Source organism: Balaenoptera borealis (genome assembly GCF_965194805.1).
Source record: "Balaenoptera borealis genome assembly, chromosome: 5".
Classification (NCBI taxonomy): Eukaryota; Metazoa; Chordata; class Mammalia; order Artiodactyla; family Balaenopteridae; genus Balaenoptera; species Balaenoptera borealis.
In genome coordinates, this window is record NC_138862.1 from 103667515 (window position 1) to 103739603 (window position 72089).

The window sequence follows — 72089 nt, forward strand, 5'->3', positions numbered from 1 at the left end:
TTCCTTTTCCCCTATATTTACTTTCAGTGGAGCTTATACGTGCTTTATAATTCTGAGCCTATAGGCTACCCGTTATAAAATCAATAATTCTCTGAAATCAAAGAGCAAGCTATGAACCGAGTGACCACATCAGAGCTGACAGTGGTATATGTGAGGTTAACTACCTGTGAAGATGGACACCATTACCTGCAGGACACAGTCTGCCCCCCTCACCGTCTGTGAGTCAGTGACGCGTCCCAACTAAAACATCAGCAGCTCAGATTCAAGGATTGTACACACTGGCTGTTTTTGGTGTGCCCCACCTCTCAAGGCCTTTAAAGAACACAGTAGTCCAAATGTTTTGTCCCTCTAAAATGTCTGTGTAAATCTTGACACAAGGGAAATCATCTCCATAGTAACCACAGATAAATCTAGATGGAAGAGTGGTTTTGTATCTCTTCACCTGAAATGAGAATATCTGGTTCAAACTGTATGGCTTTTTGATGCTAGAGATGATGGATTCAAAAGGTTAAACACAAAATTATTCAAATCTGTCCTCTGTGGCATTTAAGTAAAGTGGGCATACAATTTTCCCAGAGTTTAGCAGTTCTTGTGACTGATTTCTGGGCCTTTTTGCAGCTGGCTGAGCTTGGGTATAATAGCAGGGTGTCTTCAGCAGGAAACAGCTACAGAGTCACACAGCTTAGAAAGACCCTTAATGAGGTCCAGAGCAGAGCAGGCCTCCATCCCCCATGCAGAAGTGTTCACAGGGCAGGGGCAGCTCTAGGATGACTGGGAGGAGAGAGGGAGGAGAGCAACAGCCAACAGTGCCCACACTGAACAGAAAAAGAGCAGAGCATTGACAGAAGTGGTGGTCTCAGCAGACTGGTTTCCCCAGACTACTGTGCTCCCACCACCCCTCTACTTGAAGGCATAATTTGGGGAGGTGTTTAAAGTGCCTGGAAATCCTGAGTTGGAGAAGCAGAGTGTGGGAAATGGTGACCCGCTCCCTCGGCTCCCTGGGGAATTTGACCCACTTAGTCCCCACTCAGGTGCAGGTGGATTCAGCCTCAGCCAGGAGCTGCAACCCCAGTGTACCTGACTCCACCTTGCCCTGCCCCAGCAGATCCTGGCAGCCACTCAGGTGCTTACAGGGCAAGCTGGATCCCAGGAACACGAGGCTCCTTCAGTTCCAGGAGGAGAGGAATCGTGGGTGGGAATGGCCAGCTGACGTAGTTTATAACTTAGTTTATAACTTTAAACTAGCTTAGTTTATGACTTTAAATATTGAGAAGCCAAAAATATATGTTAAAAGGTGTTTGCTACTCTGAGATTGACTTACATTTGTAACTACTACTTTAAAGATTTTATTCTATAAAATTATAAATGTGTTAATTTGTAAGGTAATTGAGGCATTATTGCTACTGGCATCTTAAATCAGGCTTATACGGAAAAATATTTCCAAAGCATATATTATTACTTATATTTATAATAGAGTCTAGCTTTAATAAAATAACACTTTATTATACAGAAATAAATAAATAAATAAATAAGTATTGAGCTATATGGTATATGGCCTGCTTTCATACTGCTGAATTTTATCAAGCATCAGTAATCAATTTCCAAGAAACATCAAGTCAGGGAAACATGTTAAACCAAAGCCTACTGATGGAATCAGCAAAAGCCAGAATGTGGAAACTCTATAGGACAAATAACAAACAGATTACAAGGGGGAAGAAAGAGGAGGCTGTAGAAACAGAGACTTCAGAAACCATTCAACCAGTGACACTGTACAGCCCTTGCTTGGATGGAGTCAGCTGACTGTAACATCATTCATGAGACAGTTGGGGTGATTTGAATACTGACTGGATATTTGGCAAATCTAAGGAATTATTGTTAATTTTTTTAACATGTGGTAATGGCACTGAAGTCACATTTTAAAAATAATCTTTATCTTTTAAAAATATACAATGAAATACTAATGAATGACATGATGTGATGTCTGGGATTTGCTTCAAAACAACCTAGTGTCAGGGGAGAGAAAATATGATTAGATAGAGATGAAACAAGATTGCCCAGGAGTCAACCCCTGTTGAAGCTGGAACATGGGATATGAGGGTTGATGATACTACTCTCTCTAGTTTTACATAGATTTTCCTCCTTCTTGCCTGCCTGCCTTTCTTCCTTCCTTCCTTTTCGCCATATCTATACACCAGACTAGAAGAACAATAGGAGTATTCTGAGCCTAATGTTTTTCCCATGTTAAACAGGGATATTACTTATATCAAAACATTCACTATATCAAGACAGTGTGTGAGGGAGAGCAACTCTGAATCCAGAATGAGCTTTAATTTAAATCTTGCCTTACCAGCTGGGTGACCTTGAGCAAATCATTAAACCCTGCAGAACCTCACTGGCAGTTTTCTCACTTGTCAAACCATAATAAAACCACTTTGCTTCGTTGTACAAACCAGCAAGAATGTTTGAAAAGTGCCAGGAATAGGATAGGTTCTCAGTACATAGAAGTTACAATTGATCACAGACACCAGTATTCCCATTATTTCTGCAAAGATTTAAATTCTTTGAGCAAAAACAGAAGACATGATTCTTGATTTGAAAACTTTCACATTTTACCATTTAATTAATGATTTTGTTGCATTTATTTTTACAGGAGATTTCTTCCTTTAATCTGAGATAACAGCCCTAGAAAATAGCAAGCAGTTTAAAGTTCAATATTAAATGTAGGTCTGATAATGAAATCGCCTTTGACTGTGAAATTTTACCTGATTCTCACACCAGCTTCCGACTGAATATTTTTTGTGTATATATTTATCCGTAAGAACACACGTATATCAGTTAGCATTTGTGAAATCCACCAGCTCCTGAGAGTCTAATAATATGAAGGTAAAGGAGGAATGTTGCCATCAGCACCGCATATCCTGCCTTCCCTCCTGGAACACGGGAGACGCTCCGTTGGAGCTCTGCTTCCCTCGCCTCTTTGCCTCTTAATCACTCCAGTGATTCTCCCCTCTCTCTCCTGCATCTTCAGTTTCTCCCTCACTACTAGGTCATTTCCTTGAGCATAAAATAGACCTTACTACTCACCTATTTTTTTTGAAAATCTCTCCCTTGACCTTATGTCCCCATTCAGCTTTTGCCCCGTCCCTCAGCTCTTTACAGTAAAACTTTAAAGAATTGACTAACCCTTGCTTTCCATTCTCTCTCCAACCACTCTACCCATCTTTCATCCCCACCGTGCCCATGAAGCAGCTCTTATCAAGGACTTTCAGCCACGCCGAACCCAGTGGTCACTTCTTTGTCTTCATCCAACCGCACTGTGACACAGCTGTCCAGGCTCATCTTCCCGGATCACTTTCTTCTCTTAGCATCCATGGCCCCTCACTCCTAGTTTTCCCGTTCCAACTCAGTTTTTTCTTCTTCTATACCCAGCTGCTAATTATAGAAGCCCAGGACTAAGCCTTCAGTCCTCTTCTCTTCCACTCCACCCACCCCACCATAAATCTCATCTAGGCCCATGGTGGGGTTTTTGTTTGTTTCTTTTTGTGGTTTTTTTGGCCATGCCACACGGCTTGCAGGATCTTAGTTCCCCAACCAGGGATTGAACCCATGCCCCCTGCAGTGGAAGCACTGAGTCCTAACCACTGGACCACCAGGAAATTCCCAGGCCCATGATTTTAGATGCTATCTATTCACTGAAGACAATCATATTTTCATCTTCAGCCCTGATTTCTCCCCTAAGCTCTGGCCCCATAAATACTACTATTTAACCAACATTCACATTTGGGTGTCTAATTGGCAACTCAAAGCTACCATTTCCGAAAGGGATTCCAAATTTTCCCTTAATAATCTCCACCTATTTAATGTTCATGGTGAGAAAAAAGATCTAAGGATACCCATCGTTTTGCAAAAGTCCCTTTAAAGATGTTTGGGTTCTGTAAATCATTCAACAAACATTATATTATAGACACAGCTGAGTGCTGAAGATATCAAGAGGGCTGAGATGCGACTTCCATCATCAAGAAGTTCAATACAGTATAAAACCATAGCTAAACGCTCTGGCTTTGACATGTGCTACTTACAATTGCCTAAACTTGGCAACTTTTCTTGCCTTTGGTTTCCTCATCTCTAATGTGATAATAATAAAAATAATAATTATACTTTTCTCATATGATTGTTATGAGAATCATATAAAGCAATACATATACAAGTGATTATTTCAGTGCCTGGTACATTAAAAAAGCACTCAATAAATGTTATCTTTTAAATAAGTGGCTAAACTGTATGCCTATCTCACCTGAAATTCAAAGTGTCTTTTCCTTTATGCCTAGAAGGGAGACAGATATATAAATAAATAGGAAATTATGCAATACACTTGAAAGTAACACATAAAATAGTATAAATTCTGAAAGAAAATGTTCTCCAACGAAAAGCCCAAACCAAACAATTGCCACAGAAACATTCACCTCATGGGATGTCTTCTTCTCTATCCTATGCTTACCTCTTTTAACTTATTTCATCTTTGCCTTATGGTCATCTCTTTCCTCTCAAGTATTCTTCATGAAAAAAGGCACCCCATTTTTAGAGGCATATTCATTCTTTCTTCCTCCTACACACAAGGGATCTGTTACATTATAAAGCTGAGCCAGCAGAATGACTGTGTTTAAATGCCAATTATGGAAAGCCATAAATGAAGCATATCATTCAGTTTCCTGCATAAATACTTTGCAAGTGCTCTGATTTCCAGACTATTAGGACTGTTTTTCCTCTCCAAGCACAAGCCCTGAGCCTTTAGAAGAGTGTCCTTGGGGCTTCCCTGGTGGCGCAGTGGTTGAGAATCTGCCTGCCAATGCAGGGGACACGGGTTCGAGCCCTGGTCTGGGAAGATCCCACATGCCGCGGAGCAACTGGGCCCGTGAGCCACAATTGCTGAGCCTGCGCGTCTGGAGCCTGTGCTCCGCAACAAGAGAGGCCGCGACAGTGAGAGGCCCGCGCACCGCGATGAAGAGTGGCCCCCACTTGCCACAACTGGAGGAAGCCCTCGCACAGAAACGAAGACCCAACACAGCCAAAAATAAATAAATTAATTAAAAAAAAAAAAGAAGAAGAGTGTCTTTTCCTTGGGAATATGAAGGGAAACAAAGGTAAGGGCTGGGAAGCAAGGGTGCCCTGCGGAGCAGCAAGGCCTCGCTGGATCACTCGAGACCAGCTTTCTTCAATCTTGGTTGAAAACAAGTTCAGTATGTCACAGACTGTTTGAAATTTCCTCAGACACTCTTAAGCACCAAGCTAATTGTCCAACCCTAGGTTCTCCTCCCAATTTTTGCTATGACCAAAGTTTAATATATCCTACTATTAAGTGATCACACATCAAATTTTCTCATAGCTTGTAAGGTTTTCTCGGACAGCACACTTAAGCTCAAATTACGTAGTATACAGATAAATTTTTTTACCAAAATCTTTGCCTCCACGTAAATTATTGGAAAACTGAACTCATCAAATTTCACATCAATCCTGAGGTGTATATCAGAGTGCTCTTTAAGGGTCATATGTGGAGAGATGGAGACCCAGAGACATTGCTGAATCCATAACAGGGCAGGAATGGGGTCATGGAGCCTGAGAGTAAAATGCTTTCTCCTTTTGTTTTTCCTACAGGCCTTCTTTACCCATGCAGCCTAATCAGCATCCTGAACAAGGGGCTTCCTCCTGAAGACGTCTGCATTCTTCTCGAGAAGGAGTGAGAAAAGACTGTCTTCATGGCACACATTTTGCTGTATTCATTTTCCCAGATCTCTTAAAGCAAACGAGTCCCTCTGTGCCCCTCCCTTGCTTTATTTCTGTGAGGACTTTATTGACAATTAAACTTTCTTATCTCTATTCAGAGTCTATAAATTATGAATTAGTGTCTTCAGAGATAAAGGGGAGGATTAGTTCTTCCATACATGGAAATCCCACAGCAAGGTCAACAGCGCACTGTAACACTCCCTTAAGCTTAATACAGCACAGAAAGAGCAGGTTCTATGTCACGAACTGCCTCACTGGGACCCGGGAGGGAAGCATTAAAATACCTCTTTCCAGATGGAGAAACAGACTCAGATGGAGAAACTTTACAGATGGAGTTGCCTGAGCTCCCACAGCTAGTGTGTGTGGTAGAGCTGGCGTTTAACAGAGGCCTGTCCTACTCCATGCCCATCCTTTTTTCCCTTTTGCACTCCGGAAGACAAAGCTTCTCTCCTAGAGCACCTTCAGAACATCTGAAAAGATCTGAAGATCTGTAATCTAACCCAATGCCATCCAGATCCCCTGCTCTGCTTCAACACTTGGGCCAGCCTCAGAAATCCATTCGCTCCACCTGAGAAACTAAAGCTTTGCCAAGGGCTACCTCAGAGTAGGGCTGAATTCCTGAATGTTGACATTCTGAGTCTTTCTCAAAGATGAGGCAGAGTTAGACAGCATCCTGGAGTCAGATAGGGCAGAACTCCAGGTAAAGGCCAGAAACAAACTGGCCTCGGAAAATGGAAAGAAAACAGAGGCCCTGGAACCAGAAGACCAGATTCTCCTCCTGGATTCAGCATTTGCCCGCAGTGAGAACTTACATTGCCTCATTTCTCTGAGCTCCAGCTTTCTAGTCTGGAAAACGGAGATATTAGAACCTTCTGCTTATTCAACATCATTACATTGATGACGAAAAGAAGTTGTGGGAGCAGCCTAGGTTCTCCTCAACAGGAAAGTGGATAAACAGAGACATAGCCACACAATAGAATATTATTCAGCAACAAAAAAGAACAAATTATTTACACATGCAGCAACACATGACTCTCAAAAACATTATACTACAGGAAAAAAAAGACAGACGTAAAAGACTGCATGATTCAATTTATATGAAGTTTTCCAGCAAAAAAAGCTAACCAATAAGGATAGAAATTAGGATAGTGGTTGCATGGGGAATTGACTGAGAAGGGGCATGAGGAGACTTCCTGGGGTGATGGAAATGTTCTATACATTTGATAGGAGAAGTGTATGCATTCGTCAAGAATGATTGAATGCAGACTTAAGACCTACACCTGTCACCATATGTAAAGTGTACCTCAATAGAAAACATAATACAATTTTAAAACCTTTGTAAATAAAAGAGCTTTGTACAAATGTAGAATTCCGCAGTTGCTTTACCAGAATACTAGTCCTCTTTACGTGACGGCTTGGTCGGACAACCTCATATGAGTGACGTGCGGTGGCTCCAAAAAAATGCACTTAATTGAGGTTACTCTCTTTTATTATCCAAAGTTTATGATTGGATCTGAACATAGGGATTTCTGAGAAAAGCAAATAGCATACAAATACAGCAACACTAAGTTTAGAAATAATGAGTCATATTCTAATAGCAAAGTGGCATATGGGCCATTCCACAGCACATACACATTTCCTCTAAATCAGACTCCCTACATTTCCATAGGAAAGGGAAGTTGCTATTTAAAATTTAGCTCGAGAAAAGCAGGCAGCAATAAAAAGAATAATGCCATTTGTATTGAGTATACCAGCCTCTTCCAAAATGTTCTTGTTTCTGCTCTCAGCTGCCCTGCAAAGCAGAAAGCATTATCTCCATTTCAGAGATAAGAAAATCAAGGCTCGGGTGTGACTAAATTACTTGCCAGAAGACACATACCAAGAAATCAAACCTGTGTGTGTCTGACTCTATAGCTTCTTTACTCTATCCTGACAGATTATATATATTTTCCAGTCACACTTATTGTTCTAATTAGTTATCTTCTCAGTTGTAGGTAATTTTCTCATTACACAATAGTCATAGTAGTAATATCTAATGTTTATTGAGTATTTATCAAGTGTCAGGAAGTTAACATGTATTAAGGCATTAAATGCTTAAAACTTAGTAAAAGGGAGACATTATTACCAGCTTGATTTACAAATGAAGAAACTGACCAAGAGGAGGATAAGGGCTTTCCCAAGGTCACACATGGAGCAAGTAGCAGAGCCAGCATTTGTGCCCAAGCAGCCTGGATTCAAAGGCCACGTGATCAGCCCAACCATTGCACTGTCTTTTCTCAATGGGTGAGAAACCCAAAGTTCAAGGCATTATACAATAGTACTCAAACCTTTATTTCAGAAAAGAGTAGAACATTTTCAACTTTTCTAGGAAAGGTCGGCAACCAGAAGCAAGTTCAAGATTGTAAAACAACGTACATCTACTATTTCTGTCTAACTCATAGTAGCAGTTGGGGCTATCAGTGTATCTATAGTAAATGCAAAGACAACAGAACTTTATAAATCCTGAAAAGGTCACAAGGTCAGGACATGACACCATCATGATTGACCATCTCCTAGAAAATTTCATTCTCGTCCAAAGATTCACCCCAAAGCCTCCAAAGAGTGTGTCAGATTCTCAGAGTAATAGCTCACTGTGCAACAATGGGAGTAGAAGGAGGGGCAAAGGAAAAGAGACTGTGAGCTTGAGAAAAGAAGAAACCCAGGGGCTTCTGATACTCTCCTTCCTCTTCTTCTTCCTACAGAAGTACTGATCTAAGGCTCATTTTCCTATTACAGGGTTCTCAAATTTTAGCATGCATCAGAACCACCCAGAGCAGGGGGAATATCTAACAAGTCCCCACGTGAGGCTAATGCTCCCGGTCTAAAGACCACACTTTGAAAATCACTGCCCTGTAATATTAATCCCTCCCAAGCCTCTGCTTAAGTATCTCCAACCACAAAGGACACTGAAGTGAGATTAACACTGCCCACTCAACAAAGCACGAGGTTATAATTTTACTTACTAACCATGAGGAAATGCTACCAAATGTTAAAGTAGAAAAACACTTTGTAATAATAAATTCTAAACATATCTATTTCTGAAATACACACAACAAAAGTTGCTATATTTCACTAAAAAATAAAAGGTCATACTTTATTTTTCTTAATGACTACCAGAAATCCCAGGTCAAAATTTTCCATGTGCAATGTTTATGCCTGGTCAGAAGAAAACCCCTGCAGACCCAGAGGCTTATGCACAGGTTCTGTGTAAACGTTGACAGCCAGAGTCTCAGTTGAGCTCATTTAGCTTAACAAGTCTCTAGCTCCAGTTCACGGTGAGCAGCAGAGATCAATAAAAGCTCTATAATGCTTTTCCATTAGTCTCCAGACTTTCTTTGCTCAAAATGATAAAGGATGAGCAAGGGTCAATAGTGCGATAGACATAACCCAGAGTTGCTCATTAGAGCTTACTACATTTACATAGAATTAAGTGGCACATTCTAGCAGGGTTCTGTGTTTTTCTGGGGTCATTTTGGAGAGATCCCTCTTCCCTGGTTTATCACCAATTCACCAAATCCTAGGCTGAAAGGGGCCTTAGAAACCGTTTGATTTAACTTCTCATCAGCCTATGTTGTAAGATTCTTGCCTACAATACTCTTAGGAGATGTAAGTATGACAGTCGTCAAAAAGGTGAAGACATGGACTTCCCTGGTGGCGCAGTGGTTAAGAATCCCCCTGCCAATGCAGGGGACACGGGTTCGATCCCTGGTCAGGGAAGATCCCACATGCCGCGGAGCAACTAAGCCCGTGCACCACAACTACTGAGCCCACGTGCCACAACTACTGAAGCCTGAGCGCCTAGAGCCCATGCTCTGCAACAAGAGAAGCCACCGCAATGAGAAGCCTGTGCACCGCAATGAAGAGGAGCCCCTACTCACCACAACTAGAGAAAGCCCACGCACAGCAACGAAAGCCCAATGCAGCCAAAAATTAATTAATTAATTTAAAAAAAAAAAAGGTGAAGACATGTCAACAATTGGTGAATTGAAGGGCTTATGAGTATTAATTATATGACTCTTGCAACTTGTCTGCTGATTTCAAATTTTTCAAAATAAAATTTTGGGAAAAAATTTTGGGAAAAAAAAAAGGTGAAGACAGAGATCTTCAAGACTTCTCATTCAGAGCAACTTTACCTGGCTTCCTGACCTATTCTTCAATGATAGGATTATTGTTTAAAATAAATCCTTCAAAACTATGGTATCTAAAACAGGCTTGGAAGGGAGTCAAAACTGCTCAGCTAATTTACGTCACAAAAGTAAAACTCCGTCAAGGGAGGAAATCAGCCTGTTTGTCACCACTGTATGCCAGAGTGGGCACAGCTGGACATAAGTTCTCAATAAATATTAATTGGATAAATTAATGAGTGAATGAGACCATCATAGGTATTCATAGCTGTAATAACAGTTTGTAACTTTCCAGAATAATCCTAAATGACTTGTTCAATCGCTGAGGATCCCACAATCCTCAGATTGGGCTTGAGATCAGAAAGGACTGTGTTTTATACCTAAAACACTTGCTAGAGATACCAAAGGGACATTTTAAAACAGTCAGAGGAAACTTAAAGTGTGTTAAGCCATGGATGAAAACATGAAACTTTAAATTAGTGTTGTGAAATTTTTTGAATTTTTAATTTTAGTTGGATCCTAACAAGGCTATCTGTATACATGAACATGAAATCTACTCAGAAAGAAAATTGAAGCCTTAGTTAACCCATTTAACTTTAGATTGTAATTTTGCCAATTAAAAAAAAAACTTCCATTATAAATTTCACTATTGAGGAAGAAAACAAATAACCACTGAGCACCTGCTATGTGCAAGGCAATGGGAAAGACTCTCCTACAAGCATCATCTTATTCAGCACAACAACAGGCACTAACTTTCAGACATCCGGGTAATCTAGATATCCAAATATCTATTGAAACCAACAGTAAGCTAATCAGGCAACTTTTGTGTTTAAATTAAATGATCCAACAGCTAAGTTGAAAAGTAAATTTCTAACACCTAACACATGCCTTGAATATGTGTTAAGTGACTAGAATTGAAGAAAATAAACATTAGCTTTAGTAGATAAGAGTAGGAAAAATATTTCCCAGTCAAGTCAGAATACTATTTGAGATAGCTGGAGAGGACAGGCATTTCAAAGGTTGTTGATTACTTTCCCATGGATGAAAAAAGGGAAAAAAAGTCAACCAAAAGGTCTGCAAGTGATATTTTTAAAGGATATAGGGAGGGTTAGGATGGTCACCCCATCATTCACAAGAGGTATAGGAGGTCAAAAATCATCCTCCATACAGTATTGTTTACCAGGATGGTTAAAAAGCAGAGTAATACCTGAGCACATTTGCCACTAAATTCTCCCTCCCATCTCTCACTCTCTATCCTGTCTCTCTCTCTAGATGAGCCATTTTTTATTCTTCTTTCCATTCGAGTGGAGAACTGTCTGCTTGCATCTCTCCTCATCTTTTCAACAGCCCCATCCTTGTTTCCCTTCTTTCCCCCTCTCTCCTCTAGTGGCCATAATATAGAATTGAAGTCTTCAGTGTTACAGTCGTTGGTTGGAAAATTTCATACTTCTCCCTTAAGAATACCTCAGCTTTTTTTAATGAGCTTCAGTCTTGTTTAAAACTTCAAGGTTTTGAAATTTTCTTGAAATCTATGACCAAAAAAAGCCTTGTTCTATGCCTCCATGAAAGACAGCTTTTAAATTATCTGTAGCTTTATTGTAATAAGTTTTGAAATTGGGAAGTTTTGGATTTCCAATTTTGCTCTTCCTCTTTAAAATTGTTTTGACTATGCTGGATCCCTTGCATTTTCATGTGAATTTTAGAATCAGCTTGTCAATTTCTGTGAAAAAGGCAACTAAGATTTCAGTAGGGATTGCTATCCCTTTCTACAGATTGAATCTGTAAATCAGTTTGGGGAGTAAGCCATCTTAACAATATTAAGTCTTCTGATCCATGGAATAAGATGTCTTTCCATGTATTTAGATCTTTGAATCAGGAAAATCATGATTTTTGCAGACCTGGAGGAGTACACACTGCAAGAGGATATGCATCTAGGAATGCTTGAATACCTGTAAAGCCAATCACTGAATTTAAAAAATTTAAAAATAAAAGGCATGGTGAAAGAAAAATCCCACGATAGAAGATTTGGGGAAAATAAAATGCACCACTACTGAGATACAGTGACTCAAACCACTATATTGTTTCAGTGTGAAGAATGAAAACCTGAAGCAGAAAAGGCAAAAACATAGTTTGTCTTAATATATTTTTCAAAAGTAAAGATAGATCCCCAGGGCTCATTTTGTTTCAGCTCTTGATCTACCTCTTAATTGCTCCTTCCTTTGTCATCATTGATTTCAAAATCAGAAGGAGGGCTTCACATTTTTTCATTTGTTTATCCCTCAAATGCCTGCAGAGAGGGGGGCAAATGGGGAAAGGATAGTATCTTCTTGCCTCTGCAGCTTCTAAACTTAGAGGCAGCCTCAGAGCAAAATGGGAAGACACAAATGCTGATATATTGCTGACAGAAAAGATTTGTCCTGCTTACATACATGAAAGAACAAAAATCTGTGCTCCAAGATTCCCTGCAGCTTCAGAGCTACCATCAGATCCTACCATGGGTCCAAATTCACAGTTCTGTGCTTTATTTCCCAAAATCAGGTCCTTTCTTGCAAAATTCAATGAGCCCCACTCTGGCTCTACTCTCCTGGGACCTCAAATATCCTTAGTCCTTAGAAGGACTTAAGTTTAGGTTTGCAGTTTCCAAAGACCTCTCAAAGAGACTTCTGAGGATACCCTCCACAAAATTGTGTGACATGCACACAGCCACTGCAGTAAAAATAACTTTCACCCTTATAACCTGGAATTGATCCTACATTATTCACACAACAGCATGAGGAAAATGTCTAGATAACCTATTACTCAAAATTGTATCTCAACTTCTTTAGCAACAACAATAATCAGATTCTCTTTCTTTTTAAGGAATGATGAGCTTACTTGAAACTAAGATAAAAAAATAAACCCTTGCAATTTTTATTTAATTTTCTCCTGAATTAAACTTTGATGCTTACTATGGAAATGCAGGTTCATGACAAAAGTCTTCCCCTTCCTACCATTTGTGATCTCTAAGAAACTCCTAAATAGAAATGTAGAACCACTCCATCTCCTCCAAAGAAATGTGATTATCTATGTTAATGAAAGATAAGTTTAACATGAAATAAAACCCAGGTAATTCAAATATTTTACTGCAAATATTCATGTTACCCCCTACCTATTTTTGCCAGAGCTGCTGGCAAATTAAAAACTAAAACAAACCAAAACAACAACTTTTTAAATATTACCTCTTATTTACTAGATAGGTCACTTCCTAACAAGCAACTTGCTCTTTCGTTCCAACCTCAAATTCAGAAGTCAAGCTTGTGGCTCAGCAAAATTGCAAATTTCATGGACCGCTAGAATGATCTGAACATAGCAGAACTAAAAATGTTACATCCACATTTGCCGAGGGTCTATTTCATGGCCTTCATTAAATGTTTACCTTTCCTTTATATTCACTGGTTTCACTCTTAAACAATTGATAGATAACAGGTATGCGGTTAAGAGCAACTCAACTCACATCTTCATCTACAAGTTCTTTTGTGTTTAACTCCCATTTCAGAACCCCCCCTGTCCCTCTACTTACATTTTCCTACAGAGAAGAAAAATCCTATTATTTTTACTGACTACCTCGGGGAATACTTCCTGGAATATAAAGTCATTTCTTTTTTAACCATTTATAATTAAAATTTCTTCATTTGGGGTCCAGGCAGCCATCATTATCCATCCAGTTCAGACCTGAAAAGCATCAGTCAATCTCGGTGGTTTCTTCTAGGTCACAATGTCTGGTACTCTTGATAGCAGGCATTCCTCTTAATGCACCTCCTGTTTTTATCATCAAGAAACTCTCAGTGGGCCTTTTTTCCCCTTCCTAATGAGAGTTGTGACATCAGTAACATGTAGCCAAGGCTAGTACCCTTCTCTTGGTCCATTTGCCTGACCTTGACAATGTCTTCCTGATTGGTAGGTGTTCCCAATAAATGCTAGATACCCATACACTGCTCTCATTTCAATCACAGTAATTTAATACCTGTTTCATCCCATCACAAGCTTCTTTATCAGATGCTCAACCATACACTTAACTGGATGCTCAATTCTAAAGCCCGAATCAGAGACCATTCTAGGAGGTGTCAACTCGTAAAAGAGATCTGTACCTTTGAAATGTAAGCAGAAGAGAGAGTCTACAAGGTTTGACACATCTTTAACTCCATCTGTGGTAGTTAGACTTTAACTTTCATTAAGTCAAGGTTTTTGTATCCTCACATCAGTGAGTCACTGAAATGTGGCATGAAAATAACTGTAAGACTTTTTGCAAACACTTCGCTAATTTAAAAGTTCAAGGGCTTCCCTGGTGGTGCAGTGGTTGAGAATCTGCCTGCCAATGCAGGGGACACGGGTTCGAGCCCTGGTCTGGGAAGATCCCACATGCTGCGGAGCGACTAGGCCCGTGAGCCACAATTACTGAGCCTGCGCGTCTGGAGCCTGTGCTCCGCAACAGGAGAGGCCGTGATAGTGAGAGGCCCGCGCACCGCGATGAAGAGTGGCTCCCCGCTCGCCGCAACTAGAGAAAGCCCTCGCACAGAAACGAAGACCCAACACAGCCATAAATAAATAAATAAATAAATAAATAAATAAATAAATAAATAAATAAATAAAATTAAAAGTTCAAGAAAGAAATACACCCCAGAGTGACACCTTATTTTAGCCCTAAAGGAGCTGGATGATATGACAATGTACATTTTTAATGTAATTCAATAAAAATCACTTAGTGCTATCCCCCATTTTCCCCTGAACTTCTCAATATGCTTCTTGGTCTAAAAGCTTTCAGAATTAATACAATACTAGAGGAAAATGTTGAATTGTGCTTTAATTTTATATTTGACATGGACCGAGTATCTTTGGCCATGCCAATTAACCTCCTTGGCCTTAATATGTCCATCAGTTAACTTTCTTATTAAATGGGGTTATACTTGTTCTGTTTTCTTAATGGGATGCTGTAATAAAAAGGAAAAATATTGTGAACTTTCTATAAGTATAAAATGTATTTTCTCAATTTACTTCAATAAGCACAGGGATGGACAGCCATAATGCAAGACACTAAGCCAGGTAGGAAGGGTGCTGGGTTAACCAATACATAATTCCTGGACATTACTAAGCTTTATTCATATTTGGGGTTTAGAATAAGAGTTTAATAAAAGAAGTGCAAGACGTGTACACTGAACATTACAAGACACTGTTGGAAAAAATTAAAGAAGATCTAAATAAATGGAAAGACAGCTCATGTTCATGGATCAGAAGTCTCAATATTGTTAAGATGGCTTACTCCCCAAATTGACATATAGACTCAATCTGTAGAAAGGGATATAAAATCCCTATCAAAATTTTAGCTGCCTTTTTCACAGAAATTGACAATCTGCTTCTAAAATTCATATGAAAATGCAAGGGATCCAGAATAGTCAAAACAATCTTAAAAGAGAAGAACAAAACAGGAAAACCAATAGTTCCCAATTTTAAAACCTTTTACAGTAAAACTACAGTAATCAAAACAGTATGATATTGCATAAGGCTATATATATTGATCAAAGGAATAGAATTGAGTGTACAGTAATAATCCCTTACATTTATGTTGTCAGTTTGGGATGCTATAACAAAAATATCATAAACTAGGTGGCCTATAAACAAGAGAAATTTATTTCTCACTGTTCTGGAGGCTGACGTCCAAGATCAGGGTATTACTATGGTTGAGTTCTTAAAAGGGCCCTCTTCCAGATTGCAGACTGCTGACTTCTTACTGTGTTCTCACAAAGTGAAAAAACAGCTACCTAGCTCTCTGGTCTCTTTTTATAAGGGCACTAATCCCATTCATGAGGGTACTACCTCTTGCCCTAATCAACTCCCAAAGTCCCTAATTCCAAATACCATCACAATGGGGATTAGATTTCACATTATGAATGTTGGGGGACACAAAGATTCAGTCCATACAAATGGTCAGTTGATTTTGGCAAGGGTGATAAGACAATTCAATGGGGAAAAGACAGTCTTTTCAACAAATGGTGCTGGGACAACTTGATATCCACATGCAAAAGAATGAATTTGGATACCTACCTCACACCATGCCCAAAAATTAATTCAAAATGGATCATACACCTAAATGTAAAATCTAAAATTCTAAAAATCCCAGAAGAAAACATAAGAGTAAATATTCATGACCTTGGGTTAGCAATGGTTTCTTACATACAACACCAAAAGAACAAGAGATCAAAGAAAAAAAGATAAATTAGACTTCATCAAATTATTAAAAAAAACTTTCATGCTTCAAAGAACACCATTAAGAAAGTGAAGGTGCTTTGTGACCACCTAGAGGGGTGGGATAGGGAGGGTGGGAGGGAGACGCAAGAGGGAGGGGATATGGGGAGATATGTATACATATAGCTGATTCACTTTGTTATACAGCAGAAACTAACACAACATTGTAAAGCAATTACACTCCAATAAAGATGTTAAAATAAATAAAATAAAATAAGAAAAAAGAAAGTGGAAAGACAACCCACTGAATGGGAGAAAATTTTTTCAAATTATATACAGACAAAGGAGTTATATCCAACTCAACAATAAAAAGATACAATTAAATAAACAAATTTAAAAGATGGGCAAAAAATTGAATATACATTTGTCTAAAGATGTCAAATAATGAATAAATTTATGAAAAACTGCTTAGTATCATGATTCGTTAAGGAAATGCAAATCAAAACCACAATGAGATGCCACTTCACACCCACCAGAATGGCTAAAATCACAAAGACAAACAATAACAAGTGTTGGCCAGGATGTGAAAAAAATTGTAACCCTCATACATTACTGGTGGGAATGTAAAACTGTGCACCCACCTTAGAAAATAGCTTTGCAGTACTTCAAAAAGTTAAACAGAGTTATGACCCAGTCATTCCACTACTAGGTTTATACAAAAGAGAAATAAAAACATACATCCACCAAAAAATGTGTACAAAAACGTTCACAATACCCCAAAAGTAGAAACAACTCAAATGCCCATCAAATGATGAATGGATAAATAAAATGTGGTATAGTCACACAATAGAATATTATTCAGCAATAAAAATGAATGGATAACTGATACATGCTGTAATAGGGAAGAACCTTTTGTATTCTATTACAAGTTAATAGGGATGTTGCCTATAAGCTTAAATTATACATAATGGTCCATCGCTGGGAACCCTGCTCCCTCCGTAATGAGCATTAAGCTAAAATACCTTTGTTTAGCTCACAGGAAACATCCTGACCAGGTCCAGCTGTGAATGACTGCAGGGAGGGAGAAATGAACACATCCCCTTTGGAGGCTGATGGGAACCAGGAAGTGTTTGACTTTACTCCCTCCCCTTTTAGTATAAAAGGAGCCTGAATTCTAACTCAGGCAATATGGTTCTTTGGGGCACGAGCCCACCATATTCTTGGTTAGCTGGTTTTCCGAATAAAACCATTATTCCGGGCTTCCCTGGTGGCGCAGTGGTTGAGAATCTGCCTGCCAATGCAGGGGACACGGGTTCGAGCCCTGGTCTGGGAAGATCCCACATGCCGCAGAGCAACTAGGCCCGTGAGCCACAATTACTGAGCCTGCGCGTCTGGCGCCTGTGCTCCGCAACAGGAGGGGCCGCGATAGTGAGAGGCCCGCACACCGCAAAGAAGAGTGGCGCCCGCTTGCCGCAACTAGAGAAAGCCCTCACACAGAAACGAAGACCCAACACACCCAAAAATAAATAAATAAATAAAATTAAAAAATTAAAAAAAAAAAAAGTTATTCCTTGCCCTAGCAACTCGTCTCTCAAGTATTAGCCTGTCGTGCCGCGAGCAGTATGAGCTTAGACTCAGTAACAATGCTACAACATGAGTGAACCTTAAAAATGTTATGCCAAATAAAAGTAACCATTCACAAAAGACCACATATTGTATGATTCCACTTATATGAAATGTCCAGAATAGGCAAACCTATAGAGACAGAAAGTTGAGTAGTAGTTGCCTAGGGCTGGACTTGGGGGTGAGGAAATGGGACATGCCTGCTAATAAATATGAAATTTCTTCTTGGGGTAATGAAAATATTCTGGAATTAGGTAGTGATGATGGTTGCACAACTCTGTGAACACACTAAAAACCACTGAACTGCATCTTATAAATGAGTGAATTAAATGTATGTGAATTATATCTCAATAATGCTGTTTTTAAAAAAAATAATAGGTAGAAGAAAACGACAGCCATTTAAAAAATAAAAAGATGAAGTGGTCAATGTAAACTTTTGGTGGCTAGTTATGGTGAGATTCTGTTTTAATTTACACAGGTAATGGCATGCTGTATCTGCCTGATATTTAAAAGTCTAGTCCTGCTGGGAAAAATTTCTTGGTTGATTAATACATGGTTTGTGAGATGCTTCACCAAATTCTCCTGATGCCTCGCATAAAGCTGTCATACAAATTTCAAATACAGGTCACTAGATTAGATATTAGAGACTGGGACAGATGACCCAAAAAGGACCACGGCTTCATTTCCAGTTGCCACTGTGTTTCCATAAGCTTCTTTTCCTGTTGTTTACTCTTGACATCTGCATTTTCTTGTTGCCTTATTTTCACTCTGCATTTGTTCTCTTTATCCCCAATAGAATCCTGGCCCCAAAATTTAATTTCACGGTAATTAAAAATAACTTCACAATGAACGCCAAATTCTCCACAGAAAAATGTCACAACATTAGAGCAGCTATGATTTGAGTCAGAGAAAGCAGTTTTGTTGAAGATGGGAGACAACTCACTCAATGGGGGCAGGCAATGATGGGGCCGGAGTCCTCCCTTTCTCATTACATAGCTATTCATTATAGCTGAAGAGTCTTACTCAAACTGATTAAGGATAAGAAAAGAAGTCAAATCAAAAGCCTTAAAAGAAGCAATAAATCCCTTAGCAAAGGAAGGGTGAAGTAAGTTTGTTCTGGGAGAGATGCAGTCACATGTCAAAATCCAAAGCAAAATGGTTGGGTCAATCAAAATTTTTAGCCACTGTGACGATCAATTTTATGTATCAACTTGGCTTCGCCATGGGATGACCAGAAATTTGTTCAAACATTTTTATGAGTGTGTCTATGAGTGAGGGTGTTTCAGGGTGAGATTAACCTTAGAATCTATAGACTGAGTAAAGCAGATTGCCCTCCCTATAGTGGATTCTTTTGAAGGCTCATCCAATTAGTTGAAGACCCAATAGAACAAAAAGTCTGAGTAAGAGGTAAAACTCCTCCTACCTGACAGCTTGAGCTGCAGGTTGATCTTTTCCTGCCTTCAGACTTGAACTAAAATTCAACTCTTTTGGAGTCTCAAGCCTGCCAGCTTTTGGACTGGAATTTACATCATCAGCTCTCCTGGGTCTCCAGCTTGCCAACCTTAGATTTGAGCCAATTTCTTATAATAAGTATCTCAATAGATATGTAGATAGATAGATAGATAATTGGTTCTGTTTCTTGGAGAACCCCGGCTAATACAGCCACTTTAGACCAATCCGTATCTCAGATACTGAGAGTTCTCATTATTATATTTAATCCATCAGTCTTTCTCAAAAATAGGAAGTTTTCACCTTTAAGCTAATTTCTCCTTTCTAAACCTGAACATTCTTATTTTTTTATCAACTACTGTTTTAGCAAAAGTCTTTTAAAAAGATGGGGGAAGTAAAGAGTTCTGTTCCTGAATATGTGATACTGAATTAAAGTATGTTTTATGTTGGTCTGAAACATTAGGGTAAACAATGGGTTTCTCTGAAAAAAAAAAATAATAGTTCATAGACAATACAGTTGAGTGATCATAGTTATTGGCACAAAAAGGGAGGACGAGGAGAAGATAGGGAGGAAGAATCATGGGGGAAGGGAGGGGTAAAGGGAAGGAGAAAGGGACTAATCATATCTCTGACAGACTATTTTAAAACTATATATGTTATAAAAATAAAATATTTTTAAAGTGAAATTGTCATATTAAGCATTGTCTAAGGGCCAAAACTGAACTGATTTACATGAATTATAATCTCATTGAACTCTCCAGACAATAGTAGTGAACACTTATGGGACATTTTCTCTTCTACATGCTTTTTGGATATTAACATAAATAATTCAACATGGTTATTATCCTTTATGGCAGATGAGGAAACTGAGGCTTTAGAGAGATTTAAGTTAGCTCTCCTCATTCACGAGAGTGGTCACGTTGGGATTTAAATATGGGAGGTTTGGCTCCAACATCTCTTCTCTTAATCTGCACAATACAGCAGGTTAAGTGTCACCTAAAAAAAGTTACCACCTCTCTGATTCTTGGTTTACTGTCTATAAAAATAAAATAAAAGCTCCTACCTTGCAAACTTGTAGCAAGAAAAAGAGATGATTCTGGAAAACCTTGGTGGTTGTAGTTCAATAAATGATAGTCATTATCGTCATTCTTCTTCTTCTTTTGAAGTTTGGCAGAGAGCTCAAAGACCCCAGCCATACAACTTTTCTACTTTGTTTGTTTGTTTGTTTCTAACCTAACAGGCCTAATTAATGAAGAAAATAAAATTCTATGTTGATAGAGGGAAACTGAAACAAAAGAAATGATAGGATAATGAAGGATATCTGGTGCATCTTTGTAACAACATAGCCAGGAGGGGGAAAAAATGTTTTCCATTTTACAGGAAAACAGAATTATCCACTTATTCTGAAAAAAATAAATAAATAAATATAAAATTACTAAAGGGACTTAGCCAAAGGTATATAGCTAGTTAGTGACTCAGCGAAGACTAAAATATGTAAGTTTCATGAACATGTAACAATCTTTTCAAATATCTTTACAAATATATTGAGTGTTATGAAGAGTTCTACTCTGGGAGAATAATAACATTTTATGCCACTGTCAACAGGAAAAAAAAAAACAAGAAACACACAACCTAAAATTTGCACGTTATGTTTTATTCAGTGACTGTACTGAGGACTATAGCCTGGGTAGACAACCTCTCAGATAGCTCTGAAGAAATGTTCCAAAGAGGTAAGTGAGGAGCCAGGATATATAGGAGTTTTTGCTGGGAAAAAACAAGTAGTAGAACATCAAAAGTTTATTGCTAATCAAAAAAAAAAAAAGACAAAAAAACCCCAGACTTCTCAAGTTAATGATCCTAGTGCTTTTCTATGTACAGGAAGATGCAGGAGTCTGGGCTCACTGAAATTATTTCTTTAATATGCATCTTTTTTTTTTTAATTTTATTTACTTATTTATTATTATTATTATTATTATTTTTGGCTTTGTTGGGTCTTCGTTTCTATGCGAGGGCTTTCTCTAGTTGTGGCGAGCGGGGGCCACTCTTCATCGCGGTGCGCAGGCCTCTCACTGTCATGGCCTTTCGTTGCGGACCACAGGCTCCAGATGCGCAGGCTCAGTAGTTGTGGCTCACGGGCCCAGTTGCTCCGCGGCATGTGGGATCTTCCCAGACCAGGGCTCGAACCCGTGTCCTCTGCATTGGCAGGCAGATTCTCAACCACTGCGCCACCAGGGAAGCCCCTAATATGCATCTTAATTATCTAGAGCCAGCAACCTGTTTTTCTCCATCCTGAATTCCCCTCAGGGCGCATCAGTGGGGCAGCTCCAGTGGCTTATGGAGGGCAACATTGTTTACTGAAATGAAAGGCAACACTTTTTTTGTCACGCCATCATAGAAATAAGTAGTGCTAATCTAACAAGGTTTAAAAAAAAAATAAGGAAGTGTTAATCTGCACGTAGTGAAAGCAAACCAGAAAGAAGTAAATAAAATTTGCTTCAAATTTCTGTTCTTGCTTTTAAATACTCACATCTGTTACTGCGTTTCTTTCTTTTCCCCCTCCTGATAATAAGATCAATAGAAGAGAATAAGAGTTAATACATAAAGGGAGATATTGCTGATATAGTTAGTTGGAGCCTTATTCTTTTCTCTTGATTCTTCTGATCTTCCATTGTCTTCTCTGTCTTGTCCAAATAGATGTAGATGCACTTTGGACATTGTATGAAAAAGGCAGTGTTTGAGGCTGCTTTAGAATAAATTCTTCAGAAAATCTTTGTTAAACTGGTCTTACTGCTGCTCTGGGAATTTCTGTGTTGTTCTCTTGGGGTCTCTTTATTGCTAAGAACAGCTTTTAACGTCAAGAATTGTGCCTATTATGATACATCTCATATGTTTGTTAATGATTAATGGGACAATTAGTTCCTTAATGAAATACTGCTTTTCCAATTTTTAGAATAAACTACTGACTCTCATTACTATTATGATCTTTATTCTAATATTAAAAGTAAGAATGGTTAAATGTTAGGGTCTTTCCATTAAAGACTTCAGCCTAAGCATTGCATCTCTGTTAAATTATAATCAGTGATTTGGAGCAATGACACTCGTTCTGCTAGAACACAGCCACATAGGAACTCAAAAAATATATGAATTAGGAAAGAAGGAAGGAAGGAAGGAAGGATGGAAGGAAGGAAGGAAGAGAGGGTGGGAGGGAGGGAGGGAGGAAGGGCAATCCTGCTTTTGCCATTCACTTTATAAGAGAGGGGCTGAGTATTTTTAGATTCAGGGGTGTCTCTCCAAAGCATTCCAAAGGTACTCAGTCATGATGTTTGGATTCCTAATTGCTAAAAAGTCATGGAGGAGGTAGCTGGGTCGCTGAAAGGAAGGGAAGGAAGGTAGAGTCCTACTGACAAAATAGGAGAAATGTCAATGGACAGAAGAGAAGATCCTGAAAGATGGTGTTTAGAGAAGGAGGAATCGGGGGAGGGAGGGGAGGAGTAGGGAGCGGGTGAGATAGAGAACTATACAGTTACTTTGTAAACAGTGGCTCTTTTAATTTTTCAGAAGAACCCCACGAAGGCAATATTATTTCCACTTCATAGATGAGAAAACTAATGTATAGAAATAATAGACAAGTTGTCTCAGACTACAGTTTCTTAGTAGAAAAGATGTTAGTAGAACCAGACTTTGCTCCAAAGTACATACTCTTTCTACCATGCCACCCTGGGCAGGTTTGGAGCTTGAGAAAACTCACATTTCAGGCTATTAATTTTGGTCCCCTGGAGGTAAGACCATTTTCAGGCTGGTCATTTTCAGTGGATTCTCACATCATGTCCTTTCTCCTTCCTGGTGTTCTGAACTCCAGAGACATTCCAAACAAACTTTCTGGGTCATAAATACAGCTTTTACAAAGTGATCCTATTCCCTTCCCTGTAATATCTGTCCTCAAACCTCCCAGGTTACCTTGAGAGCATATAGTCTTTTATTACTTTTAACTTTTCTTACTTTATAAAGTTTTCTACTCCAGCAAGCATGTGTCCTTTAGTTATTCAACAGCTGCTTTATGATAATGATGATGAAAGGCCTGGTTCCAAATGTTCAGCTGATACAATTAGAATCACTTTATATTCTTACATTCTAAACAATTTTGCCTGCTTCTTCAAATCTTATTCCCCTTTCCATAAGCTGTGGTATGTCTCAACCATTTGTTATCTCACTATTTCTAGTTATCAGCACAAAGGGAGGATCCTCTCTGTGGGCAAAAAACATTATCTTTTTTTGTTTTGTTTTTAATATCCAACTCATCTGTGGTTATATACCACCTTTTTTTAAAAAATTATTTGCTTTTTTTTTTTTTTTAATTTTAATTATTTATTTATTTATGGCTGTGTTGGGTCTTCGTTTCTGTGCGAGGGCTTTCTCTAGTTGCAGCAAGTGGGGGCCACTCTTCATCACGGTGCGCGGGCCTCTCACTATCGTGGCCTCTCTTGCTGTGGAGCACAGGCTCCAGACGCGCAGGCTCAGCAATTGTGGCTCACGGGCCTAGTCGCTCCGCGGCATGTGGGATCTTCCCAGACCAGGGCTCGAACCCGTGTCCCCTGCATTGGCAGGCAGATTCTCAACCACTGCGCCACCAGGGAACCCCCTATATCACCTTTCTTTTCTAATGTTGCTTGTACCTTTGTTTCTTGATTTTTTCTTGATCTTTTCAATAGATAAGTTTTTTATTTCATTGATCAATTCTCCTTGTTTTTTATTTTTCTATTTCATTAATTTCTGCTTTTATTTTTAACATGAGTTAACACAATTTTTTGTAATTTCTTCTAAGCTTCTTGGTTTGTACATTGCTTTGCAATAAATACATTGAACGTTGTATGGCTTTTCCATACTCTTCCAATTTTATGTAGGATTTTTGTTTTTCTTCTGTTTCTAAAAAGTTTGTAGTTTCCCATTTGTGCTTCCCTTTAACCTACTTTTAAAGTATTCTTAAATTTCCAACTGTGCTATGTCAATCAGGGGGAAATGAGCTGTGTATGATTTCTGCCACTTAAAATGTGTCCATCTAAAAAAAAAAGTGTCAATCTTTATTTTGTGATCTAGTTAAGTTTTGAGAATGTTCTGTTAGTAATAATAAAAAAAAGAAACACCTATTCTCCATTTGGGGGTGCAAAGTTATACATAAAGGTGTATCTGTGTGTGGTTATATTACATATGTCATTTAAGATTATTTTTAATGGGCTAGATGCTTCTGCAAGCTATACCAGTTTCTCCCCACCTACAGTTCAAATAACTGCAAGGTCTCATAGCCATTTCACAAACTTTGGGCAGGAAGAGACCTATTTCTATACTTCCACAAATGTACAATCATGGGGAGTATGGGGGGGGGGCATGTCACAATCTGATAAGAAAACTAGATAATGAATAATGAGACCTAAAAACCAGTGTAAATAGTATTGATCCCACCGCAATAGGGGCTTGGCGACCTGAACAAGTCACTCTTCAGGGTTTCTATTTCCTCATCTCCCAATGGGGGTGGTCATACTTGTGCTGCCAACATGACAAGGTTTGTCAGGAGAAGCCAGAAGATAAGGAATGTGAACAACATAAAGTGGTAAATAAAAAATATTATCAGAGATTGCTACTATTTAGATAAAAGATACAGAAAAGATAAAGATGTAAAACGGCCAACACAGATGCTGCAAGGTGCTCAGTTTCCATTGGTTCCCTTCCCTGGCCCCAACCACCTTCGGCTTCCTTTGGGGACCCCTCCTCCGGCTTGCAGTAACCCCCACCCAGTCTCTCTCTTCGTTGCACCGGCGGGTTGGAACCTGCTTCGAACCTGCTGGAAGCGCGTTGTGAAGTGAGCGGAAACCTGCCCGCAGCTAAAATTCGCGCTGCAGCACAATGAGGCCGAACGTGTGCAACGTGTCCTCCATAGGCGATGCGGGCTGACGGGCAGATGTTGCCCGAATGCTCATTAATCAAAAGACTCTTTCGCCCCGGACCCCACTAGGTCTTGGGCAGAGTCTCGGCTACACAGATATCGGGGCTGGGAGCCTCAAGGTCCTCTGCGCTCTCAGCAAGCAGCCGCGGCGTTCAACCTAAGCACTATGTCCTCGGTAGAAAAGGAATCGATGGTGTTCTGGATGTTGGTTTTCAGGGAAGATGCTCTTCGCGGTCCCGCGCCTCCTCGGGAAGATAATTGAGCGCCGAGCGCGAGCGCTGGGGTCGCCGGTCCGGGAGCCGCGGCAGCCTGCGCCGCGAGTGTAGGCAACGAACCTCCCAGCCCTCTCTGCCCAATTTGCCTTCCTGCCGCAGTCCGGGCCCAAATTCTCTTCACTTGTGAGTGAGCACACACAAGTTCGCTGGGCACGATCCTTCCATCTGCTTCCCCGAGGGGGTCCAGCCTTTCAACGATTAACCGCCCAGCCAACGGGGAGGAGGGAAGATGCTGGATGGAGGGAGTGGGGCGGGGAGAGGCGTTTTGCACGTTCAAAGGCACCAAAATTAACTGCCAAAGCTAAAAGGGTTTGCTTTCTTCTGTTTCTGACAGACGAATGCGGTGGGATGCCTGCTGGGCCGACTGCCGCCCCGGCCCGGAGCCCTGGGCTCACTTCGCAGCCTGCCGCTGAGTTTCAGACCGCAGTCCTCGGCATCCGCCCGGCTTCACCCCCTTGCCGAAGTCTGCAGATCGATGGATGCTGGGCGCAGGCTTTCCCTAGGCGGGTTAACGTTGGCTTAGGCTAAAGCCCCAAGGCTCCCACCTTCGCCTCCAGTTTATCTGCCCGCTCCCACCACTACCACCGAAGTACGTGCCCCTCCGGCAGTGTCGGGTCTCCGATCCGAGCGAGGGGGCGGGCGCCTCCCCACCCCCTCCTCCCCATCCCCGCCGCGACTCGGGGTTTTACTGCAGCAGCCGGAGGTGACAGCGACGCCTTCGCCTCCTCCGTTGCTCTCAGAGCCCAGGCTTCCCCTGCATCCGGAAAGCACCCCCTCCTGAGAGGCTGGTCCCCGGAGAAGTGCTAACGAGCTACAGGAAACCAAATTTAAAAATGTAGAAGTCGCTGGGCTGCATTCCTCCGAGGACGAGCCTGGTCGCCCAGGACTGAGAGTGGCAGCGTGTGGGAAGTTGGGACCATAGAGCAAGGGGGGAGGGGAGTGGTGCAGCCGGCATTCTCTTCTGGACGGAGTCGTTGGGAGCAGTGCGGTTGGACACAAGTTTGCCTGGGAGTGTTTTCCTTTTGTCAATAATTAATCACCGGAATCAGTCTGGCAGAATTGGAGTTTTAGCAATAGTGCAGAGGGCGGGGCCGAACACCTAACTCTTGGAGCCTCGAGGTGCCCAGCGCAGTGGGAAGCTCGCAGCAGTTGGGGAGGAGCCAAAGCATTGGTGCTCACCTAAGCCGCAGGAGATACACCCAACTGGGAGGTAAGCATCTTCCACATATCTGCTTGAACTGCAAAGTAGCTTTAGAAGGATAGAATTCCTGTCTTTATAAGGAAAAAATAATACCAAGCCATAATGCAATGTATCAGCTTATTATTTAACTGCATTAAAAATTTTAAGAATTGAACGGGCTTTTCCATTTGCCTTTAACTATGTTAGAAACTAAGATGTTTCACTCAACAGAAGCCAAACTTTATTATTAAAACTTTCCCAGCCAAAAGAAGAGAAAATTACTTTGTTAATTACTTTCATTATTTATCTTTGTATAGTTCAGTAATAACTATTCAGAGAAATGTCATTGGGAGGTTCTTGATTTCATTCTTAAATATGCATCTTTATCTTGTTTCATGCTCTTATACAATACTTTTTTGCCCATAAGCTACTTGAGGCAATAATACACACAAGTCAACTGACCAAAAAGTGAAGAGTTTCCAACAAGGAATACATTTTAACATTTTTTCATGATTATTAAGCAGGATGTATTTTCTTAAAGATGATTGTGTTCATTTATAAGTAACTAGACTTCTAAACCCAAGTAGAAAGGTACATATAGATAACTTTGACATGGGGGTGGGGATGTGGTATAATAAAGAAGGGTTTAGATAAGAGCAGAGATTCTAGATCTGTTTCAACTAAAATGACATTCAACTGGTTGGCAATGAACATACGAACCCAGCCCTTGACCAAATAAAGAATTTGAAGAATTGTTAAATGTAAATCTTAGCCTTAAAACTACAAATAAATGCACCAGGGAAGTTGGGAAAATTGTTTTTCTACAAGACTTTGTGGCCCGGTAGTTCTTTTGAATTAAACAAAACGTTAAGAAATACATGATCAGTTTTGCTAGTGAATTTTTTAGATTAGTGCATAAAACTAATGAGGTTTGAAAAATTTGATTTTCACATCTAAATTATTCCTATGCTTTTTAAAACAGGCATCATTTTGATGACTCTTTCAATGGCTGTGACGGTTTTGCACATAGACTACTAGAGCAACAACAAACATGTGAAATGTACTGTCACCCTCATTACCCAAAGATTTCTATACAACTATTTAATAACAATAAATTAACAGTGGTTTGTCAAACCAAATGCATGGGCATTCTAGAAATTTAGTGGATATGAAGTTGAAAGTCAACCAATTCTCAACTTCAACTGGTTTTCTTAATCCACTGTTTGTAAATTTGCAAATACTTTTGTAAAAAACTGTCTTTTGTAATTCTATATCTACTATATCAGCATAAACTATTTCACCACCAAGTATACAAGATGTAAAATCTTCATTAAAAATTATCCAAATGGGACTCAACTTCCAGAATGGTGGTGTGAGGAGCTCTGTGAACCCACCCCTTAGCAAAACAACAATACTATAACTTTAAAATTACTATTGAAAATTGTAGGTAAACAACTATTTAGTCTCTAGAAATTGTCCTGAGGAAATACAACAAATGAAGAAAAATTTGTTCAAGACAATCCACTAAATTTCCGTAAGAACAGCAAGAGTTTGGATTTTGAACCACAACTCACTTCCCTGCCAACTCCACCTGGATGTGATGGTGCTCCACTCTGAGGTGGGGGGTACAGCCAAGAACACAGGACTCCCTCTCAGCCTAGATCCCAGCATAGGGCTATGGTATATCCCTGGGAAAGCAGGCCACGAGCATCTCATCCACCACCAGTGTTGCAGAAGCTCTACCTTAGGCAAGAGCATGTGAAAGATCTGAGGCTCTCCTTCCAACCATCCTGCATTCTTAACACAAAAGAGGAAAAACTTAACAACTAAAAGACAAATAACCCATTTAAAAATGGGCAAGGGATTTTAGACATTTCTCTAAAGAAGAGGTACAAATGGCCAATCACCGAAGAGGTTCTTACTATCATTTAGTCATTAGGGAAATGAATATCAAAAACACAAGATACCACTTCACACCAACCAAAATGACTATAATCAAAAAGAAAGAAAATAACAGTTGTTGGAGAGGAGGTGGAGAAATTAGAACCAGCATATATTGCTGGTGGGAATGTAAAATGGGTGAGTTGCTGTGGAAGATAAGTTGGTAGTTCCTCAAAAAGTTGAACATAGAATTACCATATAACCCAGCCGTATAACCCATATAATTCCACTCCTAGGTATTATCCAAGAGAATTGAAAATCTAGGTCCCTGTAAGAACTTGTGCACAAATGTTCACTGAAGCATTACTCATAATAGCCAAAAAGTGAAGATAACCCAAGCATCCATTGACTGATGAATGGATAGATAAAATGAGATATGGAATGGAACAATGGAATATTATTCAGCAATAAAAAGGAATAAAGTACTGATATGTACTATGGCATGGATGAACATCGAAAAGATTATGCTAAGTGAAAGACTATATATTGTATGATTCCATTTATATAACATATCCACAACAGGCAAACCTATAGAGACAGAAAGTAGATTAGTGGTTGCATATGGCTGGAGGGGATGGGAGTGGCAATGAGCAGGAATAGGGAGTCACTGCTAAAGGGTACAAGGCATCTTTTGGGGGTAACAAAAATGGTCTAAAATTGATTAGTAATGGTTGCATAACTTTGAGTATACTAAAAACCACTGAATTGTGTGCTTTGGGTGAATTGTATGGTGTTTGAATTATATCTCAATAAAGCTGTTTTTAATAAATTATCCAAGCTATTAAAAGAACATGTGGGTTTAGAACTTGGAGTTCATGAATCTTCATGTACCACCAGACCAATAGTTTATGTGAAGATCTTTCCTAAGGGCCACATGAGATAGATGAAATAATTGAGTGACACAGGGGATACATATTATATGATTTGCATATGTTTACACACCTGCCCAAGCTTTTCTCTGTTTAGAAATGTCAAATGTCATTAATGCAGTCCTATAGAGAATTTGTTTGCAATGCCCTAACTTTTTGGACTCATCCACTCATTATATTAATCCAAGCTCAGTGAGGCCAGTTGTTCCTCCTGTTTCTAGATAAGTCTAGTTCTTTATCAGTTCTTTAGGCCAGTTGTTGAGAGAGGCCACAGTGGGTGAGAGAGGGAGGGTACCTGAATCTCAGCCAAAAGTGTACTTGTCTGCCACTCAGCCTAACCCGGTTTCACTTGCACTAGACTGGCCCAGAAGTAGAAGTCTTGGGGGTAAAGGAAGAGCTGGAGCGGCCACTGTAGTACTCAGAGCACCCTGATGTGTCACTGTCGGGAAGCATCTCCAGTGATTATAATAATCTCAAATATAGAAGCTCCCAAATAATTAATATTCTCCTCTATTCATCTTCTATATTTTGTGTTCCCATAAACTACCTGATCCTGTAAAGAAGTGTGGAATTGGATGATAATGCTTTGTCCAGAAATGGGAATATAATATTAGTGAGTCTGAGTTTCATGGGGGTATAAGCAACACCTGAACTTGTTGCCAGGAACAGTTATGAGTACACTGAGCCAAAGTATACCCTTAGCTTTAGGGATTCAAGTAAGTCTACCTGCATCAGGAAACCTCAAGATTTTCCATTCTCACCAGGCCAAGCTTACCCTTCCATGCACAAGTTTAGAAGAGCATACCATGCTGATGAAAATGGGTTTCACGCAGTTTTTGACCATCAAAGCTTTTGTAGAGATCCTATTGTCATATTTTGTCAGATTTCTAAAAAATAATTTTAAATGTCCAACCAGTTGTCTATAAATTAAGTACATGTAGGAAAAACCTGATCATAGTTATTACTTATTAATATTGTTTTGATTGGGATTAATAATTCTTTAATTCAACATATTTATTGTGCATCTACCCTGCACCAGGACAATTCTAGGCCCTGGATGAGTAATAAACAAAACAGACAAAAATTCCTACCCTTCAGGAGCTCAAATTCTAGAGGGGCTGTCATATAAATACATAATTTTTAAGTGAATTATACAGTGTATGAGCAGGAGATAAGGGCTCCGGAGAAAAATTAAGCAGGGAAGGGAACGAGGTACAATTTTAAACTGTGGCATCAGGCTAGGAAGTAAAATTATGTAATTAGCTAATATAAAGGTCATGTATGGGATGGGCCATAAGGATTACCTGCTCCAAGTTAACTTCTCCCCCAAGGAACTTTGGTTTCCCCTTCCCGTCAGCATTGTTTTACTACCTTGGATTTACTGCTGTTGCACCAAAGAAAATATTACATTAGCCCCAATGTTCCAAGCAAGCACAAGGAAGACATAACTTCATGTCTTTCCTAAAGAACTACAACCTAAATAAAACACCGCCTTATGACAACAAAAACTCTTGTTAAGGGAAATCATTAGCCTGGGCTTTCAGTTTTCTTGTGGCCTTTCTCTCTTGCTTTGCCCTGGATTCTTGTAGTCTGCCAGAGGATTGTGTGGTAAATAATTAAGGACCACTTTCCCAAAGCTAACACCTTTTGAAAGAGTGAAGAGGGTAGGGGAGAGTTTGAGGGAAAGAAAAATTTCCAGGACACTCTGGAAAGGTGAAAGGAGAACAAATCTTTCAGAACTACATAACAGAGCATGGAACCCCACAGATCAACTGGAAAAAAGGAGAAAAGCAACCAGAGAGCCTCTGCTTTCCCAGACCGTCCTAGAATCTCTCCTCAGGGCACCTGGCTTAAAAGATACCTGAGGACACATTGTTCTAGTAAAATATAATGGGTGTGGCAGATCTCCTGAAATAGAACTTTTAGAAAATGGCTTAAAAGGGAGCAAGGACTTGATTTTTTTTTTTTTAAGTCAAAAGGGAACATTTAATTCAGGCTTAGAGGAGAAGCATTTGAATCAAATTAGAAATAAGTCAAAAACCTCCCTGTTATAAAAGAGTTATTATGGAGCATTAGAATTCTCATTCATTTAGTTAACAGATTTTAATTGAGCAGCCACTATGTGCCAAATACTGGGGGAACAACACAGACCTTGCTTCAAAGACCTTTCTTTCTTGAGGTTACCTTATATGCCTTTTGTTACAAAATAGTCAAAGCACACAGTGATGAGGACAAGAGCTTTTTTTTTTAATTGGGGTATAGCTGTTTTACAATGTGTTAGTTTCTACTGTACAGCGAAGTGGAGTTCCCTGTGCTACACAGCAGGTTCTCATTAGTTATCTATTTTATACATATTAGTTTATATATGTCAATCCCAGTCTCCCAATTCATCCCACCCCTCCTTTCCCACCTTGATGTCCATACGTTTGTTCTCTATGTCTGTGTCTCTATTTCTGCCTTGCAAACTGGTTCATCTTTTTGACCTGCCTGTCCTGACACCCCCTTCTAGGCTGGGTTAGAGCCTCTTTCTATGCCCCAGAGTACCCTACACTTCCCTATCATAGCACTTATCGCACTGTGTAGGCTACTTGTGTAATTGTCTCTCCTCTTCTCTAGAAAGTGGCCTGAGGAGAGTGAGTACGTCAGTCTTATTCATAGTTTATATCCCTAGTACATGCTTACTGAATATTTGATTGGATGGCTAGATGGATGGATGGATTCATGGATGGACGGATGCATGCATGCATGCGTGGTGATTTGTCAGGTTGTAAACAGAGGTCTTTGCATAGAGAGGCAGTCTGGCAGAGTAGTAATTAAGAGTGTGTGCTCTACATTAACTGTGAGACTTTGGGTTAATATTGAAATTTCCCAATGCCTCAGTTTCCTCATTTGTAAAATGGGTATAGAAATAGTGCCTCTATTATAGTGTTGTTAAGTGAACTGTCTAAGGTAATACATATAAAGTTCTGGGACACAAGTTGCTCAATAAATATCCGTTATTATTACCAATACAGAACGGCAGTTTCCTGGGTGACCGTCTGCTACTGAAATATTGTATCCCTGCCCTTTCAGCTCTATTATAAGATCGAAGGATGTCCATTAGGAATTCCAAACTAAAGTTATCACTTTGGGTTCAAGATCTCTGAAAAGATTAAAAAGAGAATTTGGGAATGAATATAAGTAGAATATTGAACAAGAAAATTTGAAGGACTAGAAAAAGAAAGAAAGAGAAAAGCTCAAGATGGCACGTCCAAAGCAATTTTTCTGGGGCAATAATACCTCTACTGCTCTCACACCCACCAGCCAAAGTGCCAGTTCATCTCTGTTCTGGAACCTACTTGTGCCTCACAGAATGTCATGCCCAATAAACATCAATAAATGTTCACTGATGCAGAAGAAGACAGAAAAATGGAAAAAAAATTTTATTTGAAGTCAAGCCTTATCTAAACCTAAGAGTGTTATATTGTCTTTTTTGCTTCTTTTGAAAGTTTGATAATCCTCTTTTTGTGTAAGATCTTTAGTCAGAATTATCCTAGTGCCTCCTCACATGCAGTGTTTATCTATTACCTCCTAAATAAGATGAAATGCCAACCTGTGACCATCTATGGAAACCTAGTAACTTTAATACTTCCCTCTACTGCTATTAAAGAGGATTCTCTTGGCCTCATTCCCCAACCATGGGGGAATCTCATGTTTTTATCTTCTTCTAAGAATAGTAAACTGCTTCTTAGTTGCAGCATGCAGACTCTTAGCTGTGGCATGCGGACTTCTTAGTTGCAGTGTGAGAACTCTTAGTTGCGTCATGCATGTGGGATCTAGTTCCCCAACCAGGGATCAAACCCAGGCCCCCTGCATTGGGAGCTTGGAGTCTTACCCACTGGACCACCAGGGCAGTCCCGGTCATTAAATTTTTAATAGGATATTTTATTGTCTAAAACTTTAAACAAAGAAAAAAATCAGTCAGGTTGGTCTAGTTCTCGTCTTGATGGCCAGGAAAATCAGGTTATAATTCAGGACAAAAATGTTGTTCCACAGGTTTCCTTCATTTAGGAGGAAACCCTGATGCAAACACAAAACAGATGATACGGTACCCTCTCCCCACCCCCATGACCTACAGGGCAAATTCTTTCTCCCAGACTCATGTGAGTCACCATTTTACCTACTTACATCATTTGTGTCTTATGGGTTCAATAGAGTCACCCGAAAGGAATCTCTTAGGAGAAGAAATAAAATCCATGTAGAAAATAAGAGTAACAAATAATATTGTGATAAAAGTTACCATCTTTGAGCCGTTATTAAAACCAGGCACCATTAAGCATCCTTTACCAATGTTGTCTAATCTTCACAACAACACAGAAATAAGTAACCATCTCTGTGTTGGTGATGCTGTAACTGACGTTTACAGAGGTTAAACAACATCCAGAATATCACACTATAGCAAACTCCAGTTTGCCAATTTCAAAATCCATATTCTTTTATTATGGAAAAAAATTTAATGAAGCAAATCATTCTCCAATGGGATATTGAATGCTATTATAGAAATAGTACCTTAGATGTGGTGAAAGCTTAGTAATCTCTTCTTAAACCCTTCCTTCTGATGGGTAGCAACCCTCAGAAGGTGCTGTCTAGACTCTGTTTGAACAGTTCCCTAATGGAATTCTCACTACTTCAATCAGCCAACCCTTTCCCCTTTAGACTACTCTTACTGTTTAAAGTTTTTCCTGAGTTTTTTGCTTTGTTTTTGTTTTTGTTTTTGGCCACACCACACAGCTTGCAGGATCTTAGTTCCCCGACCAGGGATTGAACCCAGGCCACCACAGTGAAAGCGCCGAGTCCTAACCACTGGACCGCCAGGGAATTCCCCAGGTTTTCCTGAGATTAACCTCTGAAAACAATAAAACAATTCCAAACCTTTCCCTCCATAATAGCTTGTAACACCATTTAAAACCTCTTGAATCTTTTAAGACCTCCTTGATATGTTCCTCCCCCAAAATCTTCTTGCAATGTTTCCCATTGGAAACCTTCCAGATTTTCGCCATCTAGCTTCCTGAGGATGTGCTCAATTTGCTGGAGTGACTATTTTCAGCAGCTAGAAGGATGCTAATCAAAGCCAAGAGCTGGTGGTACAGTACTTCTATAAATATATAAGAATATTGGTGCTACGGTCTGAATGTGTCCCCCCAAAATTCATAGGTTGAATCCTAACCACCAAAGGAGATGGTATTAGGAGGTGGGCCCTTTGGGAGGTGCTTAGGTCACGAGAATGGGACCTTCATGATGACATTAGTGTTCTTAGGGCTCCAGAGAGATCCCTTGTCCCTTAGACCATGTGAGGACACAGCCAGAAGGTGGCAGCTAGGAACAGGAAGAGGACCTTCACCAGAACGCAACCGTGCTGGAGCCTTGATCTTAGACTTCCCGGTCTCCAGAACCATGAGAAATGAATTTCTGTTGTTTATAAGTCTCCCAGTCTGTGGTATTTTGTTATAACAGTCCAGACAGATTAAGACAATTGGATCACTTATTTGTCAACCATTTCACAACACTATTGGCTCATAATGAACTTGAAGTCACGTAAAATTCCTTAGTCTTTTTTATTTGAACTGATCGTGGGCCACATTTTTCCCTATCTTACCCTTGGACAATTGACTTTTTGAACTGAAGAACAAGACTTTGTATTTTTCCCAAAGTTTTACCCTCAGTCATTTTTGGGACTCTGTAATCTGCTAAGTCTTTTAGAACTCCACCCCATAACTTTGGTTCATCTGCAAATTTGATCACCCATACTTTCTATGACATAATTCAAATGGACAAAGATGCTACAATGGTCAGGGCAAAATGCAGAGCCCTGGAGCTCACCACTAAAGACCCACTCACCATCTTTATAATGCTTCACCAATTACAAAACACTTTCACAAATATTATTTCATTTAATTCTTACAATTATCCTGTGAAAAAGATATTATCATCATTCTATATTTGAGAACAAAGATTCAGAAAGACTATCTAACTTGCCTGATGTGACACAGCTAATAAATGACAAAATAGGAAACAAGGCTTAGGGCTTCTGACTGTTTCCAGTGCCTTTTCAAAGATGGATGTTTAAATACAGTGATTAACCTAATCTCTTTTTCCTTTTTTTCCCCCACATAGATATCAACAGAGACTAATTAAAATTATGAAACACTTTCTACAAACAAAATCTCACCCAGAAACCTAGTGCATAAAGCAGATTAAAAGCAGGCTCTCACTCTGATAGAAGTGAGATGTAAGATGCGAGGCTCTTAGCTTCTGTCTCTTTGTCCCACCTGGGGCCTCTCCTCAACCCTGCCATAGATGGTAATGTGGCACCTTATAGCCCTCAGAGTACATTAGGAAATCACTAGCCAAAGGCATGTCCTCAAAGTAAACTTCTCTAAAAATAAATTTTAAAATAAGGCTAGCTTGTGATGCTTTGTTTTTATAATACATTCTAGAATTTTGTGGGAGATCATCTCTCTAAGAGGTTTAATAATCTTTTACACAGAATAGAATTGTTTTAAAGTTTGAAGGCATCTGGGTTTATTTAATTCAAATATTAATTTCACAGATGAAGAAGCTGCAACCCAGAGAGGAGAAGTAACACACACAGAATCATTCCTCAGGAAAGCAAGGACAAGAACCCAGACCTGGACCCTACTAGGCAGGTAGATTCTTCTGATTGATTATATCATAGAGTCTCGCTTTTAGAAATCTGCCCCTTTTGCCTATAAGATGACATCTTTAACAAGATGAAGCTTCTGGTTCTCACTTAAGCAACCAAGAAACATTTATGATATACTTGATATTATAATGGCATTTAAGATGATACAAAGGAGTGAAATGTGGCAATTAGCTTTAGTAATGAAGCCTTCAAACCGTGGTTCTTCGCTTACAGACATTACAGGCTCCTTTGAAGTGTATACCAAAAAATGTTTATGCAAAATTCGCAAACATTTCAAGGGGTTCACAGATTCCACAACCCACCCCCCCCAACCAAGTTCTTGGCCTCCTGGTTAAGAACCTCTGGCCAATTTCAGTACAAGTGCCAGTATCAGGATTGCATAGCACTAACTACTGTCTTATTTATGGGTTTGCTGGTTAAAACTGCTTCTGTTTCGGCATCCTTCATTTTTTATTTAAATGGAGCCGTATCTTATCCTGGAAGACCTCTGATACAAGAAAGGAGTAAATGTTTCAGAAAGTACTTAGCTAACCAGATGGGACAAATGAAGAGAGAAATATGATACAATGAAAACATTTTCTTAAAAAAACGTTAATGAATGTAAGCCTGGTCAGTGTTCATATGGGACATTCACTTTCTTTCTGCTTATTTTATTTTTAAGAAAGAAAGAAAAGGAAATAGAGTGGAAAAAACCTAGACTACCACTAGCCACCTACCCACTTTTATTAAATCTATAGTAAATGGGGAAAAAAGAAAAGGTAGAGGGTGTGGACAAAAAGAAACAGATTTATCTTCTGTTTCTTAATCCTTCTCTTTTGCTGCAATATTTTAAGAGATTTATGGTTTTGAAACAGTTGGCAATAATTTCTTCAGTTCAGAATAGTTTGGGAAGCGCCACTATTACTTTAAAGTTACTGATAATGAGGCTTGATTTTTCTAATTCAAAAAATACTTGTTGGACACTTAGCATTTGTAAAGTATTTATAAAGGCATTTGCGTGATAGAAAGAGCACTTTGGAGTGAGAGAATCCCAAGACTGGGTCTCAGTGTTTTTTCCCCCTTGGCTTCTGACAGTAGTGAAGTACAAAAACTTAATGAGTCTCAGTTTCCTCATCTTTGAAATGAGGCAATATACTTTTTTATCTACTTTGTGATAGCCACACCAGAACTAAGTAAACATTCTGAAGAATAATCTCTCTAAAAGTGGCTTCTATCTTAACAACTGATAAAGTTGACACATTCTGCCTTAAAAATGATCTCATTCTCTTCTGTTCTTTGTCTGGTATTCATAGGCTTAGCAATAGTACATTTGTATAGTGTATAATAATCATAACAGTTAACATTCACTTAGGCCTTCTTCCTATGTTTTATTCTTTATACTTTACATCTTTTAATCTTCCCAGAAATTGTATGAATGAAGTTCTATTATCATTCCTTTTTTTCCAGTAGAGGAAATTGAGTCAGAGGGGTTGAGCAACTTAGCCAGGGTCAAACCCAGACAGGATCCAGAGCCAGAGCTCGTAACTACTCACCACACTGCCTCTCGGGAGGATTCTCACCCAGCTGCCCATGTGGTCACCGTGAGACTCTGGGCCTCAGTTTCTTCATCTTTAAAGTTGGAATCATTTAAGTTAAGCATTTAGCCAGTGCCTGCCACAGTGGTACTTAATAAAAGCTGTTTCTGTCCCCTGAAGAGAATTCCACATTGTACAATTCTAGTGGTTTTAAGGAAGAGATCTGAATTCATTGCCTAGGGCTGCTGTAACAATGTACCACAATGTTGGTGGCTTAAAACAAGAGAAAATTATTCTCTGATAGTTTTGGAGGCTAGAAGTCTGAAATCAAGATATCAGCAGGGCTGCCATCCCTCTAAAGACTCTAGGGGAAAATTCTCCTTTCCTTCTTTCAGCTTCTGATGGCTTCTTGGCTTATGGCTACATAACTCCAACCTCTGCCTCTGTCTTCACTAGCCTTCTCTTCTGAGAACACTTGTCATTGGATTTAGGACTGACCTGGGTAATCCAGGATGAGCTTTTGCAGAGATCAGTAACTTAATTACTTCTACAAAGATACTTTTTCCAAATAAAGTTACATTCACAGGTTCCAGGATGTGGACATATCTTTTGGAGGGCCACCATTCAACCTACTACAATATCTTAACCCAAATATTTTTCTATATTGGCAGATTTCCTCTGGTATTCTTGACAAACAAACCCACATTTATTCAAAGAGGGAAAGGAACATTTCATCTCACCCAGTTTGAGCGTATAGTTAAATTGGTTTCAAATCTATTGGTTGAAAATATTTTTCTTAATATGCCCAGTTGCCATTAGCCTTCTTCACATTTACTTGAGAATCAACAAAGTTCTTAGGAAATGAACAATTGTTACTCATTTAAAAGAATAATCTTGGAACTCAGCCCTTTTCCACTTTTCACTAGAAGCATGCAGGTACCCATGTACCTGGGAGCAGGTGAAAGAGAATGAAGCCAGGATAATATGTCAATGCCGTTCTGCCCAGGAGAATGAGAAATCCACTAAGCTAAATTGTCATTGAAACTTTTCTCTTTTGTTATCTCACTTAAGTAACTCATTTCTAAGTACAAGATTGCAAAATCTAATTAATTTAACTGTCTAAAAGCAATGACATGTCTTGACATAACTCTATTACTCCTGCCTTTCCCTTCTCACCTCCCTCTGCCCCATCTCAGAAACTAGCTGACCTAGAATGCTAACCAATCCAGTAGGGAAATGTCCCTTGATCTGGGAGTTGGCAGAGAGAACACCTCAACAATGCTGTGTCTATCTCCATGACCCTTGGAGTCAGGCTAGCTCTCCACTTATTTTCCTAAAAGCAGTAATAACTGAGATACAGAAGCAGGTCAGTTGAGGGCAGTAAAAAAGCAACAGGCTATCTTACTATTGTCACAAAAAAAATCACACCTATGAAAGTTCAATGTCGCTGGTCACCAAAAACACTGAACTCATCACCAGAAGCCTTCCAGACAATGTAATAAGAAATAAAGAATAGGCCAGAAGAATGAGAAGGAGAAGGAAGAGGGGGAAGAGGAGGAGGAGGAGGAAGAAGAACAGAAAAATAAACAAAAACAATAAAAAGTTTTATGAGCAAATCTATTCAATGCTATCCAAAAAACTGCAAAAAACACAACCCAGAAAATTAGTATTAGAAAATACTATTGGAAGAGTCTTGGTTGACCAGCTGCCTATGCAACCGGATTTCCTTTGGCAGAACACTGGGAACAAGCACTCAGCAGGTATGCTTCTGACAAATCATTATTGCAGTAACTCACCTTCCTTGCCCTCAAACTCTTCCTTGGGAAAAAAATGTCTTCTATTTCTGAAGACATATGAAATATAATGACAATAGTCAGGGATGAGACAAAAGCTTGATTTTTTTGTGCTCAGGCTTCTAGCTTCCAAGAAACTTGAGTCCTTAGGAACAAACAGTAAGCAGGTATTTCCTTTACCAAAGTGTAGTTTTGATGGCAAAGAGCTGGGGAAGAAAAGAGAAAGGCAGAACTGTTATGATGTACATGGCACATAATTGCCAGGAAAGGGGTTTGTAATGACATTAGAAAACTAGTTTCAGTCGAACGATTTAGCCACTTTTCCACTCTTACTCCCTTTTAAATACTCTGGGTTTGGGGATCTTATGAGCTCTTTATTTCACATCCTTGTCAAAAACACATAAGCATATCACAGAATTTTAATTCCCACAAGTACTATAGGGAATTAAACTAAGAGAATTTCAGTGATGCCAAGAATCAACCTAAACAGGTCAACACTCCTCTCAGAAAGATCTTTGTAGTTCATCAGTTTCCAATTTTCCTCTTATATCATGAAAGCCAAGAAGAAGGGAACCCCAACTGGAACCTCACAATTATTATTTGAAGACCTTTGGGGTTATTCATTTACTTAGTTTTGGATGGTACATCCAAGCAATTTTGCTAGACTAGTAATGCCCCACTACAAATTGAGACTCTCAATGACTTTTTTGTTTTTAATTAATTAATTTGTTTATTTTTGGCTTTGTTGGGTCTTCGTTGCTGCGTGCGGGCTTTCTCTAGTTGCTGCGAGCAGGAGCTACTCTTCGTTGCAGTGAGCAGACTTCTCATTGCGGTGACTTCTCTTGTGGAGCATGGGCTCTAGACGCGTCGGCTTCAGTAGTTGTGGCACATGGGCTCAATAGTTGTGGCACATGGGCTTAGTTGCTCCACGGCATGTGGGATCTTCCTGCGCCAGGGCTCGAACCTGTGTCCCCTGCATTGGCAGGCGGATTCTTAACCACTGAGCCACCAGCGAAGTCCCGAGACTCTCAATGACTTTTAATGACTTTTAAAAAATATTGTTCAGACTATTTTTAAAGTGTATTTTTAAATTTCAGTCCTTCTTAATTTTTAGAGTTATTCACTGACATTTAAAATTCTTAAATTGTGGTAAAATACACATAACATAAAAATTTACCATCTTTGCCATTTTTAAGTGTACAGCTCAGTAGTGTTAAATATATTCACATTGTTGTGCAACCAGTCTCCAGAATGTTTTCATCTTGCAAAACTGAAATTTCACATCCAATGAACAACTCCCAATTTCTCCCTTTCTCCAGCCCCTGGTAACCACTATTCTACTTTGTTTCTATGAGATGACTACTCCAGATACCTCAGATAAGTGAAATCATACAGCATTTGTCTTTTTAGGACTGGCTTATTTCACTTGGGATAACATTCTCAAGGTTCATCCATGTTGTAGCATGTGTCAGAATTTCCTTACTTTTAAAAGATAAATAATATTCCATTGCATGTATATACTATATTTTGTTTATCCATTCATCTGCCAATGGACATTTGGGTTGCTTTTGGTTATCTAGAATAATGCGCTTTAACATGTGTATACATTTAATGACTTTTTCTTTTGGTCTGCTTTTATTCTCTCCATTTCTTTTTTTTTTTTTTTAATCTTTATTGGAGTATAATTGCTTTACAATGTTGTGTTAGTTTCTACTGTATAAAAAAGTGAATCAGCTATATGTATACATATATCCCCCATTTAAACGGTTATTAACATCTTTAAGTCCACTGTTAGTGTTGCAACTCTGTTTACTTTTTACTTCTAAAAACAAATTGGCAGTCCCTGGGAACAATATCTGCAGAAGGAAAAAGCCACCCAGAAGCTATATTCTTTCCTCTTTCCTTAGGATAATGGGGTTTTTCTTTCTTTTTTAAAAAAAATAAAATAGTAATAAAGAGGTTCATCCTAGGAAATGACATTACAGTTAAAATCTTGACCGGGAAGCCTTACTCTCCACTCCCAAATTGGCAGGAATAAAGAAGGATACTTTTCCTGTTTCTTTTTATTTTTGGCTACCTGGCTTGTAGGATCTTAGTTCCCCAACCAAGGATTGAACCCGTGCCCTTGGCAGTGAAAGCACGGAGTCCTAACCACTGGACCACCAGGGAATTCCCCTTGCCCTGTTTCTATATGAGTCAATGACAGGACACCAGGAACAAGGCAAGATATGTCATCTCCTATTACAAGTTTCTCTTCCTATTCATAACATCTACTCAGCATTAACCTATGTGCTTCTCATTTTTAATTTCACTATATGTATCTCCTTTTTGATGGCCACACAACATTGAAATTGATCTAACGTGAATTTGGTATTTCCTAAACTATTATGAAATTTTCTGTTAAAGTCAAATTCCAAGTTTCCTTTCCCAGCCAGAAGTCCTTCATTCATAAATCCCTCTAGAGTCTGTCATAAAATGCCAAACAACAAGGACTGCTTTGAAATTACAGTTACTCAACGTTCACTGTGATGCCCAGCGGCCTCAGCTGATAGTTGGACGAGAAGTACATGTTTTCTGTTGTTCTGCCTTTGTTGGTGTTAATGGAAATTGGAGGCCAAAAGGTTGGTTCAGATCTCCACAAAAACACTCTACTCTTGTGTATTACTCAAACCAACACCATACCAACTACAACTTGGCTAAATTGTTGGTGAGACTTTTTCCTCTTAGTACACTATTTCAGTAACTCACTTCTAAGATTATAAAACGTTGAGTAACTTGGCTGCCTAAAAGCAGAAGCATGCTTTGACTTACAATTGTTCGTTTTTTCCTCTTTGAGGAGTCTATAAATTGTGCAATCAATTCATGAATGTATAAAGAAAGTTCCTTAATTGCCCTATGGTTGTTTGATTTGCTTCTCTGGCTTTGATTTATCACAAACTTTTAAGTTGGTTTTTTTAGCTCCCTCTTAAGACTTGGACTTCAAATCCATCACTTCTGGTCTGATTTCCAATATTCACCTCAGTATCAGCATGAAGAATTGCTTGCCAAAGGGTGACTGGAGAGCATTCTAAGATGACAAGGAAATTCCCTGGAAAATGTTAAGCAAGAATAGAACCTTCTGTGAGACACAGAAAACATTACAGTCACCCACAGAAAACTTAGAGCAAGACATCTGGAAACTGGGAAGCCAATAAACTATTGTTGTGTCTGATTCGTACATAGACACAATGTGAGGTTTTTCCTTTAATCATACAAATTTGTATCTTTGTGAATCAAATTGTGTTTACATAAAGAAACAGTTTGTGATCAGGTCTCCAAGAACCATGACACAAGTTTGTGCAGTGCACAGCCCACACAATGGAATGTGGTGGCCCTGCCTAACACACATTTAAAGATTTGTGTAAAGATTGCAATGTCTTTCAAATAGTGGTTTGTGTTAATGGTTATATACATGTGTTGTTTTGTTATTATTTCTCAATGTACCAGGAAGTTCATTTAGCAAACAAATAAGGGCTGAGGGTTTTTTTTTCCTGTAAAATATCCAAAGCACTCCATTGTTGAGGTAACTGTTATAGAATATTCTATGAAGACTCTTTGACTCTATAATTTAATAAAATCTTGCAAGTAGTTTAATGTTGTACCAATCCACAAGGAACAACAACAAACACTACTATTACTATCATTATGACTCTTACAAATATTTCTAAAGAGCTCACAAACTATCCCCACATTCCTTACCGTATCACTGAGACAGACTTAGAAGCAATTATCAATTATCTTCATTTTACACAGAGAAGCTGTGACCCAGAAAGACTTTGGAACTTGCCCAAGGACACAAAGTAAAATGAATGAATGAATGAATGAAGAGAAATAAAGAGAAAAAAAGATGAAGAGAAGAAAAGATGAAGAGGAAAAAAAGCTGTAATAGAATTCAGGTCTCCAGATGTTCTCATCCTGGGATTTTTTTCCATTAGAACCACTTTTCTACCAATCTTAAATTTTTACTCACCTAGAGTAAGCCCTTGTAAAAAGCCATTTTAATGGGATTTAAAACCACTTTAGAAGTGCTTTTTATTCCCCCACAGAGTCCATGAACTTTCAACAGTATTGGAAACTTTAAAAGTATTTGTCATATCAGTACCAGTTCCCTTTCATCCTACAAAAAAACAGATTGTACTGAATTTGACAGTACTTGGAAAACAATCTGTCTAAAACTTATTGCCTGAAAGCAGACAAAGAGAATTCATAAGTACCTTTTATGTATCCCACATTGTGCTATGGGAATATTAAATAAGTACAAGTGTGGTCCCTACCTTCTACAACCTTACAATTCAGTCAGCCAACCAGCCAACCAGCTCACCAGCCAGTGTATAAGTATCCCACATTCCAGGCACTGGGGATATAGAGATGACCGTGGCATATTCCCAGTATTCAAAGACCTCATAGTCTAATGGGGAAACATTGTACATGGCTAATTATAATACAGTATAAAAGCTACAATGGTAACCCATAAAAGAAAGCAATATACATTCCTTGGGAAGGGTGGTCTCCTGAGAATGTTTCATAGAAGAGAGAACATAGAAGCTACGTCTTGAAAATAAATAGGATTTTATCTAAAAGAAGAGAGGCACAAAAATATTTCTAGAAAATAAAAGAGGATGAACTAAAACATGGAAGCTTAAGAGTGAACGGCATTTAGCAGGAGAGTTCAGAGATGATGCAGGAGAGGTGGAGGGATCAAACTGTGAAGGGCCTTACATGAATGTTTCATTTCATAGGAAATGGAGAGCCATTGAAGTATTTCAAGCAGAAAAATAAATCTGTAATTTTAGAAAGTTAATTCCAGCAGCAGCATGGAAGATTGTAAGGTGAAAAGGAGACAAGTTGGTAGGCTATTTCATTGGTCCAAGTGAGAGACGGAGAGAGTCCACAGCACTGCCCAATAAAATTTTCTGCAGTGATGGAAATATTCTATACCTGTGCTGTCCAATATGGTAGCCACAAGCCACATGTGGCTAATGAGCACAAAAAATTTAAATTGCCACATATGACTAGTGTCTGCCAAACTGGACAATGCAGAGACATCTTGGAGAAGCTAGCAGTTGAGATAAGCCTTAAAGGAGGGTTTTTCCAACTGCAGGTTACAATTGGTGGGTTAAGAAATCGATATGGTAGCTCACGATTGGTATTTTGTAATGAATGAAGACAATAACATAGAACACAGCAGAATGAAACTGAATGGAATAGAATGGAATGATAAATAAAATATCAGCATGCAGAGTATTATTCTGAGAGATGTTTATTTCAGTTATATGGGTATGGGTATGTGTATGTGTATGTGTATGTGTATGTACCCTGGATCAAAAGTAAAATGTACTTTTTATCTCTATTGTGTTTGACAATATTTGAAAGCCAGTCCTTTATGGAAGACTGTTATTTAATTATATTCGAAGTTATGAGGAAGAGTTTTCCAGAAAGGCAGAACAGCATAAGCAAAGTTCATTGGAGTTTGGAATAAGGGTAACTCTGGACCTTTCAAGACTTTCCTAATTATTTTTTTGCCTTCAAAAAATTTTAATAGACTTTATTGTTTAGAACATTTTTAGACTTACGAAAAACTTGAGGTAATAATACAGCGAATTACCATATACCCTGCACCCAGTTTCTGCTATTAACATCTTACGTTAGTATGACACATGTTACAATTAATGAGCCAACGTTGATATGCTATTATTAAAGCCAATACATTACTCAAATTTACTTAGTTTTTACCTAAAATCCTTTTTCTGTTTCAGGATTCCATCCATTACACATTACATTTAATTGTCATGTTTCCTTAGGCTCCTTTGGGCTGTGACAATTTTTCATACTTTGCTCGTTTCTGATGATCTTGAGAGTTTTAGGTACTAGGAGAATTTAAGGTCAGGTATTTTTTAAGATGCTCTTCTGTTAAAATTCGTCTGATGTTTTTTCTCATTATTAGACTGAGGTTGTGGGTTTGGGGGAGGAAGACCACAGAATTAAAGTGCCATTTTCATGCCATCATATCATGGATACCTACTACAAACATGAGTTATCACTGTTGACGGTGGCCCTGATCAGCTGGCTGAGGTAGCGCTTATCAGTCTCCTCCATTGTAAATTTACTCATTTTTATCACCCTTTTTCACACTGTACTCTTTGGAAGGACATCACTCTGCTCCTTCTTTAAATGAATTACTTAATTAAAGGAAGCCTTGAACTTGAGTAAATCTATTGAGTTCTTTCCAAAGAAAGCTACTTCCGAGTACAGACACAGTCTCTTTTTAGATACAGCATCTCTCTCTGCAGCAGCAGGCAGGATACTTTTTCCCCTTCTCAGGTTTTCAAGTTCCAAATATGAAGCACAAAAAAAGCTGGGTGATTGACGTAGAATTCCAAAATAAGTTGAGAACGAGATAACCCAAATTCAATTGCAAATCCTTCTGACTTTTCTCTTCAGCCCCGGATTCTGACATTTTAGAAGGAAATTTAAACCAAAATGTGTTAAGTCTTTTTCCCCTCCTCAGGAGGGAAGGTTCATTTTTAGCTAATGTTTAGAAAGGGAAATCCCTTCCTTAGAAAATTCAATAATTTGGAGTACTTTCTTTAGGCAGAGGAGGGCTGCAGGATGAAGTCTTTTGCAGTATTCCCAAGGAAAACGCCACCCTAACAAATCATCTGCTACTCATCTTTCATTGTGGTTGCCTAACTTTTTACCACTCCTGTTCCCATGGAGAGAACCAAAACCAAAAAGCCTCCTGAGCAAGCCCAGCCTCTACTTTTGCCATCACCCTGCATGTTCCTTTTACAGCATTCTCATTTCGTGACTCATATACATGGGTTCATGGGAGCATGTGGGTTTTTTTATTGCTCTATTTATTCTAACCTTCTTTTCTGTTCAGGCCAGAAGAAAGGCTTGCCCCTGAGTAATGTGGATCACAAGTCCCCGGAATTCTCCTTCTCATTGTGAGAGAGGAGATTAAACTTTACTTTTCCCCACTGTACACAAAACTAGTGAGAGAAAAATACATTCAGTGACATTCAGAAATAAAAAATAGCCACTTACTCTCCAATCAATTATGAGATAACTTCTTAGGGGAATTCCAAGTCCTCACTGTTTTCTACTGTCACAGTGTCCCCATTCATTCACTGGGTTCCCTTTAGAAATCACTCTCTCTCTCTTTCTGGTTCCCAAGACTCTCATAATCCTTCTCTAATAATCTCTTCCTTCCCCCCTGTTTCTCCCCTCAACCTGGCAAAACTCTTATTCGGGTCTTTTATCCATGCTAAGTTGTACACTACTAACAAGAACCTTAGCCTTTGCCAGTTCCCAGTAATAGTTGTAATAAATGAAGCCTTTGCCAGACCTTCAATTGACTAGAGGAGAATCTGAACAGTGGGATTTCAGGAAAGAGTCTTGAGTAAGAGAAGAGTAGAGCCTGGGGAAACTGAGAGAGGGTGAGGCTGAAGTCTTCTGGATACCTACACACTTGATTTCGATGTCCTTGATCAACTTTGAAGACCACAGAAAACCTCCATTGGAATTTTTGCTTCTTTCATCCAATGTCAATTCACAAAACACAGGGTATTCACCACCTGGAACAGTCCAGTCACTTTAATTCAGTTTGACAAACCAATTTGATGTGAACCAATTTAATATCAATTTAATGTTAGCCTCATAGTCTTGGTACTTTTCTTTAAAATGAGTGACTGGGTCTAGGGGACTCTACAGTCCATCCAGCTGCTAACATTCTAGGATTCCACTTTAGCTACCTAATACATGTGGTAAATATTGTCTAAAATATATATTTGTGGAATATATCCAGCTGAATGATAATCCTTGGGGCAGTGGCCATGACTGTCTCAGTCACCATGGTATCTCCAGTTCCTGGTGCGATTACCAGCATGGTAATAATTATTTTTAATAAATAAAAGGAAGTGGGGGAGAGGGGAAGGCCTTTCACCAGTTAGATTCCATCTTCCTATCTATGTATTTCCTCCATATGCAAATCCCTTTAATTGATGCTTTGCTTGCATTTTTGCTAATCCTCACAGCAACCTTAAACAGAAAGGATTATTATTTCCATTTACAAGTGAGGCATTTGAGGCCCAGAACACTTAAGTAACTGGGCCAAGGTCACATACCCAGCAAGTAGAGAAGTCAGAACTTGAACCAATGCCTGTCCTTAGTCCCAAACCCATTACGAAAATGCAATGAAAAGCACTTTCTAAGCTACAGGTAATCCTATGAAAACAGAAATTGCTTCTGTTATTATTACAAGAGAAACCCTGATAAATCAAATCCATGAAGCATCTTAGAATGTGGTACTACATGGATCCTCCTGAAGAAGGAGATGTTATCCTGTTTTTAAAACAATGGCCCGTGTCTGTGGGTCTGTTTCTGTTTTGCAAATAAGTTCATTTGTATCCTTTTGTTAGATTCCACATAAGTGACATATGATATTTGTCTTTGTCTAACTTACTTCACTTAGTATGATAATCTCTAGGTCCATCCATGTTGCTGCAAATGGCATTATTTCATTCTTTTTTATGGCTGAGTAACATTCCATTGTATATATAGTTTGGTTGTGGTATATATATATATATATATCTCACACTTATGGTTACCAAAGGGGAAAGGGGGTGGGGAGGGATAAATTAGGAGGTTGGGATTAACATATACACACTACTATATATGTAAAATAGATAACCAACAAGGACCTACTGTATAGTACAGTACTCAATATTTTCAATATTTTGTAATAACATATAAGGGAAAAGAATCTAAAAAAGAATACACACACATACACACACACACACACATATATAAATTGAATCACCGTGCTGTACACCTGAAACTAACACAGCATTGTAAGTTAACTATACATCAATAGAAAAAAAAGGAACATTAAAAAACAAACAAGCAAACAAACAATGACCCAGAAAAAGCCTTTCCTCAGGCCTCACTATCCATCCCTCCAGGTAACAGTGCTGGCCCTTGCCTCACCCCCACTTTTTACAGAGAGCTTCACCCGCTTTGTGTCCCACAGGGGCTCAAACCCTCCCCAGTCACCTGAAGGCATCACCACACAGCTTCAGCTGTTAAGAGTCAAACCCATCCAGGCCACTGTACCACTGAAGACATACCACAATGTGCTTAGGCAGTGTCACCTTTGAATGCACAACCTCATTAAAAATTTAAGAAGGTTTTAAAAATCACCAAGTTTCGAGAAAAAATTAGAAGAAGAAGGAGGAGAAGGAGAAGAAACAAACTACTTCCTCCCTCTTTTCCATATACGGGAAATCATCTTTTAAAAAACGTATAATTAAAAACAAGGAGAAGTGTGGTGTGCTTGAATAAAATAAGCATTTTAAGTCTCTTGTTTAGCTTTACTGGGATATGCCATCAGGTCTTTAAGGGCAAGTTAATTTCACATTTGATTGTGAAAGATTAAGACATTAAGATGTTTGCTGTCATCTAGTTCTAGGTTACCTGTGAATAATTAAGTTCATGCCATTTTTGTCATCTTATTTCTCAAATTCAGCCTCTTTTCCTAGCTTCCTCCTTAGCATTTTTCCATGCCCTTTCCCCCCAGTTAGTGCTCATTCCTGGCCCCTCGTCACTGCATGTTTGTTCCATGGTCCAGTTTGCTGCTGCCTAGAAGAGCATCTCCTGTCTGCAATGCCATTTTGGAACAGATTCCTTCTGAAGCTGTTACTACTAAGAGAAAACCACATAGTAGTACTCAAAATGCCCTTATTTAATGAATGAATGAATTCTCCTTCCCACATTGCTCATCTTAAATTGTCTAAAGTGGTTTTCTTAAATCTTCCCTGTTGTCCCATAGGACAGCAGTCCCCAACCTTTGCGGCACCAGGGACCGGTTTCATGGAAGACAATTTTTCCCGGGGGTGGGGGTGGGGGGGGATGGTTCAGGCAGTAATGTGAGTGATGGGGAGCGGTGGGGAGCAGCAGATGAAGCTTCACTCGCTTGCCTGCTGCTCACCTCCTGCTGTGCGGCCTGGTTCCTAAAAGGCCACAGACCGGTAGTGGCCCACGGACCAGGGGTTGGGGACCCCTGCCATAGGAGACTTAAAAATGGACTCAAAAGGAAGTAAAACATATTACCGAAGCAAATCCAGAACCTAAATATAGTGCATATTCTAACAATAGGTTGTAGCAGATGATTTACCAATAATAACCAACTCTCTTCTCACCTTTTCATGAGAAACAATGAATAGATAATCTTTAAAATGGCTTTTCATTAATAAGGGGAAAAAGAATCAAAGAAAAGGGGGATATCAATGCTTTTTATTGACTCTTTTACTTCATGAGACTGAAGTGAGATGTGACAAAGTACTTTTTACATATCAGAGCTGACTACTGAGAGGGCTGGGAAATGATCCAGCGCACTGTAGAAATGGGCAAGAAAAAAAATTTTTAATCTTAATTCTTTAAATTGTCAGCAATATGTGACCAAGTTCTTACCAGGTGTCCAGCTTTGGTGTAATGCATGTTGGTATGCTTTAGAGCTGTCATTTCCTTGATTGACTGACTGACTTTTACAGCTTAACACAATGAACACTGACCACCTCACAGTTTCTACGGCTCAGAAATCTGGGTACAACTTAGCTTAGCGCCTCTGGCTCAGGGTCCCTCACAAGGCTGCAGTCAAGGTGTCCACTGGGGCTGCTCAAGCAAGAAATTTAATTTTTGAAGAGAAAGCAATGGCCAGGCAGTTAATTAGTAAGGTTTTAAAAGCTAAAATGTATAGAGAAAAAGGTCAATGATGTTTCTAAATGAGTAATTTATCTCATTTATAAAAGTAAAAAGAATATTAAGAATATTTTAAACAGATTTTCAGTATATGGTTGATTCTGAATGAGTAACGCCCATGAGACAGCAGAGACATAGATTTACTGAAATGATTGGTATTCAAAACCATTTCAGATTGGCTTTAGAATGCAGGGAAGGCAACATGTCCATATAATCTTAAAGGCTCATCCTCTCAAACCCACCACAGCATTCCCCTGTTAAAAACCTTTGGGGCCCCCTCACTCACAGGATCAAGACAAAATACTTTGCCCACTCAGCTAGGCCCTAGGGCACTTGGCCTCACTCTGGTCATTCCCTTGACCACCTATCAAGCTCCTTCCCACCTCTAACCTTTGCACAAACACAAGTTGATCCCTATGTCTTATCCATTCTCCCCATCTGACTACTCATTTTATCTGTTAGATTCACAATCATCTCCTGGATTTTATCTCAAATATCTCTTCCTCAGAGACATACTCAGACTGGATTAGGTTTCCCACAGTCCCTTATACATTGCTCTTGCCCTTTAGGGCATAATATAGTAGATAATTATATATTTGTATACATTATTTGATTGCTACCTGTCTTCCCAACTGGACCAAGCTTTCTAAGGGGTGGGTCTGGGCCTGGCTGAGCCATCATTCTCCCACCTTCACCCAGCACAGTCTGGAACTTCATACTTGATGAATGGCCTCTCACACTCCTGATCAGTTACCTGGCGCCACCCCAAACTCTGTCAAGGTAATGAAGAGGAGCAAGTGTGGGTAGCCATCAATAAGATTTTTAAAAATTAAATTTAGTTTGAAATATACAGTTGTCTCATGGGACAGCCTAAAAGCTCAAATAGGGATACCTCCTAATTTCTCTCTTTCAGCTTATCAGTGGAAAGTCTTGGTTGCTTGGATAATATTGTTCACTGAAATTATCACTTCTTCTGTCACTCATTTTCTCTTAAACCTTTGACCTTTGCTCTTTCTCTGCAACCAGAGTTAGGAGTGAAAAAGAACATTGGAGGTAACTTCTCACTGAAGTCCACCTGCCAGGACAAACCATTCAAATCCAATTACTTCATCTCCACTCTGGCTTCTAGAAGACTAAGTAATTGTATTATTTACTTATTTGGATTACTCTGGCCATTATTACAAATAATCATGACCTGGTAACACAGAGACTTTCCCATTTTAAGTTTTTGTGGAAATTTTCCTTGTCAGAAAGGGTTACTTACTATCAAAACCAAGTTATTGAAAGTCAGCAGTAGCCTACCGGATCCCACTTAGGTCGGGACTGTGAGTCATCTGTAATTATTTTTTTAAGTTGGTTACTTGTCATTCATTCATTTACTCATTTGTTCAGCAAGTATTTACTGATGACAGTCTTTGTGCCAGGCATTAGGATCATGAGAGTCTCCCCATAGCCTGAGTCCACGGTCTTATGGAGCAAAAACATCTTGCTTTTACTCAAAAGAGAATCAAATTAAAGAGAGATACATTCAGGTCAGAACATAGGAATGATCTTCAAAAATATTTAACTGTGATTTGAATAATAAAAGTTATCAAGGTGGACTTAGATGATGTAGCACCATAATACTCCTAGGAGTAAGCACAACAGGTACAGGTCTGCTTGTCTCCCCAAGGACACCCACCATGTCTCTGAGTGTCTGCAAAATCTTCCCAAGAATCTTTAAGAAATGAATGAATAAATAAAAATTGGTATATCAAAAAAAAAAAAAAAAAGAAATGATAGATGCCCTTCCTTCTAGGAGGTTTTCCACGTAGTGTTAACTGTGATCCTATCTGAGGGCCAACAAAACATTTTTATATGGTTTTCATAAGTTCTCTACCCAAAAACCAAATGACCACCCAAAGGTACACTTTGGGCTTCACCTTTGTTTCAGAGGTGTCTTGTTTCCCAAGACCATCCATATGTCCAGTGCCTCACTAGAAAGACTCACAGGACTCAACATATATTCGCACTCACAGCTAAGGTTTATTATAGCAAAAAGATATACAACAGGATCAGTCAGGAAGAGAGACACGGTTGGAGTCTGAAGAAATCCATTTATAGGCTTCAGATGTTCTCTCCCTCCCATGAGTGGACACACCAAGTGTGCTTCTTTCTTTACCAGCAAAAAGTGCAGCGATACATGCCAATGTTTCTGCTCAGGGAAGCCCATTAGAGACTCAGCACCAAGGTTTTTATTGGGGCTGGTCACATGGACACTCTTTGCCTGGCAATTACAAAAAATTCCAGACTCCCAGAATAAAGCAGATATTCACCATAAATTACAGTGTTTGCACAGTCTAGGCATAGTGAATCATCCTTATCCATTAGGGAACAGAAAGAACATTCCAAAAGCCAAGTTTCCAGATGCCAGCCAAGGACCCTTCTAAAAATAGCAGCCTCAGGTTTGCTATATTAACTCTTTTCTGCACACTATTCTTTAATCTTCTACCAGAATATGTGCTGTAGGAAATAGAAAATTCACGTTTATCTCTCTAAATGTACAGGGCTAAAGAAAATGTGGTTAGCCTCAACTGTAGATATTATTATCACTAGAGTTATTACTAGCAATTATTTTTAGATAAATGTTTCTGTTAATAATATTATTGCTATCCATTCTAGTAGTAATTATTAGTAGTAATGGCAATATTATTAATTCCTATGATTAATATGTTGTTATTATTTCCATATAATATTCCTATTAATAATTCACTCAATGATCATTAACATTCTTTGAAAATTTTTGACATGCTGAGATCATGAAAATACAAGGAGATTCTGTGTTTAGTGCCTTATTTTTTTTTTCTTCTAATCTGTTACCTTTTTTTAACAGGACAGACTTTCTGCAGCTTGAAGGAGCCAGCCATGGATTTCAAACGTGTGAAGGACTATTTCTCCTGGCTGTACTATCAATACCAAATCATTAGCTGCTGTGCTGTCTTGGAGCCCTGGGAGCGATCCATGTTCAATACCATCTTACTAACCATTTTTGCTATGGTGGTATACACCGCCTATGTTTTTATCCCAATCCACATTCGCCTGGCTTGGGAATTTTTCTCCAAAATGTGTGGCTATCACAGTACAATTTCTAATTGATCTTGTTTGTATCCTGTGAACTGGCATTACATATGTGTACGTTGCTTACAATGTATTAATTTAGGTGAATACCGTAGCTTCTTTCACTGTCTCACCTGAAAAGCTCTCTCCTCTCTATGCACTCTTATATCCTGCCTGAAATTTGAGATAGATGTCTCTTTAGGTTCTTTTGTACATGCTACATTGTGCATCAGACCATAGATAACAAAATGACCTTACCTCACATACCATATTCTCTCAACTTAAATCTATGACTTTAGATTTTGTTTTTAATTGGGAAATTTCATATAAACTTTTTCTGGGAAGTAGGCTCATAAGAGACCTATCAGAATCATATTTAAAATGCTCTCTTGATACCTATTCTATAGTGAAGGATATATTTTTAAAAAATTTGTTCATACACTACTGTCAAAAGTATCCTATCCTTGTTTACAATATACAAAAGGATCTGAATAAATTATATAGACCCCCTAAAGTCTTATTTTCTAGTAACTTGCTGATACCTAAAATTCTTTTACTTCAAGCGCAAAAGAATAGGTTGAAGGTAATTATCTCCTTTCAGACATGGTTCATGACTTGTTTCAAATGCCTCTAAAAGTCTGGCTTTATAACAGTTTAAAATCAACAATGTTGATTTTAGATGACCCAGTAAGTATTATAATACAAAATCATTTTAAGTGTAAGAAAAAATATATAATCAAAGTAAATTCAGATACTGTGACTTGTGATGCTGCCTTGCCTTGCATGATGCTGGGGGAAAAGAGACAAGAAATTGCATCCTTTCTGTGTTTTCACTCAGTGGAGGGGTGGGGTGTGGGGAATCATATATTGGGCTACAGGAAGAAAAGCTAATAAATAGGCTGGAAGTAATATTCTACCAGCAGGAACTCGACAGCTCCAGTTAAATGTTTTGATACAGTGGCTCCTTTGCAGAGCAAAACCAAGATTTATTAAATTTCCTTCAAAGTGTTTATCTTAAAAACAAATACAAGTTTTTAATTACACTGCTGAATCAAATGTGAAGGCCAAAGGCCAAACCTTGAAGTTTTTCTTTCCTCTCAATAAATCTTAATGTTAGTAATTCTGGAGGGTAAAAATGTAAATAGTTTTTGGACAATATTTGCACCCTTGTTTGTGTTATGAAAAAAAAATTTTCCAAGGAGAGCTAAAGAGAAGAATGTTTGGCATGCCAAATTAGCTTGCATGTTTGTTAAAAAAACAAAAATACGTGTTTTGAAGATAAACCAGATCTGAACATGTATGTGTTGATTTTTGCAAAATAAATTAGGTTTAATTTTATAAATAAAATATCCACCTCCAGATTTGCTTTTTTCTCCTATTGCACTAAATATCTAGGTGCTTACATCCATATTTCTCTGCAAACATCATTTCTTAGTGATCCAAGGTGGTAACTGATCTTAAGATGGTAGGGTAAAACTATTGATAGATTTATCAAGAGACTTCTCCATGGTGGACATGTTTTACATGTTGAAGTAGGTATTAAGGTCTCCCAGTTACAGGTAAGGGACCTAGAACTTGGAAAAAGTACATTTCTTGTTCGAGGTCCTTTAACTGCTAGTGGCAAAGCCAGTAAGCAAATAGAGGTCAGGACCACACTGGGCCCTGAAATATTTGCCACATGGAAGCCCATGGAAGGACAATGTGAGCAAATGAAAGTTAATGGGCTGGGGATCCCCAACGTGTTAGAAAGCAGAACGCCATCAATAAAAGGGGTGAGGGGTTGAGGAGACAGCCAAGGTTGGAGGAACAAAAAGCTCAGGTCCCAGCTCTGCTTTTGCTGCTTAGCGGTGCTGTGTTCACCCATTTCTATGCTGTCCAGGCCCATAGGCCTTTTTTAAAAGAATGCTTCACTTTTAAGTATTTAACAGAGGATTCTCAGTTAAGCTTGAACTTGAATGCATTCCCAGTTCACAATGATTCAACACACTTATATACATGGACCCCTGCTAAGTAATCTTGGAATTCAGTCACAAAGATACTGCACTGACCTTCTTAAAATCCTCCTTCTAAAATAAGAATCAAAATATTATAAATGTGAATAGACACAGTAAATCTTAATAAAGGATATTGCAAAGCACTGCCCTAGGATGTCACTTCAAAGGTAAGCATTTCCTCTGAGCGATCAAAATAATAAACACAGGGTCCAAAAAATATAATCAAACATAGTTTAGAAAAAACTATCTGCATGCAGAAGGGAAGAAAGCTCTACCTGCTCTGCTCTGTCAATTTTCTAGACTAAGCAGAGATGCTCTTTACCTTGACCATAGTTAGCCTAGATTAGGAACATTTATACGCTTTTCCTTTGCTTCTATTATTTGTATATTTCAATGGTATGTGCAGAACTTTAAAAAAAAAAAGCTAAGAGTTTCATGGTTCAAATGGGCTTGCATTTGTCACTCACTTAACTAGGAATCATAAAATATTCCTTCACTGGCATTGGCCAAGTAAACAATCGCTTTTGTCTACTTGTGCAACAAAAAACACAAAAGGCCAAGAAATCAGGCAGTTTGAACATCAAGATAGGACTGGTCAGTCTTTACTAACAAGTCATACATGCGAAAAAAAATCGCTAGTCAACATTTTCTACTTATTTCTTCTATCACTAACATATTTGGGTCTTCTCGCTAGTGGAGGCTGTGCCTCTGGAAGGCAGGAAATTTGTCCTTATTTCTGCATCCTCAGTTTCTGGCCCAGTGCCTGGTACAGAGGTGAGCAGATACACATCCAACGAAACATGACGTAGTTCCCCATACCCTCTGTCCACACAGAAACAAGGAAGCTCAGGATATATAGCTTCGGGCTATTGACCAAAAGAGTAACATTCTTCATTTACTCATTCATTCAACAAATGCATTAAAAGTCAACCACGTGTTGAGGATAGATAGAGGAATAGAGAGAGGGATAGATATGTGATGAAGAAACTACAGTAGAAACTAGGGGTTAGGTATTCAGGTGTTCATTATAAAATTCTCTGTGCTGTATGTTTGAATTTTTTTATTTAAAAAATGCTGGGGAAAAAGTCCACCATGTGCTAGTCATTGAGCTTGCCACTAAGAAACGAAGATGAACAAGAAAGAAAGAGAAACATCCCTGAATTTATGAATCATACAATCTGGTAGGCAAGATGACACAAGAAAAAAATAAGCAAACGAACTATTTATAAATTGTTATAAGGTTTTATGAAAGAAACAGCAGAGTGCTGGAGAGAAAGTAACAGAGGGTGGGGGACAGTGGGGCACAGAAGGGCCATTGCATTAGGGGAATTCAAACTTCTCTCACTGCAGGTCTTTAAGCAGGGGGGCGATGTGGAGGGTGGGGTCCTTTACAATGTAAGATGAGGACACTGGCTGTTGTGAGTGGATGGGATGGGGCATGAGTCTGAGCAGGAGGCCCTAGCACAGATGAGAGCCAGACTAAGGTGGTGGCATCAGAGACAGAGACAGAGACACACAGTCTGATGTGACATAATTTTTGGAGCTAGAAAGTCAACATATCTTGCTTATGGGTTGGATCAAAGGAGTAATTTCATTAAATACACAAAGTATTTTTTTAAAAACATCTAACTCATCTAAAGGAAACTTTCTCCTCATTTGGGGAAAGTTATTTCCAGAGCCAATCAGCTGCCCATAAGAAAGGATAGAGTTTTGGTGGGGCTAATGGTGGGCTCTGGGAAGGCTCATGCCAAGGAGTACTTCCCAGAACTTCTGCTGCCAGTGTTCTTCTCCCCACGGAAAGCCACAGCCACCCCCGCCTCTGTAGGAGACCCTCCAACACTAGCAGCCATGGGGCTGACAGAGTCTCTGTGCTCCAGCCGGGTGTCAGGCCTGTGCCTCTGAGGTGGGAGAGCCAAGTTCAGGACATTGGTCCACCAGAGACCTCCCAGCTCCACGTAATATCAAATGGTGAAAGCTCTCCCAGAGATCTCCATCTCAACGCTAAGACCCAGCTCCACTCAATGACCAGCAAGCTACAGTGCTGGACACCATACGCCAAACAACTGGCAAGACAGGAACACAACCCCACCCATTAGCAGAGAGACTGCCTAAAATCATAATAAGGTCACAGACACCCCAAAACACACCACCGGATGCGGTCCTGCCCACCAGAAAGACAAGTACCAGCCTCATCCAGCAGAACACAGGCACTAGTCCCCTCCACCAGGAAGCCTACACAACCCACTGAACCAACCTTAGCTACTGGGGGCAGACACCAAAAACAATGGGAACTACGGACATGCAGCTTGCAAAAAGACGACCCTAAACAAAGTAAGTTAAGCAAAATGAGAAGACAGAGAAACACACAGCAGATGAAGGAGCAAGGTAAAAACACACCAGACCAAACTAATGAAGAGGAAATAGGCAGTCTACCTGAAAAAGAATTCAGAGTAATGATAGTAAAGATGATCCAAAATCTTAGAAATAGAATGCAGAATATACAAGAAACATTTAACAAGGACTTAGAATAACTAAAGAGCAAACACACAAAGATGAACAACACAATAAATGACATTAAAAATTCTCTAGAAGGCATCAATAGCAGAATAACTGAGGCAGAAGAACGGATAAGTGACCTGGAAGATAAAATAGTGAAAATAACTACTGCAGAGCAGAATAAAGAAAAAAGAATGAAAAGAATTTAGGACAGTCTCAGATACCTCTGGGATGACAATAAATGCACCAACATTCAAACTATAGGGGTCCCAGAAGAAGAAGAGAAAAAGAGAAGGACTGAGAAAATATTTCAAGAGATTATAGTTGAAAACTTCCCTAATATGGGAAAGGAAATAGTTAATCAAGTCCAGGAAAAGCAGAGAGTCCCATACAGGATAAGTCCAAGGAGAGACACGCCAAGACACATATTAATCAAACTATCAAAAATTAAATACAAAGAAAAAATATTAAAAGCAGCAAGGGAAAAGCAACAAATAACACACAAGGGAATCCCCATAAGGTTAACAGCTGATCTTTCAGCAGAAACTCTGCAAGCCAGAAGGGAGTGGCAGGACATATTTAAAGTGATGAAAGGGAAAAACCTACAACCAAGATCACTCAACCCAGCAAGGATCTCATTCAGATTTGATGGAGAAATTAAAACCTTCACAGACAAGCAAAAGCTAAAAGAATTCAGCACCACCAAAGCAGCTTTACAACAAATGCTAAAGAACTTCTATAGGCAGGAAACACAAGACAAGGAAAAGACCTACAAAAACAAATCCAAAAGAGTTAAGAAAATGGTAATAGGAACATACATATCGATAATTACCTTAAATGTAAATGGATTAAATGCTCCAACCAAAAGACATAGACTGGCTGAATGGATACAAAAACAAGACCTGTATACATGTTGTCTACAAGAGACCCACTTCAGACCCACCTCAGACATATACAGACTGAAAGTGAGGGAATGGAAAAAGATATTCCATGCAAATGGAAATCAAAAGAAAGCTGGAGTAGGAATCCTCATATCAGACAAAATAGACTTCAAAATAAAGACTATTACAAGAGACAAAGAAGGACACGACATAATGATCAAGGGATCAATCCAAGAAGAAGATATAACGATTGTAAATATTTATGCACCCAACATAGGAGCACCTCAATACATAAGGCAAATGCTAACAGCCATAAAAGGGGAAATTAACAGTAACGCAATCATAGTAGGGGACTTTAACACCCCACTTTCACCAATGGACAGATCATCCAAAATGAAAAAAAATATGGAAACACAAACTTTAAATGATACATTAAACAAGATGGACTTAATTGATATTTATAGGACATTCCATCCAAAAACAACAGAATACACTTTCTTCTCGAGTGCTCATGGAACATTTTCCAGGATAGATCATATGTTGGGTCACAAATCAAGCCTTGGTAAATTTAAGAAAATTGAAATCATATCAAGTATCTTTTCCAAACACAACACTATGAGACTAGATATTAATTACAGGAAAAAATCTATTAAAAAATACAAACACATGGAGGTTAAACAATACACTACTTAATAACCCAGAGATCACTGAAGAAATCAAAGAGGAAATCAAAAAATACCTAGAAACAAATGACAATGTACACACGATGACCCAAAACCTATGGGATGCAGCAAAAGCAGTTTTAAGAGGGAAGTTTATACCAATACGATCCTACCTCAAGAAACAAGAAACATCGCAAATAAACAACCTAACCTTACACCTAAAGCAATTAGAGAAAGAAGAACAAAAAAAAAAAAAAACCCAAAGTTAGCAGAAGGAAAGAAATCATAAAGATCAGATCAGAAATAAATGGAAAAAAATGAAGGAAACAATAGCAAAGATCAATAAAACCAAAAGCTGGTTCTTTGCAAAGATAAACAAAATTGATAAACCATTAGCCAGACTCATCTAGAAAAAAAAGGGAGAAGACTCAAAGCAACAGAATTAGAAATGAAAAAGGAGAAGTAACAACTGACACTGCAGAAATACAAAGGATCATGAGAGATTACTGCAAGCAATTATATGCCAATAAAATGGACAACCTGGAAGAAATGGACAAATTCTTAAAAAAGCACAACCTTCCGACACTGAACCAGGAAGAAATAGAAAATATAAATAGACCAATCACAAGCACTGAAATTGAAACTGTGATTAAAAATCTTCCAAAAAACAAACGCCCAGGACCAGACGGCTTCACAGGCGAATTCTATCAAATGTTTAGAGAACAGATAATACCTATCCTTCTCAAACTCTTCCGAAATATAGCAGAGGGAGGAACCCTCCCAAACTCATTCTACAAGGCCACCATCACCCTGATACCAAAACCAGACAAAGATGTCACAAAGAAAGAAAACTACAGGCCAATATCACTGGTGAATATAGATGCAAAAATCCTCAACAAAATACTAGCAAACAGAATCCAACAGCACATTAAAAGGATCTTACACCATGATCAAGTGGGGTTTATCCCAGCAATGCAAGGATTCTTCAATATATGCAAATCAATCAATGTGATGAACCATATTAACAAATTGAAGGAGAAAAACCATGTGACATATTATCTAAATAGATGCAGAAAAAGCTTTCGACAAAATTCAACACCAATTTATGATAAAAACCCTCCAGAGAGTAGGCATAGAGGGAACTTACCTCAACATAATAAACGCCATATATGACAAACCCACAGCCAACATCGTTCTCAATGGTGAAAAACTGAAACCATTTCCACTAAGATCAGGAACAAGACAAGGCTGCCCATTCTCACCACTATTATTCAACTTAGTTTTGGACGTTTTAGCCACAGCAATCAGAGAAGGAAAAGAAATAAAAGGAATCCAAATCAGAAAAGAAGAAGTAAAGCTGTCACTGTCTGCAGATGACATGATACTATACATAGAGAATCCTAAAGATGCTACCAGAAAACTACTAGAGCTAATCAATGAGTTTGGTAAAGTATCAGGATACAAAATTAATGCACAGAAATCTCTTGCATTCCTATACACTAATGATGAAAAATCTGAACGAGAAATGAAGGAAACACTCCCATTTAGCATTGCAATAAAAAGAATAAAATACCTAGGAATAAACCTACTGAAGGAGACAAAAGACCTATATGCAGAAAACTGTAAGACACTGATGAAAGAAATTAAAGATGATACAAACAGATGGAGAGATATACCATGTTCTTGAATTGGAAGAATCAACATTGTGAAATGACTATACTACCCAAAGCAATCTACAGTTTCACTGCAATCCCTATCAAACTACCAATGGCATTTTTCACAGAACTAGAACAAAAAATTTCACAATTTGTATGGAAACACAAAAGTCCCCCGAATAGCCAAAGCAATCTTGAGAAAGAAAAACGGAGCTGGAGGAATCAGGCTCCCAGACTTCAGACTATACTACAAAGCTACAGTAATCAAGACAGTATGGTATGGGCACAAAAACAGAAATATAGATCAATGGAATAGGATAGAAAGCCCAGAGATAAACCCATGCACATATGGTCACCTTATTTTTGACAAAGGAGGCAAGAATATACAATGGAGAAAAGACACCTTCTTCAATAAGTGGTGCTGGGAAAACTGGACAGCTACATGTAAAAGAATGAAATTAGAACACTCCCTAACACCATATACAAAAATAAACTCAAAATGGATTAAAGACCTAAATGTAAGGCCAGACACTATCAAATTCTTAGAGGAAAACATAGGCAGAACACTCTATGACATACATCACAGCAAGATCCTTTTTGACCCACCTCCTAGAGAAATGGAAATAAAAACACAAATAAACAAATGGGACATAATGAAACTTAAAAGCTTTGGCACAGCAAAGGAAACCATAAACAAGACAAAAAGACAACGCTCAGAATGGGAGAAAATATTTGTACATGATGCAACTGACAAAGGATTAATCTCCAAAATTTACAAGCAGCTCTTGCAGCTCAATATCAAAAAAACAAACAACTCAATCCAAAAATGGGCAGAAGACCTAAATAGACATTTCTCCAAAGAAGATATACAGATTGCCAACAAACACATGAAAGGATGCTCAACATCACTAATCATTAGAGAAATGCAGATCAAATCTACAATGAGGTATCACCTCACACCAGTCAGAATGGCCATCATCAAAAAATCTACAAACAACAAATGCTGGAGAGGGTATGGAGAAAAGGGAACCCTCTTGCACTGTTGGTGGGAATGTAAATTGATACAGCCACTATGGAGGACATTATGGAGGTTCCTTAAAAAACTAAAAAGAGAACTACCATACGACCCAGCAATCCCACTACTGGGCATATACCCTGAGAAAACCATAATTCAAAAGGAGTCATGTACCACAATGTTCATTGCAGCTCTATTTACAATTGCCAGGACATGGAAGCAACCTAAGTGTCCATTAACAGATGAATGGATAAAGAAGATGTGGCACATATATACAATGGAATATTACTCAGTCATAAAAAGGAATGAAATTGAGTTATTTGTAGTGAGTTGTAGAGTCTGTCATACAGAGTGAAGTAAGTCAGAAAGAGAAAAACAAATACTGTATGCTAACACATATATATGGAATCTAAAAAAAAAAAAAAGGTTCTGAAGAACTTAGGGGCAGGACAGGAATAAAGACACAGATGTAGAGAATGGACTTGAGGACACAGAGAGGGGGAAGGGTAAGCTGGGACGAAGTGAGAGAGTGGCATGGACTTATATATACTACCAAATGTAAAATAGATAGCTAGTGGGAAGCAGCCTCATAGCACAGGGAGATCAGCTCAGTGCTTTATGACCAGCTAGAGGGGTGGGATAAGGAGGGTGGGAGGGAGATGCAAGAGGGGGGGTATATGGGGATATATGTATATGTATAGCTGATTCACTTTGTTATAAAGCAGAAACTAACACACCATTGTAAAGCAATTATACTCCAATAAAGATGTTTAAAAAAATCACATCAAAAAGAATAAAATACCTGGGAATACACTTTAAAAAAAAAAAAAGGATAGAAAATTTTCGAGAGGTTGAAGGAAACAAACTTTATATATTTTTACCCACTTTTTCTAGCTTTTGAAGCTTCACTGTATCTCATCAAGAGTCCTTATACTTCTGATTGGAAGAAAGGACTCCAATTTTCTACCATGAAACAGAACATTATTCTCTAGGTATTGATACATTGCATCGCCAAAGTTGACTAACCGAAACATCAGTAGCCTGGTTGTTCCTAGGGATTAAATTATCCCAACAGTAATTCTGGAGCTTGTAAAGGCCTTGAGAGCAAACTTCAGTGTTTGGGTTCTCTTTGATTCATTCCTGAATTATGATGTTGAGAATCATGAACATAATAGTATTGAGAAGATTTAATGGTGGGGTTAGCAGGGCAGAGTGGACCGATTTTTAATTTCGGTTATTTTCTTGGAGATTATAAGGAAAGAGGAGGCAGAAGGAGTTCCAAAATAAAATTACAGTTGCCTTTACTGTAATGACAAAGCCTATTTCTGTAGCAATGATGACATATTCCATTGACAATATTCGCACTTCTAATCATTTCCATATGAAGTTCAGAATTCAAATTGTTCCTTTTTATTATTGTGTTTTTATTTCTAACAGAGGTAGCACTCAACCCAGATGTCCGAGTGTGGGACAGAGGGAGACTGCAAAATATAGGCGAGAGCTCCCTATGCCCTACCTTCCCAGCCTCTGCCCGCACAGCCACCCCCACACACATGGCAGGTTAATTCCCTGGATGGCACGGTCTTGATCACTAGGGAAGCACTGACTGAGGAGAGCTTCATGTCACTCAACATGGATTCCCACTCAGTGATGACACTGGACTGGAGAAAGTGATGAGGGGGGGAGAGGAGAGAGAGAATGGGGGAGAGCAGCGAAGAGGGAAAAAGGAAAAGGAAGAAGTGTCATCCTTTTGTTTTCTAAGTTTGTATGGGAAGGTCTCACTTCCAAGTAAATTGCAATGCTTCTCTGTCCTTATCCCTCACAGAACTTCCCTGATCTCATATTTTTTCCTAACATGAGCCATATCTAAGTGCTTTACATCTTGTTCATATTAATATTTCAGTTTCTTTTGTTAAAATAATTCACTTTTGCCCAAGGTTAAAGCAAATGTGAATAACCAGGTGGCCGATTTCTCCATCCTCCAGTGGGTCTTATGTCTTCCCTCCTCTTACAGCCTGGCTTATGAGGTTCCCTCTGTCTCACCTCATCTCGACCCCACTCCCTCACTATTTCTAGAAGTTAGGTCGCTTCATTAGAAAATTAGAGAGTGGAGTGAAGTCTCTCCAGTGATTTTTCCAATTAAAAAGTCTGTAGTCTATGAAATTCTAGTGACTTTCAGCATTTCAGCTTCCTGAAGCTTTGGTTATTGACAGGAGCCTGACCTTTCTCTGAAATTCTATGGCCTTTATAAACCCAGCACTAACCATCATTGTTGTGAAAGGTAATATAATATAGTCTATAAATAAAAACAAAAGAGCAAACAAATATACAAAATCCCAAAGAGCAATCAATTAGTCTTTTACCTGAGATTGAGGTGAGAAAATCTATTCATTCAGTGGTTGGTGGGCTTATGGGAGAGGCCTCCCTGCGGGGTTCGGCTTGCATTTCAGTAGCTACCCCTACTCCATACCCCCTCCTCCCAATCCCCCATAGCCCCTCAGTCCTTTCAACCTCCTCATGGCCCTCACCCTGTCAACTCTTACATGCAGCCCCAGGAAGGGTTTACCGTCATTCTCTGCAACCTCAGTTTTCACCACTGGATGGGAGGAACATGAGAAATCAGGGGTGAGGAAATACGGCTCTACGTAGAATCAAAAAAGAGGGAAGGTTGCTTCCATGTCCTGGCTATTGTAAATAGTGGTGCAATGAACACTGTGGTACATGACTCTTTTTGAATTATGGTTTTCTCAGGGTATATGCCCAGTAGTGGGATTGCTGGGTCATAAGGTAGTTCTATTTTTAGTTTTTTAAGGAACTTCCAAATACCATATGCTAACACATATATATGGAATCAAAAAAAAAAAAAAGGTTCTGATGAACCTAGGGGCAGGACAGGAATAAAGACACAGATGTAGAGAATGGACTTGAGGACACGGGGAGGGGGAAGGGTAAGCTAGGACAAAGTGAGAGAGGGGCATGGACATATATACACTACCAAATGTAAAATAGATAGCTAGTGGGAAGCAGCTGCATAGCACAGGGAGATCAGCTTCGTGCTTTGCAACCACCTAGAGGGGTGGGATAGGGAGTGTGGGATAAGGAGCGTGGGAAGGCGATGCAAGAGGGAGGGGATATGGGGATATACGTATGCATATGGCTGATTCACTTTGTTATATGGCAGAAACTAACACAACACTGTAAAGCAATTATACTCCAAAAAAGATGTTAAAAAAACAAAGGGAAGGGGTTCATGTCCTGGTGTAGCCAACAGGCAAAGTGTCCAAAAAAATCAGCTGTCGAATATGCCCTTCTGGTAGTTTATCTCTTGCACCTTATTATGCAAAGGCAATACCATCCTCCCAGTCCTGAGTTACGTTTTCGTGAACCAGACAAAGTACCTGGCTGCAAAGAAGGAGAGGGAAGAAGAGAAGTCCATTGTCCATATATGCGTATTCTGTGCCTCTCCTATGTCAATTTCCAAACAGTTATGCAGGTGTGGCTTCTGGAGAGCACATACTGTTTTTTTGCCCCAGGTATTCTTGTAAAAGCTCATTAAGTGAACGGATTGATGAATACATTAAGTCCTTTTTGCAATTCGAGGTTAGGAGGCATAGAGTCATATTCCAGACATGATTTGTCATTAGAAATTGTATCGAATGATTCACCTATGAGGAGAGCTTTAAAACTCTGAACAAGTAGGTGAAGGTTTTGAGAAATTGCTGACCCTCCCCTGTGTTCTCCTACCTGTTTCTCCTCTCTGCTCCTGCATTTATTCTCGCAGCAATCCCTACACCAGCGTTGTTAAAAAGGAGGAGGATCCAAAATGTATTTGCTGCTCAAGGACCACACCATTGGTTTACCTCTGTGCCTATACATTAGAATCATCTGGGAGCTTTAAAAACCATCAGTGCCTGGCCCCACCCAGAAAATTAAATCACAATGCCTGGTGGGGGCCCCCAGCATGGGATGTTTAAAAGCTCCCCAGGTGATTCTAATATTCAGCCAAGATTGAGAACCACTTTACTAGGGTTTCAGCAATGCTAATTAAGTCACTCAGATCCAGCTTAGAGCTAGACCCTCCACTTTCTCCCACTTGCCAGGTTCCCTGAACATGTCTGTGATATGGTCAAGACTCCACTGTTTGTCTAGATCCAGACTTAATCTGAAAAAACACCATTTCCCTACAGTTCTTCAGTAAAAGTACTTAACACTCCCATAAGAGCTTGAAGTGCTAAATCATTAAGAATATCACATTCCCTGTTGGATATTGTTCCATGTAATGATGTCTTCAATCATTTCATCATGCATCATTTAAAAGCAGTAAAATATCACAATTTATGCTTATAGGCACGAAGCTCTAAGTACACTTAGTCTGCTGTTGATTAGCCTGGAGTTTTTCATTTGCAACCTGACTACAAGATCATGCCACAATAATTTGGTTAAGCCAGATAGATAGTGCCATCAGCACTGCTGCAGAGCAAGCAAGGCTTATGAATTTCACTACAGTGTTGTAGGGCATCTCGTGGATGAATGATTGTACCTTGCTTCCTTTTGTTTTTAATTATTTGCAGCTATATGTCTTTAATGTAAAAAATATATGATGTTATATTGTTAAAATCAAAAACAAACAGACCAGCCTGGAAAAGTCCCTGAGCAGACAAAATCAGTTTAATCATACAAGCAAAGCTTAATTTAGCTCATTTTGCAAGACTAACTTGACCTGGGTCATTTCTTGCTTATGCCTCTGAAAATCATAAGTAAAACTTAAACTGTTTCCCCAAACTGATATGTGGTGGCCACTAACCAATTTCCTATCATTTAAGAAAATTCTAATACTATAACCAATCATGGTGAAGAATAAACAGTCACTGCCTTCCCAGTATGTAATTTGTTTTTTAACAGTATACCTTGAGCCTCATTCCATGTTTTGGTTTGAGTGTTCCTGGTTCATAAACTGTCTTTGTGGTGTGTGCACAATAAACTTTTACTGATTACTACTTCAATGATTCATTGGTTTTATTTCTGTTATTTATGAACTTTTGACAATACATATACACACATACATACACACACACACGTATATTTTATATATATGTATATTTAACCATCTAAAGCTACATCAGTGTAACTGGTGGCAGGGGCCATTCTAATCAGAAACTAAGCTAACCAAATGATATGTTAGGAAAATAAATACCATCATACATGATGGCAAGACAAATACCAACCAAAGAGTGGAAAAACCCAAGTTCCAGTTCTTGCTCTGGCTGGCTGTGTGGCCTTGGGCAAGTCACTTCACTTCTCTAGGCTCCAGGTCTCTCTGCTGTGAAACGAGGGACTCACCTGGGAATGGCATATGTGTTCTTGTCTTTTCGGTCCCTCCAATCACTGGCAGGACCCCTCTGGAGGGCCTTGGTGAGAAGCGTTCTGAGGCTTCATCTGCTCACTGGAAAAAATACCATTATCAACATATCAGTGTCTGTCATGAGCTCAGGAGAAGGGAAGTGGAGTTTAAGTTCCACCGGGCCAAATAGCAGAGAATTACTTTCCCAAACCAAAGCAGTGAATGGAGACCAGTAGAAATAAAATGAAAACAACTATTTACACCACCTTAGCTGCTGACCTTTACAGCCTTATAAAAGTGTGTCCCCGCATACTGGTAAAAAGCTGTCTTTACCTAGCTCACTTATCCTTCAGCTCCATTTCAAATTCTACCTCTTCTACCAGACCAACCACATGCCATAATAAAAACTGGTAATATTTAGGTAGCATTTACTATGCTTCAGGCACTGTTGTAAGCATTTTGCACAAGTAATTCATTTAATCTTCACAGCAACCCTGTTAGGTAGATACTATTATTATTCCTATTCTACAGATGGGGAAAGCTGAGGCACAGATTAAGTGACTTGCTCAATATTACACAGTCAGTGAGAGAGCTTAAATTTAAACTGAGGCAGTCTACTCTAGAGAAATGTGTTTACCATTGGATGAAATATCTATCCAATAGATATCATTTTCTGATTCTATCATTTTCTGATTGTGTGATTACAGAAGATAGATCAGTGTGGTAAGTACTTTGAGATTCAGACATAACTTTATAGAGGGTGACCATACATCCTGGTTTGCTGACTCAGTGTCTTTGGATGAGGGTGGGGAAATTCAGAATAGGCTTCCTACATGAAGTGATGCCTGAGTTACTGAGTTATTAAAGAATAAATACCAATTAACCACGTTAAAATTGGCAGTTAGGGTCCGTTTGTTCTCTAATACAAACGTTCTCCCTTGCCAATTGGTTATATTGCTTGGACCCCAGGATACATCCTTTTGTAAACGGAGTTGTCTACCCCTCCTCCAAACTCAAAGAAAACATTAAATTACCTGCAAGAATAAAGTTCAGTCCTGGGGGTCGTGATGGCGGCCCCAGAGCTGGAAGTGCAGTCCCTGGCAGAGGACATGGAGAAGAAACCTCTGGCCACTGCTGAGGCGAGCAGCAGGAAATGCCAACATACCCTGGCAGAACTGGAGGGTGTGCTCAGACACCTGGAGGCTCTCTTTGCCTGGTCACTAGAACCCCAAGTGCTGATGCTCCTTGGGGGCAATACCCTAAGTCCCAAGGAGTTCTGTTACTGATCCGGGTCCTTGGACCCTTTAATCAATAGAAATTGGTAAAAGATCAGATGAGGAATTCAGGCAACGCTTTACTGGGACTTGTGCTGCTGCACAAAGGAGAGAAAACAAGTAACAGGTGCCCTCGCTCGCTCTCCGATGAGGGCAGGCTGGTTCCTTAAATGGGATGAGGGTGGGGGCATATCAGTGGGTTGGGCCGGAGGGGCGGCTTAGGGGGTCTGCCCGCCCCCTTGGTGGTGCTATGTGCAGGGACCATGCGTAATACCCTGCTTTTGCTCTCAGCGCCTCAGAAATGGTAGTTGGTGCATGCGTGCAGTGATTTTCAGTCCCTTATAGTTGCTTTGCATTCTGTTGCTCGAGGAGACGTTTGTCCAGGTGCAAGGGCAAGCACTCCAGTAAAGGGTCCCAGGTCCCAGTCTATCTCAGTTCTATGACCTTGACTTGTCCTGCTTGGCCGCCAACAGCATGGACCTGAGCCTGAGCACAGCAGCTTGTTTGCGCCGTCTCTTCTGAGCCATTTTCACGGCTGGCGCCTTCAGTGAGCTGCAGCCTCCTCCACTCATGGGCACCATAGTAATGGCACAGGGCCACTGCGACTGTGGAGAAGATTGGTCTTGACCCAAGCTCAATTACAGAGTGCCCAGCCCGGGCCACAAACTCACTGTGACCATGTTCTGTGGTTAATTCTCCATCCCAACCATGGCCTGGGAGGATTTCATTTGATTCCAGGCAGTGGTGACACTGAAAGTCTTCTGTGAGTGAAGAGGAATGCTTCTTAATCGTGAACACAATGGCTAAATTATCTTTCCCCTGGTGGCACCAAGTGACCCATCTCTCGCTTAGAGCTAGGTACTTCCTGGTGAGAAGAAAGTTCTGTCCTTCTGGCAGCCTGCCTCCCTTCCTCAGACTTCCTGGTGGGCTGATGGTATGGCTGGGACTGTGACACCATCATTGAACAACATATTTTTGGATCAAAGGCTGATTTTCCCAGACAGTGCTGAGTCAGGCGTTTCTGTTTAGGGTTGGAAAGCAAACATGGGCACATAGACAGACACTCTTATGGAGGTAGCCCTTTTCTGCTTTTTGCTGTGAACTTTCAGAATTTTTACCAGGGACATAATGTGGGTGTGACTCATGAACTTAAATATAAAATGAATGGATTCTGGACTTCCCTGGTGGCGCAGTGGTTAAGAACCCACCTGCCAATGCAGGGGACACGGGTTTGAGCCCTGGTCTGGGAAGACGAGAAGATCCCACGTGCCGCGGAGCAACTAAGCCCGTGCGCCACAACTACTGAGCCTGCACTCTACAGCCCTCGCACCACAACTATTTAAGCCCGCACGCCTAGAGCCCGTGCTCCGCAACAAGAGAAGCCACCTCAATGAGAAGCCCGCCCACCACAGCAAAGACTAACCCCCGCTCACCGCAACTAGAGAAAGCCCGTGTGCAGCAACGAAGACCCAACGCAGCCAAAATTAAATAAATAAATAAACTTATTTTTAAAAATAAAAATTAAAAATACATAAAATAAATAAAATGAATGGATTCATATTAAATTTTCCTCAAACTCAAGAAAAAAGTTCAGTCCTATCGTAATTATGGTAAATTGCTTTACATATGAAAAGCTTAAAAAGGTCACTTCCAGGTCATGTTCTTGTGTCGTTAGAAAGGGAGGGAAAGATCTAATAAAACTCTTGATTAGGAAAGAAGAAAATACTTCAGTGCACAAGAGAGTGTGGGAAATCATTTCTTCCTACGGTCAAGAGCTTCAGACTCTCCGGTAAATCAAACGTAATGAGCTGGTAACTCTATGAGGTTGTGAGGGGAAAGATGCTACATTTTGGTGAGTTCCAGACAAATAAAAATTGGTTCCACTTATACACTCTGAGACCTAGTTTAGGGAGGATTGGACTAACAGGAAAGCATGCTGCTAAGGGAGAGAATAAAAAGGGACCACGTTGGAACCTTACTTTTGTTTCTGGTTTGGTGATCATGAATTTATTTAAGAGTCTTATTTTTCTAATTTATTACAATAATAATTTTCAACCTGCTCACGATGGTAGCTTGTTCCACAGACACACAAAGATACAAGCCTTGTAAGACACATTTACCTGTAAGATCTGAAAGCACTAAGAAGCTCAGAGAAGAATGCAGGGAGGATGCATTTCACTTCTTCAAAGCCACACCAGGATGACTCTGGGTTAATCACCATAATAGGACACTCAAACGAAGCTCAAAAGTCGATCTGCTTTCAAGATGATCATATATCCTGGAAACTTGAAGTTGCCTGCCTCCCAGATGATGGGCAAGGGGAAACGATGATGAAACCTATCAGGAGATGGGAGCACAACTCTTCCAGAGACAGAAACTAACTTACAAACAAGAAACCAGTCAGAGGTGATTTCAATTTACCGGGCAGGAGTTAAAAACTGAGATCAGGATCTGGACAAAAAGGAAGATAATCAGGAGCTAGGAGAACAGAAATAGGGAGTCAAGACCAAATGAGAAACTCCAGAGGCTGGAGTAGGAATGCTGCCCAGAAACTCCATGGCTCCCACCTCTGGGTGGGCTGTATGGAGGTTCTAAATTCCAGGATGCCCCTGGGAGGTTGGGGAGAAGAGGACATTTGGTCAACCTGAACCAGCTTCCCAGGTTCAGGTTTAAACACGAGCTCCACCACTTTCGGAGCACAATCTTGGAACCATTCTTGACTTTGAAAAGGCACCTTTGATGAGTCAAAAGATTCAGGAGGGCATCAGAACAGGTCTCCACTTGAAGTCATCTAACATCAGTGCCCACAATCATAGTGGCCCTATATTTTGTTTAGCAAAACTTTTGTTCACAGGACAAAGGTGAACTGGAGCACCGCCCTATTTGAATGATCACTATCCCATAAGAGTATACTTTCTTCCTGCTGCAATTTTTCATAATGTGTGACATGATTTATCTAATGTCAGTTCTCCCTTTAGACAATAAGCACCAAGAGGGCAGGAACTGTGACTATTTTTGTCCACTATTGTATCCTCATCACCTGAAATACTATCTGGCACCAAGGAGCCCTCAATACATATCTGCTGAAGAGATAATACCCACTCAAAAAATTGTGAGGACTAAAAGAGAAAATATGTGTGAAGTACCCATCCCAGTGTCTGGCAAATGACTCAACATTTTTTGAGTAGAGTGAATGAGTGGAGAAGATTTTACTGCACTCGCTCTTGGTGCCCCCTCTGGTTACCTTCCTATTTTACAGCTTTCTTTTATTACATACTTTTCAGATGAGTGCTCAATGCTTTTATTTCCTCTCTAGTTACTCTCCAACTTCTGCCCTTTCCACTTCACTGAAATAATCCTCTCAAAGCTGTTTCAAATCCAAACAATTGGCAAACTCTCTCCTCCTTGAAACTCTCTCAGTGTCTGTGGC

General features: G+C 39.4%; 1 protein-coding gene across 3 annotated transcripts; it reads left to right on the forward strand.

Annotated features, from left to right (window-relative positions):
• The first annotated feature begins 22441 nt into the window (after positions 1-22441).
• On the forward strand, positions 22442-54688 carry SPTSSB (serine palmitoyltransferase small subunit B). Of its 3 annotated transcripts, XM_082394293.1 has the most exons (3): positions 26529-26658; positions 36028-36120; positions 53118-54688. In XM_082394293.1, exon 3 carries the CDS (start codon positions 53150-53152, stop codon positions 53378-53380), a length of 231 nt encoding a protein of 76 aa, XP_082250419.1. In that variant the 5' UTR covers positions 26529-26658; positions 36028-36120; positions 53118-53149; the 3' UTR covers positions 53381-54688. The 3 variants fall into 3 exon arrangements, with proteins under 3 accessions (XP_082250418.1, XP_082250419.1, XP_082250417.1); XM_082394292.1 differs by lacking the exon at positions 36028-36120 and having other exon boundaries at positions 22442-26658; XM_082394291.1 differs by lacking the exon at positions 26529-26658 and having other exon boundaries at positions 36028-36124.
• Positions 54689-72089: the final 17401 nt, after the last annotated feature.

Bases quoted from the DNA above. Each gene is read 5' to 3' on its own strand.
- SPTSSB (XM_082394292.1), top strand. From the start codon at position 53,150: ATGGATTTCAAACGTGTGAAGGACTATTTCTCCTGGCTGTACTATCAA.